General features: G+C 32.2%; 1 protein-coding gene across 1 annotated transcript; it reads right to left on the minus strand.

Moving 5' to 3' along the window:
• Window positions 1-12,603: 12,603 nt before the first annotated feature.
• On the minus strand, window positions 12,604-51,121 carry LOC143248913 (galactose mutarotase). Its single transcript, XM_076497907.1, has 7 exons — window positions 50,713-51,121; window positions 35,487-35,641; window positions 27,148-27,357; window positions 24,768-24,849; window positions 23,444-23,588; window positions 17,475-17,655; window positions 12,604-13,184 (listed from the first exon to the last, which is right to left on the minus strand). Exons 1-7 carry the CDS (start codon window positions 50,927-50,929, stop codon window positions 13,104-13,106), a joined length of 1,071 nt encoding a protein of 356 aa, XP_076354022.1. The 5' UTR covers window positions 50,930-51,121; the 3' UTR covers window positions 12,604-13,103.
• Window positions 51,122-57,192: the final 6,071 nt, after the last annotated feature.

The raw sequence follows: 57,192 nt of genomic DNA on the forward strand, positions 1-57,192 counted from the left end.
CACTGACTTTGTGACAGTTGACGTATCATAATATTTCTTAGAATAATGTGCAAACTCTTTGATGTAATCGTTATTTGTGTGTTCTTAAATGTGATGTCCATCTTGTGTGAAACAACTGTGAAACAATTTTGATCTTAACTTTTTGTGGCCCCAATGGTTACGAGAAGTCTGTTTGTGGCCTCTGACTCAAAAAGTTTGTGCACCACTAGTCTAGACCCAATACAGCAAACGTCTCTCATTAACTTGTTTGGTAAGCTCTCCAATGTATTTGTATGTCCAAGTGGCTAATCAGTTGAAAATCTATGACTCATCACTGTATGGACAAAGGAGACACGTTCCCAATAAAACAACTGTTTTAGTGAATTTCCTGGAGCACTATGGTAGTCACAAGTTCTGAAATACAGTGGATGCTGCAAGATGGAAGAATACAGTGTTTAATCGTTTTTGGCAGCAATTAGCAGGAAAAAAATTGGCATGTTTAGTCATAAGCAAGGCTCTGTGTTAACTTTAGATAAGTGAATGCAATAACTCACATTAATGTCTTTCATTTAACATAGATAGATGAATGTCTGGATATGTTAGAGGCTCCCATTTTTTTAACATTTCAGATTCAATATCTAGATACTGTCAAATCAAACTGGATTATGAGAGCAGAGCTATCACTGTCTTTTAGAACAAGTGAGGACACGTATGAGTTTCATGTAATACCATTTAGGCTGTGTAACGTGCCTACAACTTTGAAGAGGTTAAGGGGCCTACTATTAAGAGGTTGCAATGGGAGAGATGCTTGGTCAGTGTCACTGACGTTTTGATGTTTGGTCAGTTTTGAATTTATGGTTAAAACATGAGCATAGCACAGTAGTGGATAATGAATCAGACTTGAAACTAAAATCAGGAGAATGGATGCTAATGCACACAGAAGTAGAATTGCTCAGTCATATTGTAGATAGATAAGGAGTCTCTACAGACTCTGCTCGATAGTAGTTAGTAGTAGCAAGAGACTGGCCTGAATTTACGATAAAGCAAGAAATTCACAACTTCCTCAGTTTTCATTATATTGTCAACTTTTTGTAGCCAGTTTATCCAAGATAGCAACACTGTTAGGAATTTGAACAATTATTCTGGTATCTAAAGCTTGCTTTGATGAATGATCCAGTGCTGAAGTATTCACGACAAGATATCAGATTTTTACTGTATATAAGTTCCAGTAATAATATATTTTGAATAACGTTATTCCAATTACAAGATGGAGTATAATTTGTAATCATGTATGATAATTGTATATTCACAGATTCAGAATGATGATATTGTACGACAAAGAAAAAACGTTTTACAGTTATGGTTTTCGTAAAACATTATCACCATAGGTCGTATAGTAAGGGGTTTCCTATCTGGATGTACATGCTTCACTAAATCAGTTAATGAACTTTAAAACTTTACATAAACCTGCAACATTGAAAAGTGAATATACTATTTCCCCATATAGTAAAACCACATCTACTCATAAAAATGTTCTGATTTGGCGTATCATGTAGGAGGTGGAAATATTTTCACTATAGTAATGTCAAGCCTTGCATTAGGAGATTATCTAGTGAATGGATGCCATGATTAATTCTTGAGAAGTTTTGGGAAGAGTGGAAGAAGAACTGAAATCTAGCATGGATGATCCTCAGAGCACAGCAAGGGAAAACTAAATCAACATAAACAGAGAAACATAGCGTGGAAGCAAATAGCTTGTGGTACTTGTATGGGCACCTGCAAGTTCGGGAAGATGTATTATGCCATTTCTATAAAAATGCATAGTTCTTAGACTGTCCTGCAGATGGTGGTACCTAGAATTATAATGTAATATATTCTTCAGACTTTCAATAACACATAGACTGGAAAGCACCAAGGTGATATCTGCACTGTGCCATCATTCAGTGACGGTTCTCCAAGTCATATGTGACTCATAACAGCATTGTTATGAATAATCTATGGTAATGGTGTCATCCCAACATTACCCAACCTAATGCAAGGTAAACTTCAACAGAGAAGTTTTGAATCTCTACAAACGATAATCTTGGATATCACTAATTCAATTCCAGAGTCTGATTGAAGTCATTAGTACTTACTTGTCCCTATTATCTTGAGCCTGACATAGCCACATAGTTAAGGGGCTTGACTATAGCAGATTCGAATTCTGATTCCGAGGATAGCGGGTTCTAATCCACGTTACACCAACGTGTGCGCCCTTTCAGCCGTGGGAGCTTTATAATGTGACGGTCAGTCCTACTATTCATTGGTAAAAGAGTAGCTCAAGAGTTGGTGGTGGGCAGTGATGACTAGCTGCATTCTCTCTAGTCTTACGCTGGTAAATTATGGACGGCTAGCGCAAACAATCCTCGTGTAGCTTTGGGCGAAATTCAAAAAACCAAACACTTGCTTTTTAACAAAAGCTGTTAAAGCACATCCATAGCTCGTGTGTTAGGAGAGTACTGGAAGAGATCCACACAGGTCAGGGAGATAATTTCATTGATTTATTTTTCTCTGAATTATTTAAATTGTAGGTGTTCAATTTGCCCTATCACCCCCCAGTTTGATGATTTAGCAGAAAGGGTAATAAAAACTACTATGTATATACTTGCCAAGTATATTAATTCCCACCCAACTAAGTGGATGTGATGATAGTATATAAATCAACTGAGCAGTGTTATACATGTTGTTCATTAAACATGCTTATGTTTTGACACAAAATACTACTCCCTATTAACATGATATATAGTCCTCCCTAAAGCGTAGACATTCCACAATATGCACAGAAATACCTGGAAAGACTGAAGTTGGTTACTTAGAGTATAGCTCAATTTAAAAGGCAATGTGACCCATGCTTTTCTGATTTATCAGTTTGTTTGCTAAGGTACAATGCATGGACTAGATTTATAATTACCATACGATTATCTAGAGCTCAGAAATTCACTAATCGAATGATTACTAATTTCCAAGCTTTCAAGTAATGTTTACAGTACAATGGATGAACTCTAATTTTCACTTCATTATTATACAATTAAGATAACTTACTGATAATAATATTAATTGGGCTGGAAGGGATTAGATACACTTGATTTCTGATCTATTGAACAGATATTCACTAAAGCAAATATCTGTTTGATGTCAGGTAATAGCTATTTGATTTACCTTATACGCTAGGATGGTCATATGGTTAAAAAATCGATGATCTTTTTAAGCTATTGAATAAAAGTTACAGATAGAAAGTGTCACCTGAGGTTTTTGAGAAAATCACTCACTTGATCTTGTTGAGCAGCAGGAGTTCTAAAAAGAATACTGCCTGCTTCTCACTAAGTTCCTCCATATGTATTTGGATAAAGTATGGCGATTCTACATATAGTAATGATATTGTTTTTTCTGAAAATAAGTTGATATACATTAGTAAGAGCACAGCTATTTATCCTGTTGGTAAGAATTTAGCTAAAAGATCTAAACTCAGTTAAATTCAGCCAGAGATTATAGTTTTTGTTATATATGAAAAGAAAAGCGAGATTAGCTTGATGGCTCCTAAATGCAACACAATATTGGATTACTGCTATAAAGACACAGCTTTGGAATATTATTCGAGAAGGTTATCAAAGTAATTCATGCAAGAACCTTATTCTCTTATTTTCAAGTTTCTCTTTTCTCTCATTTTCTTCTTTCCTTATTTGTATTATTATCCTCTCTCTTTTGTTGAAGCTCTTCTCTCTACTTTTTTGTTTTCGTTTAAGAAACTCTCAAAGATTGCTATCTATAATCTCAATTAACTCACCTCTCTTTATCCGCTTCTTAAAGTTAGTGAATATGGTTGTATAGCGTGGTTACAATCTCTACAATGCCTTCACTACCATTAAAGCTACGTCTATATATGGGTCTACTTCTGCTGTTGTTTACTTTTCTTCTACCCCCATTTACCACTGTATTATGCGAGTTGGCTCACCACAGTAAAGTTTGTTTGTTTTTTTTTGGAATTTCACGCAAAGCTACACGAGGGCTATCTGCGCTAGCCATCCCGAATTTAGCAGTGTAAGATTAGAGGGAAGACAGCTAGTCATCACCACCTACCGCTAACTCTTCTCTTAGACTACTCTTTCAGCAACGAATAGTGGGATTGACCGTAACATTATAACTCCCACACGGCTGAAAGTGCGAGCATGTTTGGCGTGACAGGGATTCGAACCTGTGACGCCACAGTAAGATTTTATATGTATGTAGGATTCTTTGCAGTAGGTGTCTATGATTTGTTGGTGATAAATTTTGACAATAAATGAACAACACACAATTCACTTGTTTTAAAATAATATATTCAGAATAAGTTAAATGTATATATAAAGCTTTGCTGCGCTATAGTTATCACAGTCGTATTAAGAGCTTTAAACAATGCCTCTTTTTTGTCAAGGTCCACACAGGAAGGTTTAATTACTTTAAAACACTTTGACAAGACAAGTTATTCTTCTTTATTCTGTTATTACAAAACAGGACTATGTTACTTACTTTAAAATCGCCACTATAACAATTGGTTACCACAGTTATATTCAGAGCTTTAAAGAATTAGCTCCTTTTCATCAAAGTTTTCACAGACGAGTTCAATTACATAAGAACACCCTTTGACAAGACAAATTATCTTCCTATATCTGTGTTATTACAAAACAAATCGTGACTCTCTTTAGAAATTACCCATTACTGTTAAACTCACATGCAGTTTAACTTCATTTTCACTACTTTATATATAAACAACTCTTCTTTCTACTTTTGTTGTTGTTTAACAACAAAACTTTTAACGATTGTCTGCTTACACATATTTAATATATATATATATAACCATAATGCTTTAACTATAATTGTTAGGCTAAAACAAAACACATTAAAATTAAGCAAAATACGCTGCATTTAAAAAAATGATTCTAGGATACAAGCTACAACATGGAATTGTAAAATGTATCGTAGGGTTTGGAGGTGACTGCGTAAGTACAACCCACATTGCGGTGAAGATATACTGTCTATCAGTCTTAACCTCCAATTCGCTTATCTCACATAAGACATAGACACACTTAGACTAGAAATTAGAAGAGCAAGATGTGGGTGCTCAAGCCCACAACTCTCCACATCTGTATTACCCTTCACTGCCTGCAGACAGTTGTGGGAAGGTGACTGCTCTCTAAGTTAAAATAAGAATAAGAAAAAGATAAACATAAAAATAAAAAACTAAGGAAATACGGTACTACAATTTGTGAATAAGTAAAATGAAACTTACCTCCTGCCACCAACATGTTACAGGCACTAATTAAAACGACATTACACCATATCAATAAAGGTATGAAACTTTTAAATATAAGACTCAAAATAATCCTAAAATGTTATAATCCCAGTTTACATGCACATATATGTAATATATATATATTACCCGACGTAGGCTTATAACCTTTTGCAGAATACGAGAGATTTTGATGTAATAATGTACTGATTTCCAAATAATTTTATTTTATTCTGTATCTTTTCATTTTGCCACTTCAATTTAATTAACCCTGTGGTTGATAGGTGTGTGTGTTTTGTTATAACAAAGCCATATTAGGCTATCTGCTGAGTCCACTGAGGTGAATCGAACTACTGATTTTAGCGTTGTAAATTCGCAGAATTACCGTTGTACCAGCGAGGAACTGTGTTTGCTATTAAATTATATTATATAAAATTTTCATCCATATTTGTTTAGTTTCAGTGTCGTTTAAAACTATCTTATAACTGTTTTTTAGTGAATTTTCGTTACTTTCTGTTTTAGTTTAAAATTGTACTATTTTCAGTTTTGTATTCATTCCTGCTTAGTAAGTCGTTTCAGTCCCATATTAGTTATGATCATATTCAATTACATTTATAGACTTACAATGCTAAAATTCGAGACTCGATCCTTACACGTTTTATTCACATTGATTAAAAGACAACTCTTAAAATTGTCACACTGTCAATAATAACTACTATGATGAGCTCGCCGCTATACAATTAGTTAAATTGTATTAACAGAACATTTTGTTCATAATTTTGTCATTTTCTTACAAACGCAGGATGTAGCAAAATTTAAAAATATATATTGTGGTTAGAAGTATTTAGTCTACTGAAAAAAAAAAAGAACGTTCCTCTTGTGGCTGTTTATCTCCTAGGTTATTGACTTTCAGGATCGATCCAAGTAATGCCAGCGATATTGAAACATATATATATATATATACAAACACTATTTCGAGACTTCATCCTTAGTAGCTGTGTCTTTGTCTATTGCCACAAGCAAGATCGTGGTCTTCTGGGGAAGATACTCTTAGGGCTTAAAATCTGGTGGATATTCTTCAGGGGTGGCACACCATGTTGTTTTGATGGAACATAGTATTGAAGCAGCTGTTAATATAACAACAGTGAAGGAATGGTATTGGTTAACTTCTTGAATGAAAATGGAGCACTGATAGGGATGATTCTGTCTTAAGGGTTGTTAAACTCATTTGGATGTTAAGCCCTCTCCAGATTTTTCTAAAGCTTATTACGGGAATGGTATGGTTACATTAGCACAATCTTGGTGTACTGTTTTTTGACTACTCGTCAACCCTTGTTTTAATTTAATCTGAGTCGATTGCTTTGAAAATATAACTTGCTATATGTCCATTACTTACTTTTCTGTTACTATTTTTGGTATACACAAACATTTTTAACACAGCAGTATCATACATATTATCAGTTTACGAAGTTATTAGAATATGAGTGAAACTTAAAAAAATGCATGACAGTATATTAGCCAACTTATCTGCTAGATCCAGCACTAACGAGGTCTTTTCTACTGTTTAAATTATGTTGTGTAATGGCGATACATAGCCATTTTGGATTATGTGCACGAGTAATCCAGACATTTTTTAAATAATAAATTTGAGGCTTTCACTCAGAATATTTTAGAGAGAGTTTCTAATTTCTGAGCTCAAAGAGGGGGAAGGTGCAAAGTACAATGAGCATATGAAACATACCAATTCTTCGGAGATATGCGTCATGTCCCCCCAGAAAGTTGTAAAAAATAGGTTCTATGAGATTAAATATGAAAGCAATTTGCATAAAATATAGCTTAAACAAATGAATGACTGTTCACATTAAATCCACAAACATATACTGAAAAGCCAACAAATCCTCCTTTTGTAACATTGCATGGTGAACAAGTTATATTTGTATAAATATATAAGCCTTATTATAGTAAAGTACTGTACTATCTACATGCACAGTAGTTATTAATAGCTAAATTATATTATTGATTCAAACGATTCTGCACAACAATTGTATATTAGCTATTTCAGTCATTGGATATCGTATATGTACTTGTATTAACTCCTGAAATAACACGTTGAATGTTCCATTCTCCGGGGACGCTTTCCCATAAATAACAGTAACAGTGTCATAATGTGTATCAATGCTGGAGTACTTAATCTTTCTTCAGTGTACCTCAGGTAATTATTCAATTGGCGGGAAGCGTATGTTAAACGTTCACGTGAACATTGACTTGGTGGCAATGCGGAAAAGCGTTTGAGTTATACAGCTATTTAGTACACTAAAGCACGCCTTTAAGTAGTCGGACAATATCCTGGTGTTGCCCTGGAAAGATAAAGAAAGCCATTTTTCTTTCCATTGACAAAGTTATGCATTAAAAATATTGGGCGTCGGCAAATTCTCCCTAAAATTCTATAGCCTGTCTGATATTAGAGATAAAAAACTCTTGCAAGAGTTTTGATGACAAGTTTCTGAAATGATGTTGCATTCTTTACATGTGCATCAAATCTGAAGGAAAGATTATTAATGGAAATGCAAACACGAAGGAGAATGATTACTGTTTTTTATAGTAATCTTCCACAGTATTTTATTCTTCATTTGCACCTTACGCTTGTAATTATTTTAATTCGTGGCATGCTAACATTGATGTTAAATTTGTTTGCAATATTACTAATGTGCTTCAAAATATGATGTTAATAATCATCTATGTTAGTTCTTTACAACATTATTCTATTAGGGAAACTGTAGAAACAATGCTTTGGCTTGGACCTTGCAAATGTACAGGAACTTCTTTCAAATATTAAAGGAAATGTTGTAAAATAAATTCAAATTATTCCTGTATTCCGAGATAAACCACGGAAATCTTATTTTCAACAGCCCAGTTGTCATTAAACATTCTGAAGTAAGACCAATGTTTTTCTAATATAAATAAGGAGAGAGGGCAAACAGTGAGACAAGAAACGATTCTACATGAGCGAGTGAGACAAGGGAATAGACAAAAGCCACATGTGAGATGGATTTTGGTGATGTTGGGATGAAATACATCCTATTGCAATTGTTGAATGAGTGATCAGAGGGTGTCATATCTGAACCAGCCACTATGGAAATACTTGTAGAACATGACAAGGAGTGGCCTGGATAAGGGAAATTACTCTGAAGAGGAATCTGATTGGAGGATAGGCATATAGAATACCTCTCAAATTTCAACTTAAAACATCCACGTCCAGAGCTGAGGGGAGAAGAATTGGAAACTCAAAAAATAGGAAGTTTGGCATTCCAGGGAGTGACAAATGCACACATATATTTGGTATTCCCAGTTTTAAAATATATCCACATATATACTGGAGGATGAAGGGACCACTCTGTAGTAAAGAGCTTTACTGAGATGGAATAAGCAATTTGCCACAATTTACATAATTATTGGAACATGATACACCACAGCCATCATGTAATGATCACTAGCCTTGTACAGGAGATCCAGAGCTTGAAAACAGTGAGATCTGACTTTGCTCCTCTTTGTGTGTTGATATGCCTGACAACAGTAGAATTGTCAAAATAAATTATAACCACCTGCTCTTGGAGGAACAGAAGAAAATGATACAGAGCTTGATGAACTAACAAAGTCTCCTCTTTATTCATTCACAGCTGCTTCGACTTCATTTCTATTGTTCTTATTTTTCTCAGGTTTATGATATTCAATGAAATTTATAAGTTTCCATGTTTTGGAGGGTAAAAATGATATATATTTCTATACGTTTTCATGACAAATCTGTGGCACAAAACAAGGTAACAGGGAAATTTGTTTAGTACTACCAATAGGAAAAATAAAAAATAAATCAGGCTCCTGTTTTATCTAATTTACCAACACACCACGCAAAATCTTAAAATGCACACTGAATTTTAAACATCACTTTTATTTTCTCAGTGAGCTTTTGTTTCATTTCTAATTTTAGTTATAGTTATAATGAAAGTGATGTTATGTATGTCAAATTATGAAATAAATTGGAGAGAAACTATATAATTTGGCAGAGAATCACTTAGTGGCATAGCTACAGATATGGTAGCATTAGATTGTATAGATTCAAAAACATGTGGAACTTAAAACAATTTTACTCAAAGTGTGAATTTCCTCTGTGGTGTTAACTGTTATTGTCAGCTTTTCAACTCTTTAATCTTTAAGCATGAACCATGTTTGAGACTGAAGAGTTCACTCCTTCTCTGCTACATTTACAGATAGAGAGGTTCGAGATGCACACGATGTTGTGTAGAGATTTATTTCTCACTTATTATTTCCATATTACCATAAATTTCATTTAGAGGTAATTAACAAATAATTTCACAGGTGATTATATTAATATAAGAATTATCAAGTAAAATGAATATTTATACATTGATTTCCAAAATCTGTAAATTAACTTACAAGATTTATGATTTAAAAAAAATATAAGTCACTAATTTGATAGTGTGCCATTTTCTTAGAATATTCACTTAATGTCACACCTTTGAAGGTTAAAATAAATGTTATATATTGTGCAGATAGCAGTGAAAGAGATATCAATTCTGATGATATTTAATTGATGTCTTTATTTACAAACATGACTATTGAAAATAAAGTGATATCAAAAGAATGACATTACTGGACTTGTATGTTTAACTTTGATACACACACACACACACACACACACATATATATATATATACAAACATGACTATCGAAAATAAAGTGGTACCAACAGAATGACATTACTAGACTTCTTGTATATCTTACAGTTATGAATACTTCTCAGTCACTGGACACAAGTTTTAAAAGCAGTGCTTTATAATAATCTTAACTTCAAATTGTGTAAAAATGAGGTAAAAATATATCTCAGTGAGCATGTGTGTTTAACCTAGTTATCTAGCTATTTCTAGATTTTGTCCAAAATAATAGCTATCCTATTTGTCATCTCCTTTCAGTATTATTTGATTAGCATTTTTACTTCTCTGTATTTTTAAGTTATGTTCAAATGTTTTTCTTGATAAATCCTTATAGAAAGAAACAGCAGAAAAAACACATTCTCAAAGACATATCTCTACTTGGTCAACTGTATGACCCTGCAAGTTATTAATTATGATAGTAAAGGCAATTAATTTTATTACAATTTTCAGGGTCTTCTCTCTGGACTGTTGTCCTCGTTTTCGCTTTCTTAGCTTATTAAACGGAAGAAGTGCACTTTAATTTGAGCATTTTTAAAGTTGAAATGTGCTACAGGTAAAACATGTGGGTTATTATACAGGGTTATGATTGAACAAAATTTGGTGATGATGTATCAGTTTTTTCTTAACAACCAAACAAATGTAATGGGAAATTTCAGTCAGTGATAATGATTTTTGTAACATAGCAATACCAAGCATGGAATGTGGGTATACCTGATTTGATTACATATCAAGATTTTTACCAACCAATCCTTAAACCTAATTACATTCTCAAAGTAGCATGTTGTCCATTTTATAGGTATATGACTGGAAGAATTTTACGATGACAAACTTATTGCATCAGAAAGCACTGTCATCTCATGCAAGATGCATGTCAATTGGTACTGCAACAGCTCAGATATAGGAGTGATAGACAGCTTTTATTGTCTTTATATAGTAGATATATTTGGAACAATTTTTCATTCCTATTTGTAAATTTTATATTTCAAGTAAAGACATCTTTTCTTTCTATTATGTTTTAATGTTTTCAGAACACAGTGTTAGGCTATATAATTAAATAAAAAATTATTCTAGCTAATGATTCAGACAAGCTACATAATATTTTCTGTGCTAAATTTTAAAATATCATTGATATAAGTAGGAGTAAATTAACAGTAAGAACTACTGAATAAATAACTTTGATTGTAAGATATTCTCACATATTCACTTCAGAAAGTAAATATATATATACATGTATAACATATTTCCATTTTTGGTTCAAGTGGTTTAGTTCGTGATCAGCAATGTTGTTGATGATCAATATTATGTCAATTTCAACACAGTTTTAACAGATCTATACCTCAATGAATTTAAAGGCATAGTTACTGACCAGCACTGTTGAAGTTAGTACTGGGCCAATATCAACCCAGGCTAATATAATTTATGTTTCTACCATACAAAGTTGCCTCAAATTATTTAGTTGCTGAATAGTATTGTGGCATTACTGTTAATGCTCAGCAGTGTGCTAATATTAGTATAAGTTAAATAGTTTTATATATGTCCACTCTGAAAGAAACGTTTCTTTAACAAGCATTTCAAGTTACTGAGGCATTCATATTTAATCAGCCACTAATTATTATTATTATTGTGGTAATTTTAAATATAAGATGGTAAAGGTAATGGTCTAAACCAAACATTATACTTTACTGACATTTTGAAAAACATGGAACAACATCCATGTGCAGTTGATGGAACGTGATATTCTTGTACTCAATTCTCACTTGGGCTTAACAATGTATGTTAGTTTTTTTTGCATGCATTTTTCATCAGCTTATACTTGTGTGATTTATCAGACTTTTATTAAAATGCATGTAAAGCACAAAACCATATTAAACAGTTTTCACTTTTGAGAATATGTAGAGAATTCTAAGATATGAACAATTTAGAAATTAAACTACAGAGGTAAAGATTGTTTAAAATTATTGTCACATTAAATAACTAAGTTCAATAATCTTAAAAAAGATTCTTTTAAGGTCACAATCATGTTAAAAGTGAAATACTATTAGTTTTAAATAAAAAACAGTAATTAAGTGTTTAGATACAATTCATTTTAAGGTTATGAGTTTCTCTGAAAGAAACTTCATTTGTATATTCTCAGTAATGTAGTCAAGCATTACAAACACATCTGCTTGTGAAGTTGGCAAAACATGTTTGCAAGCTGAGTGCTTATCGACTTTGAAGATATCAGGTTCAAGTATTTGTTTTTTAATTTTATCATATGTAATTTTAAACTTAGTATTTCTCGAGGTTTCTCCAATTGCAGTTTTGTGTGTTAAACAGAATAAAAGAGGAAAATTATACTCTGAAATAATTGTGTTACATGTTGTGCCTTCAGGTTTAGAAAAACTTTCTTTTTTACTAAAGAAGTTTCAACATTTATTCTTTAATATGCTAGTAACTGTAAAGAGTGCATAGTAGTAAGATATATTTTAATTATGTACTTTATTATGTCATTAAATAAAAGGTTCCACAAAGAATGAAGAATATAGCACAAAACCCCAACAAGTTTCAAGAAAAAAGTTCTTATAATTATTTTCAATTAATGACACCTGCTTGTTTCATATTTCAATTTATAAACATCAAATATAAAATATGTGCAAATACATCAAACTGTAGAAAATAATGCAGCTTACACTTAATTAGAAAAAATCAAAAGCAGCTTTATATTAAAAAAAATTCTTTACAAATTTTCTAAGTCTTAATTAACATTATTACTGAAATGTTTAATAATCTCGGTAATTTATGTTAGAAAACACTCGTGAGAATAACAAGTAGAAAAATATATACCTTCATATCCTTTGCAAATCGTTATAGTGCTTATTAACTGTATAAGTCTCACACATATTTATTAGTTTATGCAGTAAAGAACAGTACTTTAAATAATCTAATGAGCAACATTTGTGAGCAATAGTTGATCCAAATATTCTGGAAGACTTACAAAATTTCATTTTTATCCATACAAGCTTTTGTTTTCCACACAGCTGTATATATTATTAGTACTAAAGATACATAAAATAAACACACTTCTGCACTCTTACATACTACTGGCACTTTCATTCTTCAACAGCAAATTTGAAGACAGTTGTGTGTTGATATAGTTCTCCTGGTCCAATAATGCAGCTTGGAAAGTTTGGCTGTAAGGAAAAATAGTTATATCTATAAATTTATATAATAAGCCAAGATATACCAGAAGAAAAAGTATGTAGAGGCCAATAAAACATGTAATGAGAAGTGCACCTGATTACAAGTATAGATGTAAGTAATAGACATAAACTAATTATTTTCTGAATAATGACATGTTTGTTCTCCTTTTAATTTGAATAGAGTAACAAATTTAAAACTTGCATTTTCATCTTTACTTTATACCAAATAGCTGGTATGATGGGGATTAACATACTTTGATAGCAGTATGAATATGCAACCTAGTAAATGTTTTTACAAAATTTAAAGATACATCTTACATAGAATGTGAAAATAGCTTGCCTTTGAAACTGACACAACTAAATGATCTAAGTTACCACAAACATTAATTCCATAGAATTAAAATTTCATGCTAAAAAATAGAATGCATTCAAGAAGTGGTTTAAAGAAAGGTGAAAAAGATGACTGAAAACAAATAACTTTCAGTCCTTAGTAGCCTAAGTTGTGACTGTAAGGAACAGTTCGTAAAAACAGCATGTTCTCAGTGACTTAACAAGAACAAAAGTAAGTCTTAACCCTTTCTGCAGGGGCACCCTTTACTATGCATGTCACAAAGTATTTAGTGACTTACATCCAAAATATAATTAAAGTAATTTTATTCATGTTATACCAATTAGCATGCCATAAATTTGTAGCTAATAATTTATATTTTAATAGTATACAAGTTTTAAGTTTGTAATTTTCTAAGGCAATATAAAAAAAATTGTGAATTTCTCTTAGTGTGAAAAATGTGACATTTTTCTATAATTTATTTATCACCCTTCAATAAGTACAAAATTTAACACAAATTACTCACTACAAAATAATCATCACTCAGACAAAGCTTAATCTTTATAGCCTTTAATTCTATTTATTTACAAAGATATGAAATAGAAAATCAGATCCCTCCTACCACACCCACCCATCTTTCAGGATTTGCAGGAAGCACATTAATTAGCTTAGATGAATTTGTAATGGCTCTCGCCAAATAGTTAGAAAGTCAAAATATTGTGATATTTATAGGATATTGTCAGTGTTTTGCATATTATTCTATGTTTTTATGCATTATTCAATTAAATAAAAATTATTTAGCACACTACTACCATTTGTATAAAAAATAGGTTCAAGTATCACTCATAGATTTACAGTCAACAGCAAAGAAAATAAGATGCAGGTAAGTATTTTACTTCTCGTTTTTCATGTGTATTCTTTATTTATTAATATAAATATAACTAAAGTGTAAAAACATGAATCTCTAAGTTATTTAAAGTTAGATTACGTAATAACAATAATGTAACAAAAATGCTTCACAAGGCATATATGTGTGAGCTGCTCTGAGTATCTTGTGGATAACATAATTTGATAGCATAACATGAGCTCCATGTTCCCCAAGTGATTTACAACTTGTAATGGTGGAAACAATAGTTGGACATAATTTAATTGGCAATAAAACAATAAAATTTAATATATATATATATATATATGAATGTAAACTGTTACAGATTTAAAGCTAGTTAGGATAAACGAATGTAGTGTCACATTACAATTTGAAGTCATTCTAGAAACAAAAAAGAAGGGCAATTTAGGTTTATTTCAATATGTTTTGGTGGTTAAGAGGCTTGTCTAACTGACCAACCTTGTACAGAGTTATGGTAGAAAAACTAACAAATAAAATATAAAGTTGTACTGAAAACAAACATTTGAAATATATTCAGGAGGATTTAGAGATTATGCAAACTTGAGAGTTTCGAGATGAGGAAACATTTTAATCCAAACATGAGACCCACTTAGCACTCGGACTAGTGAAAGACTCAATATAATGACAGAGAATTCTTTTTGTTTTTTAGTTTATTAAAAATGTTTCATTAAAAACAATACAGAAATCTGATTTTTTGTATGTGAAAGGATTTTAGTGTTTACTGAAAGTATATTTCAAATTTTGTGATTATATAAATACTACATTAAAAGTTAGTAGTACCACAACTGTAACATTTCTAAAGCAGTATAAAATGGAAACTTGGCTGGTCAATTCAACTGAACCCACGTGGGGAGAGTTAAACAATTTAAGAATGGACCAATGAGTGAAATGTTCTAATGACGGTAAAGTCGTAGTCTAATCTACTGCAAGAATGTCTGAAGCAGGAATAAACCTGTGACCAGTAAATATAAGGACAGAGAAAGAGAAGACAAGTTTCTTGGAGAAAATTACAGGACTACACACAGCTCTCTCTCAACACTAACTGAAGCTGACACCAATTCTATTAAACTTTCCACACTGATAATTCAGGAACATGTGAAAGGCCTCATCAGCACTAGATACAGAGATAGTGTGTGACTTACATATTGTTATAGATTATTCTTTACTTTCACTCAAAAGTTCTTAAAGTTGTATAATTTAAGTTTTCTCAAATTCAAAATCTCAATAAAAAATAAATTACTATGTTGTATTTTCTGCTCTTTTACCCCTTATGGCAGTCAGGAAAGAAATGGTTGGATGTGGATGTGTTAAAAGAAATGTAGTATGTTAACAGTTGTCAGGCCCCCTGGCAGCACAGAGGTATGACTGTTGACTTACAATGCAATTGGGTTTTGATACCCATAGTGGACAGAGCACAGACAGTTCATTGTGTAGCTTTGTGCATGACTAGAAATAAACAAACTGTTATAAATGCTATTCAAAATAACTTTAAAAGGTGCACATTACAGTTTTACTAAAAATGTCTCCTACTGTTAAAGCATTTAATTTTATTGTGATTCAAATCAATTAACAATTGTAATATTTGGATTTTTAAAAAAATAATATCATTAAAGTTTTTTATAACATTAACTTAATTTTTTTTATGTAACTGCACCTTAAGCAACATAGAGTAGAAGACAAGTTTAAACACCATTAATGTGACCTCTCCCATCTAAAATTCTGTTCCAAAATATTTTGGTACAACACAGGGAAATTTTTCTTAACATACAATTTGAAAAGATACATTCTACTTTATATAATTTAACATTAATTCTCCTGTGATCAAAGTGAGGTAGCAAAATGAAACTTGTCAAAGGTTGATAACATTCAGGTTACTATGTATAGGAGGATGAAATTATCCAAATTTATCATATTGGTTTATAAGATATAGAAATATATAAATGATACAAGCTTATGAATCTAGCCCAGCTTACAATCTATAGAAAGATATGATTGGTCAGATTACAGCATAAAAAGATATCTATAGAAGCACATATGAAGACTTATGTAACAGATTAAAAAGTATGTTACCTCCAAGACCAACTTAGCACAACAAAGGACAACCACAAACTAAACAATTATGCTAGAATGGCACATATTAGAATTACATTTTGACATTGTTTGGCATGCTATATTTTGTGACACTGAATGCAGATATCTTGTATAACAAGGTAATTGAGGGTAGGATTTTTCAATTTACATCACAGTAATCATGATTTGAAGAAACTTGGAGTTTTAAAACATCAAATAGATTAAAAAATTACAAACAAACTTATTCTGATTATCAAAATGTATATGGTAACATTACAAACAATTCAATCTTGCTTAATTATCACTAGAATGAAGATGAATGTGAAGTTATATAAAATGTAATACCATACATTTACACTAATATCTTGTACTGCTAAAATATACAAACAATTATGAATTATTACTGAGACCAATTGAATTTTGTTATTCAGTTAGATTTGTAATTTTACTGACATAAAATTAACTTTTTTTAAAATATTTTTGTACCAGTCTAATTAGTCAAAAGTTGCAGAAGCTAATACCAGATTGCTATATTGTATAACAAAAATCAAAAGTGTATATGTTGCTTGTGATTGGTGTTTTGTTAAAAGAATTATCTCTGGCTTTTCTTGCACCACATGAATCCTTCAATACAGGCAAATGTGTATATATATATATATATATATATATATATATATATGTACCCTATAAAACAGAAACCTTTAACCATGAATAAGAGGAAAGCATGATGTGGAAACATAAAATGTATCAAGACAACTTTTGTTGCCATGTGCAGATCTGTATTTCATACTGAAAACTTTTTATTGAAATCAACAAACAAAACAGAAATATAATTAATATTAATAACATTGTGATTTTGTTTTCTAACTTTGATGCAGTAAAATTACTCTAAGAAAATTTATAAGTTATTGGTATGAGGTGAAAATATACATTAAAATGAAGTAGTTTTATAAAATATGAAAGATTTGACAGTAACCTTATTAACAGAGTCTGGATAATGTTGTGTCTCTAAACAAAAACCTCCATGTTTTTTGTAAATGGCACCTCCCTTCCCTTTTAAGCTGTCATTGGTTGGAAGGCTGTCACCGGTGTAGAAGTGGACACCTGGTTGAGTTGTCCAAACCTCTAACGATCGTCCACTTCCAGAATGGAATACCCTGTTTCATAAAAATTTAATACATCCTAAATCTTCTAAATGTTACGACACAATAAACATATAGAAATATACTTTATTATTGTCTAAATGAGACTTCAGGTAATGTATATGACCAATGACATTTTGAAATATCCAGAAAATAAAATCATCATGGTGCAGGATATCAAATCATAGCTGGACTACAAAAACATTCTAAAACTATAACATTCTCTGACAAGTTCAATCAAAAGTAAATATATCTCGCGAATTAAAAAATCACGAAACCATATACTGCTGCATACCATATATTCCCGATATCAGCAGACAAATAACCAACATTTGGCAAAAATTAGTAACAAAATATGACATTCAAGTTAATACCAAATTTATTCAAAAACCAGGCACAAATCTGAGGTCTACACTATGTACAAACTACACTGACAAACACTACACCAACATTATTTATAAAATACAATGTGACAATTGCCACAACTTCTATATTGGAGAAACAAGTAGAGAAAATGGAAACCAGGTTCAAAGAACATAAAAAGTCACCTTTACACGTTTTTGAACACTGAAAGTCAAATAAACACAACAAAACCATAGAAAACACTCAAATACTAAATAAAGAAACAAACAAATGCAAAATAAAAGAAGCCTTACTTATACAACAACTGAAATCCAAAATAAACCAATACAAAGGAACACCTTTATACCTATATTAAAAATAATATAATAAATAATATAAATTATATATTCAAACATCTAACACTGCCCTCTACATTCCGACACTCAGTTACACAACCCCTTTCAAACATGTGGTCAACTTCCAGTCAGTTACCTATTTCTTTCTTTGTGAACCTGACGATGGCTGTAGAAGGTCGAAACGTTGTTCTCTCCTCTATGTAAAATATTTTCTCAACCCAAATTAGCCATTTTTACATGTATATTTTTTCTCTACAAGTAGGTTTTCTCGACATCACTGATTATAAATTGACTGGTATTATAGATCATGAAAGTTGGTCAAACAGGAAATTTGAAAAACCAAAAGGATGTATGAAAACATTTGACTGAAAACAAAGTTTAACAATAAGGATTTTTTATAGTACATTAGTTGTAAACAAAATATTAGGATGGGGTTAGGACCCTTTAGGAATGGTAAAGGAAAGCTTGTATGTGATGATTATGAATTGGCTGGGTTATTAAATTCTTTTCTTCAGTTTTTACTAATGAAGACTTAAGCACTATTCCTCATCTTGAGCAATTAATAGATGAAAATAATGCTGAACCAGACAACTGCACAAAATTTTGTTAAAATAAAATTGGAAGGTTTAAATAATGAAAGGCTCCTGGGCCAGATATTACTTTCCCCAAGGGCTTTGAAGGAGGTCAAGGACTGGATATATGAGCCACTTATCATGATTTTTGTTAGTCCTCGAATAGTGGACAAGTACCAATAGATTGGAAATTAGATAATGGCATTCCTATCTTCAAGGGAAGAAACAGAAATTGTCTTAGTAATCATAGGCCTATTAGTCTTACATCAGCTGTGGAAAAATTTGAAAAGTCAGATGAAAGATATTTTGCAAAGCCATTTTAAAAAGTTTAAAATTCTTTGGATAGTCAATGTGGTTTCGCATTGGGAAATTCTTGCATTACAAATTTTTTTGACATTCTTTGAAATGTTATTATATATGAAGATGAGGGTAAGGGTACAGATTTGGTGTAGCTGGATTTTCAGAAAGCATTTGACAAAGTGTCACATAAAAGGTTTGTAAAGAATCTTACCTTTACAACTCCAATTCTTTTGGTGCTGAGGAATAAGTTAACCAATTGGACAGAAGAGTGGCTTGATGAAAGAATGCAGAGGATTGTTACAAATGGAATTCAGTCAAACTGGATTAATGTTGCAAATTGTGTACCTCAGGGCTCAGTCTTAGGACCACTGCTCTTTATGATTTACATTAACAACACAGATGAAGGAATAAAGTTGATGTTATAAAGGGCTCAGGTGTTGTTGTTTGTGAGGAGGTGGCAGATGCTTTATAAAAGGATTAGATCATTTAGTAAGTTGGGCAAATAAATGGCAGATGTGTAATAATTATGATAAATGCAAGATACTGCACGTCAGTTTACATAATTTCAATTATAATTTGGATGGCAATAACCTTAAGAGTGTTATGGTTGATCAGTCTCTTAAGCCATCAAATCAGAGTGCTGTTGGTAGTGGTACAGCAAATAGGATTTTATGTTTATCTACAGAAATATTGAATACAAACCTAAAGAGGCTGTACTTTCATTGTACAAGTCACTGGTTAGGTCACATTTGCAGCACTTTGTTCAGTTTTGAGCTCCTTATCTTAGGAAAGACATTGAATTGTTGGAAAGAGTTCAGAGGAGTGTTACTAAAACAGTATCTGTTACATGAAGAGAGATCAAGATCCTTAAAATTGTTTTGTCTTGAAAAAAGAAGTTAGAAGGGATCTGTTTAAGATTGTAAAAGGTACTGGCAGTGTTAATGAATCAACTTTTTTGTACTTAACAGCAAGGATTATAGAACTAGGAGCCATAAATATAGATTTAGGCAAGGTAGAAGCAGCCTTCAGCTAACAAAATTTTAATTTTCAAATAGGGTTGTTGATCTATGGAGTGGGTCACCTTTGGATGTTGTGGAGGCAGTAAATTTGAGTGAGTTTAAAACAAAGCTTTATACACATATGAATGATAAGGGTTAGCTTTAATTAAAAAAAAAAAAGTTTGGCTTATAGAATGGGACAACTGAGATGGACCAACAGGTCCATTGTTGTCCATAAACATCATGTTAATTTAAATGTTATAGCAAGAAAACTAAGAAGCACAAAATGGTTACATGGTTGTTCCCCAGGAACCAAGCCCATGCTGAACAAGTTAACACTGAAAAACTACATAAGAACCACTTAGTTTAGCTCAGAAAATAAAGGATGCTATCCCCGTTTAGCTATTAGTTTTCTAAATCATGCAGAGATTTAACATGCAATCTCAAAGCCATCCTTATTGTTGATCTGTTTAAGTTCAGCTATATAAAAGTATAGCTTAATACTGATGCATGAACAACAACAATTTTATCATCAGTTCTTCCTAGTCTGACTCATAATGTATAGTCAGGCAGGAAATAGCAGTAACTTTCACATTATCAGCCAAGGCAAAAATACATGACACACTGATGTCATTTTCCTTTTAACTCCTACGTATCCTTAGTATGTGATTCTTGGCTTAACCAGTGTATGAAAGGCTCATGAATGACAGATTTATCTTGTGAACACATTGAACATAGGACTATTTCAACAAATAACTTAAATGGTAATACAAGGATTAAACGAAAACTGCTATAGCCGAAATGGTTCCTGCCACAAAGAATAAAACTTTTCTGGTATTTTCATTCATCAAATCAGTGGAAATTGGAACAGACTCAGGTTTCACAAAGGTTGAAAAAATATAAACAAGCTCAATTTTGTTAAACAGTTTTTCATTTAATTTGATTAGTGATTTTTTTTTTGAAATTGAAATTTCAAGACTTTTCTATAACCATAAATTAAAAGAAGCTGATATTTTAAAGCTGCTTTTTCATGACTTCAAGGAAACGTGTGAATCCTGACAGGTTCAAAGAACAATCTGTCCCTGTAAACAACGTGATTGAGAAAACATATTTTTGTGTATGTGTGTGTATATATACATACACACACACACACACACACCTGTCTTGTTTCAGTTTCAAGACTGTCTTCCTTGCAGCTGCAACATGATTCTCAGGTTCTCAGCAGTAAATCTTTAGCCAAATGCCAGAACTTCATGCACAAGAATAAGACTTCTTTCCTATACCAATCTTATTAGTTTTTAAAATGTGATAGGCACACTAACTAAGACTAAACAGCAAGAGAGAAAATTCATCAAGTAATCCTATATTTGACTTCATCATCCAGTCCAACTCAAAAAATTGAAGATTTTAAAAATGAAATGACCAGTGCAAGATATAACAATAGAAGAGGTAAAATGGCACCACACTTTTTGCTAGATACTGAAATCAATACTAATTTAAGATGAACTGATGTCATGAAAAGCAATAATATAGTAAAGAAAATAAAGTTATAATAGACAATGTTGGACAAATAATACAAAAGAAAATAATTAATATGTTCTTTGCTATTTACACTTTTCTTTCCAAGCTTTGTTTATTATTACACACTGAATAGGCATGTATGACATCATTTTTCAAAATATTTTAGATACCAAGACTACTTACATTTATGAAATTTATCATTTACATATTATAAGAGATGGAAAGCCTAAGGTGAGAAACAGTTGAAGTGAGTTATAAATGTTGATGTCTAAGATAATGTGACCTTTAAGTTCCAACTATGATTACTTAATGGATTTCTTGATGTCTTGAATTACACCTTAACATAGGAATGTTACAAAAGATAATGTAAATTTCAGAAAATACAAAGTAAAACAATTTTCACAGTTAGAGCTTTAGGGACCAACTAGCATGTGCAAATACTTTATTCAAAAGAAGCAATGCTGTATGCAATTTTAGAATTGCTATAAACTTGTTTGGTGATTACAAAATGTTTATGAAGCTGCTTCTTCTAAATAATATACATGCACATGGAATACACATAGGTCTAAATACTACAGAAAATGTTCACATAAAATTATATCCCCCCATTTAGGCTAAGTATCAAACTAAAATCTTAGATAGGAGAAGAATATTGACCACAGACACATTCCACTTCTGCTATACAGTATTTCTAACATACTGAGTTTACTTCTAGAACAGGCCTCAGTTTATATATTTCACAATTCAATTGGACAGAAGAGCAATTTGTACTTGCCCAATATTGAAAAATAAAACTAATAACAATAAAACAACAAATGGGCATCACAAAATCTACTGCATTGGTAGCACTGGTTATATAACAGAATTTGCTTTTCCTCCTTGAGCAACAATAAATATTGACAGTTTTCACAAATCATTGTTATCAATGAAGATTAAACAATGTCTGATTTTATTTTTATATTGTTGTTGTTGTAAATACCAGATTTATCCTAGCAATGCTCAATTCCTTCAACCTTGACTACTTGTCTGCACAAAACTTAGGTTAAAGCTAAGCACTGGTAGTAGTTTAAATTTCTAACATCTTTTTATGATTTCCTGACCATCCAGTTAACAATGGCCACAAGTGCTATATATTTAAGTATTGATGTATTTATAATATTTATGTCCAAGACTTTATGAATCACTCTGTCATATAGTAAAAGATGGAGCTTTTGTGACAGTGTTGATCAGCTGATGATAAAAAAAAGAGTTTCTAAATTTCAGATAAAATGAAAATAATATCTTGCAACCTCACTTTCAGGTATGTCAAACAAAACCATTGAGTCACATTGTATTTATCCTAATTTGTCTAAATATCTTAAATTTTACATAAAAAAAGTGTGTAGCTCAGCTAATTCTACTTATACCTGTTTTTAAACAGGAACTTCTGGTTAAACTAACTCTAGCTATACCAACTTCTAAATAACTGGTTAATGCTACAGTACACATTCTGACCTAATTTTTAACAGAATGACTGTCTTTGTTGATTTGACTGTATAAAATTATGATATACAACTTAAAATAACCAATTTATAGTGATATCAACTTTTTATATCTAAGCTGGTTAACTTTTTTTTTTACACAATTTTAATAAAACTTCTAGAAAACTGATTTAATACTTATTTAAAGAAAAATCTCAGATACTGCTTCTGGCCATCTTTACTGAAGGACTTACTTAGCTGCTAGTCTACTGGTACCAATTTCTCCATTTACACAAAAGTTATGATCAAATCCACCTCCTGGTATTCGGTTCATTATGGAAGCTAAGTCTGTAGATTTTCGCAAATCAAACACTGTGCGTGTAACATCAGCTATTTCTCCTACAATATAAAAATCTGGCCATTTAATGAAAACAAACACACACATTATTCATGAACTATTTAGGAATAACAAAGAAAAAAGTAAATATTTTGTTAGTTAAATAAATATACATTTTTGTATCTTCCAAAACTACATTTGAAGTTTAAAATGAAGCTCTATAAATTTTTAAAATATTAAAAATGTAATGAATAGCGTACACAACAATAGATTTTTATCACATTAAATTTGTACATTTTTAATTTCAAAACAGTTCTCAGTGTATCCTTTTGTTACAGCAAGCCTTTTATTTTAGTAGTGCCAATGGAATACTTATTAGTGTTAAAGTTTTACACTTAGATGTAAAGATTTAAATTTTTAGTAGGATACACTTGATAAAAGAATTAAGGCATATCACTGCAATACTTATCAAATTTTCTTTCTCTAGTAAATATTTTAATCTTTCTGAATTTTTACACAGAAGTAGATTCTGCTGCATTTACTTATTATTTGTGCTGCAAGCCATTTTGAGAACTTTATTTTAATAAATTTAATGCTTCTTGGAACATTATTTTAGGTTTATAAATTTCTTATCTTCTGAAACATTTAAAATCAAATATTTGCTACAACTCAGGTATCTATGACGAATGCTAAAGATGACCATGTTTAAAATAATTCATGAAGAACAGATTATGAAAATCTTCTTAATTAGTTATATATTACATACAGCTGTTTCTAATATTACCAACAGATAAAGAAATCATCAAGAGAAACATGTCTCACATAAGATGTAACTATAACAAAGTTTTAAAACAGACTTCATTACAAAAATATAACTGGTTTAAAAAAACAAACTTGCAGGATGTGGTTCTATGATTTACTTGGAAATAATCAAAATCACCTTTGCTGAATCAAAATTTGCTCAAGCATGTTGTATTTTGATACAAGTGCACACAGTTAAGCATATTTTATATCCCAAGCCTACCATAATTGGAACTAAAATGTATAAAACTAACCATGTTTTAAAATTCTTAGACCACTGTTAAATGTCCAATTTTCTTGATCTAACCTAAACCTCACCAACTTTTTCCTGATCCCAAAAAATATTTTCCTTCACACTTCTTCATGACCAATAGAAACTTTGGTAGGATTTCAGTTAAATACTTTTATTACTATCAAACTTTATAGAATTCAGAACTCACCTGTTGGTATAAGTGTCTCACCTACAGGGGTATAATAATCAGCATTCACAGTAACAGTGTGGTTATAGACTGGCCCAGAGCCCTGTCAAGATATATCAAAAGAAATGGTAAAAACATACAAAAATATTCTATTATCATACAGTTATAGCATAAACTGTATTTAAATTAATCTCTCACCATTAAAACCAGAAAACTGTTACAATGATAACTATACAACTGACTACTTTGTAATTTGTTTTTTATAACTTACTCTCTCAATCTATCAGATTTGTTACACATGATCAATAGTTACAGGCTTACCACTTTTAATTTATAATTATTATGTATATCATAACTATTTGGAAAAAAACTAAAAACACCAAAAAAGCACATCTGAACTATTGTCAAAACATACTTTTATGTAATGGATCATTTTCAAACACTAGTTCAATCTTATAAATGATAAAGGCAGAAATTATCATGAAAATAAAAACAGGAAGAACAAATTATTGTTCAGTCATCTATATGTTACTTAAAAGATATGCAAGAGAAAGAAATATCTGATGAAACTCTTTCCTACAGCTCTATCAATGAACCTTTTCTATAACATCAGACTAATTTCAAAGGTTAAGTGGAAGTTTTTTTTTCTTCACAGTTCTACTCACTGCAATCAAACCACGAGTTTCAATTGACATTTTTTTAATATACAGTAAATAACACTAAATGTATTTCCTAGTTTGCATTCTTTTATTATACTGAGCAGTCGCCTAATGGCAAAGTCCATGTTTTTGTCCAGCAAAGTTATGAAAAACTTGCAGAACAAAATTGATACTCGATTTTGAAACTAAATCTTCAGACCTAAAACAAATTCATTATTCTAAAGTTGCATGCTACAGATTAAACATTTGGAAGCAACAAATGATATATATAGAGGGCTGGGATGAGTGAAGACTATTTATTCTTTTTCACTCTAATCCATGGATTACTAAACTCTTTGCATCCCTGAAAAGCAAACAACTTCTCTTTAAAAATATGCTGTAGATATTGTTGAGGAAGTTGTCTTACAGGTGCACTGGTAAGCCCAGTGTGTTCTCATTTTATTGAGAAAGATTTACAGCTGGAGAGAGTAGGTGTATCATTTTATAACACATGCCATAAAGGCTGTGGAATATTTTTAATACAATTCACCATATATTGAAGAAGTAAAGATAGTGTTACTGTTACCACTAACAACTTCAGTACAAACAATAGCAAATTAATAAACTGAACTCTTAAATTAACAAAAACAGTTTAATATCTCCTCCCAGTTTTACAAACTTGTTTTAGATTTATTTCACTATTTGATTCATACACAATTAGGGAAATGTTTTGACAAACATGTGTATCAACAAGTTGCCATTTCTAAAAGTATCTATATAATATGCTATGTATTATAATTTCTCTTGGACGATCTCCGATTCATTATGTTACATACACTATGTATTAAAATTTCAAATAGCCAGAAATTTTAGTTTCAATTTAAAAGTTAAAGGTTGATGTGTATTAAATTTATAATACTTACCAATAAGATTGATACATAACTTTCTTTCTTAACACAAATATATTTTAATATGCAAACAATACAATTTATAATAACATTACAAATATTAATGTATTACAAATAATGATTTATGTACAAGAGTTTCACAAACTTAAAAACAATACTAAGTCTTCTATATGGTCACAAACTGAACCTTTTATCAATATTCACACAGAGCAAATTAATTCCATGTTGATACACAGGTACACTTTCCTTGATGGCTTGAAGCACATATAAATTTTTAACTAGTGACAATATCTAATGTACCCATAGAAATACTAATGTCTGGAGGTAATTATGAAGTTGAACAGTTTGTAATGTTCAAAATCTGTAAATTTTCCTGGTCAAATATTTGTACTTTTCCAATTAATAAGCATTTATCACAATTATAGCTTCCGAGGTTTATAGTATATTGACTGTTGCAGACCAATATTCTTCTGTCTTGTGGCATGTGGATTTATACTGCTTTAGGTAACATCCTCAAAAGTTCTTTTAGAAACAATACTGTCAATCACTTGTGTTACATATACACCTAGTACATTGTTGATTCTTAAACTTGAGAATTTTCTGCAAATTTAGAGAATAGGCAGAACTTGCTCAATACACATCTAAATCTATATTTAACTAAAACAAACAGAAACATAAATACATAATAGTAAATGTGTTACAAATAGTTACATTATCCTTCTTTTAATTAAAGACCCACAGTATTTTGCAATGTAACAGAATGTACTTGTATGAGATATGTGATTAACAAAGATAAATACACAAACATATTGTGTTCAGCTAAAAAACTAAATGTAGATGATATTCTGTACTTACATGACCTCCAAGGTTAAAATAGGAGTGGTTTGTTAGATTCAATGGAGTGGTCTGTGTTGACGTAGCTTTGTAATCTATTAAGACTTCGTTATCATCTGTAAGTTGGTATGTTACATAGCACATGACTTCTCCAGGATACCCTTGGTTCCGTGATGGGCTATGGTGAGAGAAGGTCACACTGCTACCTTCTACCAAAGAATCCCATACAATCTAGGAGAGTCATACACATTAAAGACCCTATGTAAAGAGGCACACAATACTTAGACTCTATTAAACCTTAAATACAAGGATTAAAATGTATTTACTCACATTTAAAATGCAAAATTCATAATTTTCCTATATTTAAAGTGTTTCTGATAGGTACTTACCTAATCTCACAAAAATAGCTATTCTCATTCAGTTGTAGTCTCTATGCACAAAAACATTTTTTTGCACATGCCACAAGTCTTGAACTTCCCACACCTGGAACGGACTGATTCCAATGCAAATCATCATTCAACAACTCTCCACCAACAAGAGAGACACACTCATGACATGCCTGACTTCCTTTATTCAATTCTACTGAACTATCACTTTGAGTTCTGCCAAAAATAAGAGCATCAGTTTTCAGAGTGGAGGAAGGGTGGGAAGTGTGAGAGGAAGTACCTTTTGTAAATATTAGTATAGGAAAATTATAACTTCCAATAATGTACATTACTTCTTCTCACATAAATAGCTAGAATTCCACATTGAATAGGTGGAGGGACTAGAGCAAGTTAAAGAAAGAAGAATCCTTCAAAAGCATCTGAAGAACACTCTATGGAAAGATGTCTCATATATGAGAAGACAATTGGAAAGGCACCTTCAAATGGGACACCCCTATAGCAGAGTAGTGATCCAAACCATATATTATATATTAAAGTTATGAAACATAATCATGGAAAACATAAAAGTGGATAAGATTAAAGGATGTGTCCCTAGGTATACAGTGGCTAGGGTGCGATGGATCTCAGATGGAAAATCATCTACATCCAAAATCCATGCCTTCGAGAACCAACATCCATGTGGGGGTAGGAAAAGGATCATACTGTTAGTAAGTCAACTACAATCCAAAATGCAGCCACCAATATCCATGTAGGGGCCGGAAAGAGGATCATACCACCAGCAAATTGACTACAATCTGAAATTTAGGCTGCTGGGCACTAACATCCAAGTAGGGGTAAGAAAGAGGATCATACTGGCAGCAAGTCAATCTAAAACCTGGCAACCAGGCACCAACATCATTGTGGAGGTAGGAAAGACAATCATACTGTCTCCAAAAATCAAATTAAGTTGAAAATAGATCTGATAACATTCCAACCATCTATAATAATGTGAAAGCAGAACTTAGTCGCATAACAGTTGAAGACTTCCAGCATTGCTTCCAAAAATAGCAGAAACATTGAAATAAAGTGTATATCAGCTGAGGGATATTACCTTGAAGAGGATAACATGTAATGCTGAGGTATGTACAAAGACTACACATGAAAATGAAGAAGCCCAAGAAGTGATTGAAGTGAAATTGAGTTATCCACAACTCCAAACAGCATCCAAGAGAAATGAATAAAACCCTACATAGGACACGTGAAGAACAGAAAACTGCTGAAAGTGTAAAAGAATAAGGATGAAAATAACTTGAAATATTAAAAAAAAAGCACAGCTGCAACTCCACATGATATTAACTGTAGAGGAGGAATCCCCAGTGAAATGGATCAGCAGAGAAAATGCTCTGACTGTAAATGCCTTTTAACAGTGGATGGGAACTGCTGTTTGTTTCCCACCAAAAAAGTTCTGAAAAGGAAAGAGGCCAGTTGTGGTAGGAAAGAATGGAAGATGGCAAACCCCTCAAACATGGAGGAAAGAATGAAGAGGCATCCCACAAAAATCCCTAAATATAGGGATTTACATTAAAAGTGGAAGGTAAACATTTCTTGTAGAAGAATAGATAGGGTAAAATGAAACTGAAAAGCTAGCTAGGGAAGAAAATAGAAAGGATTAACAGAGATTTGAAGGATATAAAATCAAGAACAAAATCTTTCTAATGGTAAAAAGAATTAACCCTTTTGCCACAGGTATCTTTTACTACATGTGATACAAATTTTTAGTGTCTTACATTAAAAATTTATTAAAGTACTTTTTTATGTTATACTAAACTGTAGTTAATAATCCATATTCTAATAGTATACAAGTTTTAAGTTCCTCATTCTACAAGGCAATATTTAAAAAAATCCCAAGTATCCCCCTTCTGTGACACTTGACATATTTTCTCTAGGCATCTTGTCTTCTCTATTTTATCCACCATCCCTTGAAAAAGTAAGAAATTAAACAAATTACTCACTATAAAATTGTCATTGCTCAGACAAACTGTAATTTTTTTTATTACAGAGCTATCAAATAAAAAATCAGACCCCTTCTATCACAACCACCTTTCATATCCTCTCTTTCATAATTTGTGAATAGTTCTTTCTTACATTTAATTATACATTATCTATAACCATACAAAATCAAAATTTTCATCTATCAAATTATGTATTGTATAGCATTGTGTATGAACAGATAATAGTCAATTTCACTCAGAGTACAAGCAACATTATGTACGAGAAACTTAATGACTAACTTGGATGAATTTGTAATGGCACTTGTCACATAGTTATAAAGCCAACAAATTTTGAGAGTTAAGGGAAATTGTCTACTTTTTGCATGTTTCTAGTATATGTTCTTTGGTGCACTAATTAATTTAATAAATATTATTTAGTGCATTACCACCATTCATATGAAATAGTAGGCTTACCTACTTAACAATAAATAGCAAGAAAAAAGATGTGCATCTCAAGATGGCTGGTATAGGTATTAAATCTTTTATTAAATGTTTTGGTCTTCTTAGGTCATTTTTAGGTTAACAAAAAGTTTGGAAGGCCAAAATGTTGTTCTCTACTTTATTTTAATAAAAGTTTTAATAACCATAACAGCCATCTTGAGATACATTTTTTATGTCAGTGGGTTTTTCATCATCATGAAGAAAAAAGAAGATGGGTAAGTACTTCATTGTTTTTTCATGTTTATTCTTTATTATTATAAAAGTAACTAAAATATAAAAATAGGGATCTTTTTAGGTTATCTAAGACTAGATTAGGTGAAATAAATAATAGAATAAAAATGTTTCATAAGGCACACAGGAGCAACATGTGCTAAATGATTTACAACTAATTATGCCAAGGACAGCAAGTTAAACCTATAAAATGTAATTATAAATAGATGTATACTGTTATGAGCTTAAAGCTACTTATGATGAACAAATGTAGTTTCATGTTACAATCTGAAGTCACTCAAGAAAAAAAAAAAAAGTGAATCCATTTAAATTTTTTTTGGAGGGGGGTTACAAGGTCAGTCAAATTGACCAATTCCATTTTCAATTAGGGTAAAAAAATAACAGATAAAATACAAAGAAAATTTTAGATTTGAGATGAGGAAACAAATTTTTAATCTTAACATGAAAACTACTCTGCACAGGGACTATTGTTGTTTTGAATTAAGCACAAAGCTACACAATGAGAGATATGTGCTCTGCCTGCTACGGGTATTGAAACCTGGAATTTAGCATTGTAAGTCTGCAGACACACTGCTGAGCCACTGGGGGGCCAGGGACTATTCAAAATATTCATGGACAAATCTTTATTTTAGTTTATCAAAAATATTTCAGAAAAATATTTTCTTTGTACATAAAAGACTTAATTGAATGACTGCCAAATTTTGTGAAGATATACATATTATATTGCAAGTTAGAAATATTAAATCTATAAAGACTTTAAATTAACATAAAGAGGTCATGTGGTCAGTAAAATTGACTGAGCTCATGTTGAGAGAATTAAAGCCTGTATATAGAGAGATTTGCAAGTACCTAATTTCAAAAAGAGAAAGATCATAAAAGAACAATGCCAGAAACAGAGAAGATACTGAAATGGGTTCAGCTATTATAGGAAGAAGGCAAGTAATATTGGGAGCAGATAGGGTGGACCAATCTCACAGGGGCCAACACAAATGAACTTAAGGGTAAGATGTATACTAAACATTGGTACACGAGTATTACCAAACAAAAAGTGATAATTTGGTAGAATTGAATAGAGGGAGTCACCTGATGATTTGCATGCAAAATGAAATGGAATCAGTCCATTCCAAGTGCTGCAGTGTCAAGGCTTGTGACATGCACAAAAACATTTCTTACATAGAGAAGAACTGAATGAGAATAGCTGTTTAAGTTAGAGGAGGTAACATACTGTAGTGTAATGAGATAGTAACAATATAAAGCTGACAAAAAAATAGAAGCAATTTTTTTAACTGCTCAAACAAGAATACATGAAAACACTATCTCGTCCACATATTTAAAGCAAATCTAAGTATTATGTCTCAAAATGCTGCTGAAGTATTTTTAACATGTGACTAAAACTGACAAATGGTAAATTACTTTGTTCATATTCCTCTGTTATGATGATTAACTTAGAAGTGAAATTTCCCAAACTTTGCTACTTACTAAAGTTAAGATAACACATTTATAATTAAGTTAAAAAAAAACGCTTTGGCCAAAAGTAATGCATTATGATGCTGTGAAACAGAAATTAGAACATTAGCTGTAAACTTGGTACTACATTAGTCACTGAGTCTAAATGTGCAAAGCTATAAAATGAAAATGTACCAGCACACTATATAGGTGGACTACTTTAACCACAGGTACAAAAATTTCAATGCAATATCACAACTACAGTAAAGTTTCTTTGCTTATCTTGTTCTCATGAAGATACTTGAGAGTTATCTGTATCAAATGTCCCTGAAATTGAAGTAATAGACTAGAAGAAAGGCAGTTAGTCAACACCACTCATCACCGATCCTTGAGTTACTTTTTATAGATGAAGAATGGGATTGATAGTCACAATATAACATCCTAGTGCTGAAAGGGTGAACATGTTCTACAATGAGCTTTGATCCCGTGACCCACAAATTGTGAAATGAACACCCTAAACACAAGCAGAAAGATGGGCAGAGACAAGAAACTTTCATCAGGATAAAGCTAATGTGTGAAGAGAGATAGGTGTGCTTTGAAAATCCCAGTTCCCAAATACAAAAGAACCTTGTGCAAAGGGTAGAAAAGAGAAGCACAAACCTTGGTGACAAGATATTCTATCATTTATAAGCAAAGTGGTGAAGGCTAAGCCTGAATGAGATGAGAGGTGAACAATATGCCCAGATATACCAAATACAAAGCAAACACAATAAAGAGACTTGGAATGTTTGACAGCTAGCTTAGCCAATCGGAGCCTGCTGTAAACGAATGTAGGTTTGGGGGAAAACGTCTTTTTGAGAATGAGTGAAAGGAAGCCAGTCATGCATATAATAATAGAATCTAAGCCCTAATTGATGAACAAGGCAGGTGATGCTCCAAAGAGACATATAGAGTAGACACAGTTAACCCTTTTGCAACAGGTTCAGTATAATATACGAGTTTGTCTACACACTTGCACATGCTAAGTATTCACACTATAACTTTTGATACAGTATGTATATTTTCACAAAATGTAGTAGACTTCTAGTAAAGATTACAAGTATTCTGTATACAAATATCAGATTTCTTAATAAAATATCTTTACTAAAGATTTCTTTGTGAAAATAGTGAATCTATTTCATTAATAGTCTGAGTGAAAAGTGATTTCATGTTATGATAAAAAAACAAACTATTCTTCATCCAAAAATCTCATTTGCATAATCTATAAAACTTCCTAAATACATTTCAAATGTTTGTTTTTAGTAAGACCTTATATTTTGTTACTTTCTATACTCTAACTATGTGAGGTCTGTCACTTAACTTTGTAACCATCATAAAAAAATTGGGAAATATGTTTTTTTTCTTACTAGAATGGTTAGATATTATAACATGAAAATACGAATGTTTAGTCTAAGTAGCTTAAGTCTCAAAATACTATATATTTATTATTATATTGACCTTCCAGTCATGCCTAGCTAACATTACATAACTTGCATTAATGCAGTGCATTTATGCTCTTGTTACAAATCCAATAATACAGAACTGACCTTTATTCTTTTCTTCCCTTTCTTGGCTGTGTCTTAGTGGACTAGTATTGTGTAATATACAGGGTGTTCAGAAAGTCACTGTGCACTTATATATATATATATATATTAACAGACATGTTTCAATATAGAATACAGGAGGTAAATATGAATGACAATTATAAACAATGTTGAAAGTGATCCCCGTTGGCATCAATACAAGCCTGAATCCTTCTTATTTTGTTTCTAAACACTACTATAAGTTGCTGGCTTGAAATAGACTGAATAAAATATGATTACAAAACTGCACAGCGACTTTACAAACACCCTGTATAATTACATATATATTATTATATATTATATATATGTATATATAGATTATTACTATTTAAAAATAAATTACTGAACTTATTATCCTTAAAATATAAAGCAATAAATCAAGAAGTAGAGCAAACAATCATCTCTTCTTGCTTCAACTTTTGAACTTGGTTGCTGCTGGTTGTAGGTTGCTAAGCCTTTTAAAATTTCACATGTGGAGAATATCAAACAAAATTCTTTTTATTCCATTATTACTTATCAAGCTTAGGAACTAAGCTGTATTTATATTAATAAAATATGAAACTTTGGGCAGGCTAAAGACACAACCTACCTTCTTGAATTCTTGATTTGAAAGAATGTGGAAGCCTTTTTACAGATTACAATGGTTGAGAAAACCACTAGAGGGACATTCTAAGCTGTCAATTGATTATTCAGGTCATACACTGAAGTAAGTGTACATAATGGACCATTTTAAAAAATGAGAGAGAGAAGGGGTGAGTCAACAACAATATGAGTCATGATCCTTTAATCACTGAGTAGTAGGAAGGTAAGTAAAAGATTGGAAAACTAGAATGGGAATGGGAGACATGGATTCAGTAAGGTCTAGAATTAAGAACAGAAGGGTGAGGTTGCAAAAGAGATGGGAAACCATAGCAAAAATAAGAGGACAGATATTTAACCTCCCTATCCTGGGTATCCAGTGACACAGACATACCCCTCAAAAACCTCATCTCAAAGAAAATAAAGAGATAAGCATGATGGAGACACATTATCTATGAAAGGTGTTCATCTTAACAGCAAAGAAACTTTGTAAAAAAGTGAAGAACAGAAGTTGTAGTACTGGCCAATGTGATGAAAAGAAGAGAACAAACTACTCCATTAAACTCTCCTCAGCAGAAAATGCTTCAGACAAAAGGTGATAAGAGGTAATGCAGAAGGGTAGTAAAGCAAGAGGCAAAGGTGTTACAATCAGGAACTAGAAAGAGAAGAAAAGTTAGAAGTTCTACCCTCAAACAAGTAAAAAAGATATTTAAAAAAAACTTGGATTTGAAGAATAAAAATGTAGAATAGAGCTGTAAGGATGTTGTTTCTTACCAAATAAAAACTTATTATTTTCAATAAATACATTGTTTACAGGTGAGACTTTCTGAAAACATGTAGAAAATAAAGTATGAATTATTTTATTTTCCATCATCAAATATACTAAAAAAGGGTTACTAAATTACAGAATACCAATTCTACAATGCTTGTGAATTATAAATTGTTGAAATAATGTAAAAATTATTATTTTCACTCGAATGTTCTTAATTTGATGTGTAAGTGTACAATCAAAACTGAAAAATGTTCTGCAGTGCGTACAGAATTAAATTCCTATAAATTGATCACTTCCAATTCTGCTGATGATAACTTATTCCATAAGGTAATCAACTATATGACATGAAACTCCAACCAGTATGGTTGTTTTTAGCTAACCTTCTATATAGCACTTTATTAACATCCTTTTTAAAAATCTATGTATACTATGTTCACATTCTATTCATCACTCAGCTTCTAACAATAAGTCTCTCTTTTATATGTACCTAACATTTGTCATACGTATTTCAATCAAATACTTAATAACTTTACTATCTTGTAAGTCTATAACCTAATATTAGTACAACTACATAAAAACTACAGTTTGACCTAATGATTTAGCATTAAGCCTAATGCCATAATTTTAACTGAACCCAGAATTATACAAGCTAATAGACCAATCTTAACTAATCTAACTAACACACAATTGTGAAAAAGGCTGGCAAACTCAGTAGCAAGAAACAACTGATACACATTCATATTTTTAAAAATCAGCTTCTATTTTTCCCCCTTACATGTTCATAAAGAATACCATTAATTTAATACATCTTTTATGATGTATAATAACTAAACCTAAAGATTCACTCAAGTACCTTGTTAAAACCATGACTTCCACCATGAAGATGATTGGGACCATCATTTTTTTCAAGAATGTATTCCTTGTTTCCAATTCTGAATGTTCCATTTGATATTCTATTAGTCACACGTCCAACTGTACACCCAAAATAGTAGGGGTGATTTTGGTAACCTGTAAAAATGAAAAAAGCTTGTAAAAAACAAATTTTGATTACGTTAACACAACAGATTTAGAAAAATATAAATGTTTGCATAAAACAATTTCTATTCAAGTTATTAAATACATACAAATACCTCTATGTGCAAAATACTTCATAAACCACATAATGAAATTGTAATCTGCCAGGAACTTTTTTAAACCTATAAAATAGATTATGTTTGTGTAACCTGTAATGAAAAGCATACGTTCATTTCATTATATGTAATTTGTCGACAATTTAAATACATACATTAAAATGATAGTTTTAAATGTTTTTAGTGCATGATACGAGTTATTACTTCAATAGTCTATTTAACATAACATTTGAGGAATAAGAAGGGATTCCCTATGGCTCTCCTATTCATTTCATGAAATACTCATCTGCTTAAAAGTTTTAAAAGAGAAAATAAATTTAATTTGTTATTGGACTGCACATTAATTTATTCTCATAAAGTAATTTAAAATAACCTGTTAATTAACAAACAACTTTCAACAATGGGAAATGTTCAGGGGATATGCCAAATCACCTAATTCAAAGGTTCAAATTATTATCCATTCAGAAAAACAGCACAATGGGCAAACACATCTTAGTTAAATAATCTTTCCATATAGCAAGGTATTAACCTGACCTAAACAGGAACACTGAAGCCTCACACCCAGAGTTTAAGAGAAAAGACAACAAGTCTTATCTGTTCAGTAGGAAAATATTCAAGAACATCCTGTGTATTATACACTGCTATTCATGAAACATGGAAATCAAAAGAGATCCACTGTATCAAGATAAGAGTATGGTGTGGTGTGTATGTGATAAAAAACTTAAAAGGGTGAAAATAAAATCTCAAAATAGAGAATAGATATTACACAGTAATATGAGGGCTGTTATAGCTAATGTAAACACCTATTATCTTTAAATGTCTCATACTATCTAAAATCTGTATTTTTTGTTATTTTTGTACCACCTACAAAAATTCATTAAACACAGTTTTGAAATTATTTACATTTGTGGTGTAAAAACATGACAATGTAAATACATATAGTAAATTATATTAATAATGATGAGAACAATAATAGACAAAAAGAAAATTAACTTTAATGTGACCTACTCATGTTTATTTCTAATTAATTTTTATTCATGAACAAAGAAAGTTGAAAAAATAAGAATAATAAGTGGAAAGCTTGGCTTCACTATGGTCAACACTAACACAGAATTAGTTCTTTAATATCTCATGAGTTCAATAAATTGATCAATGTTGAGGACCCTTTTGGGCATTCATGTATTCCTAGAAGGTATTTTCTCTTTCCAATTATTAAAAATAAACATATAATTAACTTGCTGTTTGGGTATAACCTTAGAATATGAAACATAAAAATAATTATTAGAGTTAGAATCAGGTGGCCCATAACATTCATTAATTCTACAAACAGCTATAATGATTTAGGCTTGAATCTCACATATACATTATATTGTCAAATATGGAAGAAGGCATATAGTAAGACCAGTGGAGAGCTTTAAGAGGTGCTTTGTGGACCATTTGAAGTCTACAAAGGACTGATTATGACGATATAATCTGTATGTATATATATATAATGTAATTTTATACTGAGTTGGAAACTACATATCAGATATTTTTACTGAGCTTAATTTCATTGTTTTAAAAATAAACTACCATATTTTGTCTGTTATTTTAGTATACTCCTTTATTCTAGATAAGTATTTGTTAAGGGCTAATAAGACTATATGTGACATCACTTCTGAAACAATCTTATTCTGCAACATGAACCACTATTGACTTAATAGACACACTAGCTCAGTAACAAGTAATCTGGGAAATGGTTATTACTACACAAAAACAAATTGCATACAAGCAGATAAAACCTTCTTGGTAATGCCTGCAGCATTAATAATGAAAACTTCTCCATTAATTCAGCAGTTAAATATTTATATGCTATAGCTTAGCAAATGCTGATATCACATTTACAATTATTAACATAATACTATTTCACAAGCCAATCAACAAGTTGTAAACAGTTTTTTTGTAAATGTAAAAATGATTTATGGATGGTAGTGTTAATAATAATGCAAACAAAAATATATGGATAATACAGTTTTACATACATCATCCCTGCATTTATTTCAAAATTAAATTTCAATCTGCAATGTAAAATGAATACTTAACTTTATATTATTGCAGTTGGAAGTTATATATTCCTGACCATTGGTTTGCAATCTTTTGATTATAATATCATGGTCACATCAGGGTAAGTACCAATGTAGTGTAACTTAAAGCTTAGAACTTAAGTATAAGAAAAACTATGACTTTTTTTTTTTTACCTCTCTCTCTATGAAATTGGTCTAACTGACTGATGTAGTAACCATTTTTCACTCATGTATTCTCCAGTGCAAACATTCAATTTTAACATTGAAAATCATGTACAGATGATCTTTGTGTAGCTATATTATTATTAATATCCTTTTTGGCACTCACATCCCTAAATCATTTTACACTTACAAAATGTTCTTTATTACTTACTTTGTGATGCTTTTCACCCTGACTGGAAGTTACCATATTTTATGAATTCATACATAATATAAGGGTTGGTTCTCTAAAGACACTAATTGTACAGTCATTTAACATTCATCTAGTATTGGCTTGTAAATTCTGTTTCACTCTGTACTTAAGCTTCTCAAATGAACAGCAGAATTCCCAAAAAAACTTCAAAGGGTAATGATAACATAGTACACTACATAGAAACACACACAATGGATTTAGATATAAACTGATGCCAGTGATAAAGTAGCTGTAGAGTTATCTCGATTAAAACAAGAAGAAACATGAACAACTTACTGGGTTGTTCACTTTCTACTTTGGTATCTTAGTGGTAGTTTTTGGGCTTGTTGGGTAGAAAAACAAGTAAAAGTCAATAGCAATCATCTTTTAAGGTAAAACTCCCTATCACTTTTGATTTTTTAGCATGCATAATCACAATTCACATATTGAGTACTACCTTGGCTATTCCTAGATATATAGTCTACTGTTTCTACGATAAAGATATTGTTCAACCAATCTCACCTACTGTTGAGTTACATCTTGTTTAAGATGAATGCTCAAAGTGCGAGTACGAAACTTGTAAGTTATAACTGATAGGCGTGTGTGTATATAATATAAAATAACATCTGTAATAATTATATTCCAATAGACACCTATATTGATAATGTAATTCCTCACATATTCTCCCAAAAGAAAATTGTTCATTTTTATACAAGAGATACACAATCCAAACAGAATAGAAATGATGTACCATAACAGAGATGATTACTAACATCATGACTAAAATGATTTAAGATATGTTGGTGATATATGAAGCAAAACTACTTCATCTAAATAAGAAAGAAAATAAAATGATAGATATGTTAAAACATTTTCCACAAATCATCCTCAGGTCCCTCCAGCAAACAGGAATCAAGAGCCTTCTTTATCAAAACAAATCTGATAGAGTAAAATATGAGACAATAGAAACAACAGATGAATTATTCTCTTTTGAATGCATAAGAACTATTTTCCTCACTATCATAACTTTACCAAGTAAGACAAGGTATTATACTCGCATGTTTCCACTGAAATATTTTCTTATATGCTCTTCCATCTTTAAGTCATATCCAAAAGTTTTCAACTATAATGGATGACAATAAACAGGGCCCAACTTTCCAATGAAGCCAATATATTTACAAGATTTGAAATGAATATAAACTCTAAATAGATCTGAATCTTCAAAAGTAACTGAACAATGGTAATAATCATAATATGCTTTTCTTTTGTGCTATAATTTATTAAGTTGTTGCAAAACAAAGGGAAAAAGACTCAAGAAAGTTTCTAGCACTAAAGTCATATAACTGAATTGCATGTGAAGTATTAGAACGTTTCTCAACAGCATCATGGTAATACAAATGAATACGAAATTTCAAATCTTTCCCATAAAATAAAACTCCAGAAAATTCACTAGCACTTCTCATCACAGTTACCAACTGAGGTAAACACTCATTCCATTGACTGTTTCAGTTGTCAAAACATTATTTTCAACAGGTCATTTACAAACTGAGTTATTGTATCTCATATCAAATTAATAGCTATACTGTATCAAACAATTATTACATACACCAATAAACAAGCAGCAGTTTTTGCTGTAGCTTCTCTGAGAGCAAACACATCTACATAGCTGGTGAAATGATCAACAAATGCACAGATGCAATGGTATCTTTTTGCAGTACATGGTAATGGCCCTACATAAGCAAGGCCATGAATATCTTGGAACAGGAATAATAAAACTATCAAGTTGTTGAGAGGGTTTATAATGGCATACAGAAGAATATTGAACATATTGTCCAGTATCTTGTCAACTACCAAGCCAGAAACCTTTTGTTGTATAATAAAAACAGTTTTAGTTATTCCAAGATAGAAGCTAATGAATTATCATGACAATAACTAATTAGAGTTTCTCATAACAATTAAAAAATGTACAAGTTTAAATGCACCTGAATACAGTATTATCTATTTGATATGACACTGATAACATACAGAATATCATCTTGTCTTGTACAATATAGAACATCTATTATCTTGTAGGGTTTTGTTTTCTTACTCCTTTGAATATAGAACAAATTATTGGATCAGACAGTTTTGAGGTTTCAATGTAAGCTTTATCCTTCAAAAATAATAATAGTTGTTTTCTAACATTTATGAAAGATAATACAGTTATGGAGGAAATGTAGAAGATTCTTTAGTATTTAGTATTATGATATTTAACAGCTTTATCCTTCAAAAATAATAATACTTGTTTTCTAACATTTATGAAAGATAATACAGTTATGGAGGAAATGTAGAAGATTCTTTAGTATTTAGTATTATGATAATCAACAGGATTCTGAAACACAACATCTGGTACACAGTTTAACTTAACAGGTTTGTGCACAACTGTAAAATGAAAGTATTGTAGTTTCAAGGTCCATTTTATCAAGCACCTTGTGAGTTTTGGACAATTAAACAGCCATGTTAGGAAATTATGAACAAAAAATAACAAATCTGTATCCTCCTAAGCATGATCAATAATGTTCAAGAGCCCAAACTATAGCTAAACAGTACCTTTCATTAGGATCCAGAACATAGCTAGTATAAAAAAAAAACACTTTAGAATTATCACCATCTTGAACAAGGAAAGTAACTAAACTCACATCTGAAGCATCACTACATATTGAACTTTGAAAAAAAAAATCAGGAAATTTCAAAAGGGGTTCTTTATACAAGTATTTCTTCAATACTTTAAAGATATTCTGCAAATCTCCACAAACCACCAGGATACTATAAAAGACTGTCAGCATCTACACTCACAATGACTTGAAGACAAGAGGCTGAAGACTTTCAAAATGTCATCCTCTACACTTGTGTCTCCACAACAGGTAGTTGTTGTCCATTCTACAAAGTTTCATCATGAGTACTCTGCCTAAACAATCTATCAAAGATGAATAATTTTCTAGTAAACTTTGTCACAGGTTCAACCAAATACATGAAATTCTTTCACTTGTTTCAACTTTCTTGGACACACAAGATTTCCTTTTACACCATCAAGAGTTATCATGCATTTAAGGGAAATTCAAATCTAATGAAATGACATTTATTTAACTTCATTGTTCAATCAACTAAGACAAACCTCTCAGAAACTGTTTAAAGGTCCAATAAATACTCTCAAGTGTACAAAAAGCTACAGTTGCATCATCTATATATACTAATGCACATTTATAGAGTAATCATTCTAAAAACTTTGTTAATTACACTCTGAACTTTGCAGGTGCATTTCATAGTTAACATAGTAATATTGTGAAGTGAAGCAAACCATGAACATAAATGCTATTTTCTATTTACTATCTGGGTTTATAGACACTTACCAGTAACCAGAAGACAAGTCTGAAGTGTCAATAAAATTCATTGTGCCCAGAGAATTAAATGCATCATTTATGCATGGCAATGAATAACTCTTAACTTTGTTCAACTTTCTGTTTTAACACAGAATTTAACATCTGTCAAGTTTGTCTCTGGAGCAACAACAATTGGTAGGGGCTTGCAGAAGACTCAATGATGCTGTCCATGAATATTTGATTCATTCATCTTTCAAACTCAAATTCTATTATGTGTTAATATTTGTTTCACTAAGTTTATCAGAAAAAAACTGTTGATTATTTTACAGTAAAAGATTTAATTTTTCCTTTTCAAAGACTATAATATAAAATAACACTACAGACTATAGTTGATAAAAGTTATATTTTCCTATAATAAAAAAATCTATTTCCAACAGGCACTTACTTCCACTCATAAGAGTAACTCTTCATGTTCAGTGTTTCACTCTGTATACAAATATTTTCTTTATGCATGCTACAAGCCTTATGCTTACCCCTCATTTAAATTAGTATATTCTAATGTATCTCTTCTACAATAATCATGAGTCATCATTTAACCATTAGTAGAACAGGACGTTTACATGATACATGTGACCTCCCTCTACACTTCTCTACTGAAACTTGACTTCCAAGTTTGGCAGAAGGTGTGTAAGCACAGAAAAATTGGTGAAGAAGGATGGAAAGTGTGATAGAAGATAATTACTTGTCAGAAATACATTTTTAGTATAGGAAAATTATAACTTACAATATACCACTTATCTCTTTTCAGAATAGTAGCTAGAATCCCATACTGAGGAGGAGGAAGACCAGTGAGAGAAAATAACAGTTGGACCTCTGAAAGCATCTAAATAATACCCCTAACCATGAGAGAAAGATATGCAGAGAACAGAGGAAGGGAACAACACCACTTCTGAACCAGGTATACTCTTTGTGTGCAAAATTGGTAAAACACAAAGGCAGAAATCATAAGGTGTAGATTGGCTGGGACATGACAGACCTTACTCAACAAGTCATCTACACCCAAAACTTCCTCTAAAAAAAGTACTGACTTTCCATAAGAGTAGGATAAAGATCATATTGTCTTCACCACCAAATTAGTAACTGGAGATTAAAACCCACTTCAAGAATTGGGTACTAAACCAGGATCAACACCCTACAGCAATCTAGGACTGGCCAACCAACATCAAGAGGGTAATTCAACATGTGTAAGGACTTGGTTCACTTGAATCCAACACCTCAACACTGGAAACTGATGTTCACACAAAGGCACGATGAAGGCTCCTAATGAAAAGAGGTAAACTGCATTTGCAACAAATGAATTCCAGTTGGTATGTAATGTGTAACAGGAGACCACATCATCCAGTATGATGATGAAATAACTTTGTGATTGTGTAAACACCTTCTGGAGCTACATCACATCCACATCAGCAGACCACCATTAGTATGGTCCAGAATGGACCTGTTTATGAAGCAATTATCAAGGTAGTTAACATTTTAATGATGTTATGGAACATCCCATCTATACGGTGAGTATGCATGGCCATAAACAAGAGTGCAAGTCCACATGGCTTATAGCATAGATATGAAGTTAGACTACCTGGTCAGGCACCACTTGCCAGAGCAGGAAAATAGAGAATAAATACCACAGTAAAAAGGAAAACAAATAAAACTTACTAGTTTAAGTCACATTGAGGTCTGAAGAAAACAGTAAAAAAGGGGAACAACCCTCCCAAAATGTTGCAGACTTGGTTAGAAAGGAGAAGATAGGTAGGATGATAACAGGTATATGAAACATCAGTGGCAAAAAAATCAGATCAGTGAGGTTCACAGGCTAAGAGAAGAAGAATATATGTCATAAATGTAAAACACAAAACAAAACAAGGAGCACAAGGAAAGTAGTTGAAATAGAGGTAAAGTCAGACCTTCTACCTGCACTGGTATCCTGCCATGGAAGATGGATAAATGGAAAAAAAAACTAACACGGAGGTGACTCTATATATGAAGTCGAATCTTATTGCCAAGGGCAGGACAATACCCAGGTATGATGATGCGAAATTGGAAGATTGGCGTGTAGATCAGGGAATTGAATTTTACACAGAAGGGAGGCAAACAGAGAAAAAGGGATAGGCTATAACAGTAATAGACATTACAGCTTTGGAAATCAAGGTTGGGCCAGCCAATGGAGTACAATCAAAAGACCCAACAAGAAGTGAAGAGTGCCAGAGAAATCACCCAATAAAACAATCAGATGAGAGGGTACACATAAAACTATGTGCAAGACTCATCCTGGATAAAGGCATTGATAGCTAGAGCCTGTGGATGAGGTACAAACAATCCAAAAAAATAGGCAACCATGTATTGAGACCCATGAAAAATGCATCAATTGGGGTAGAACTCCTTCAAAGGTAAAAGTCTCTTAAAACAAGCAGATTGAATAACTATTTCTTGAGAGAGATTTGACACAGGCATGAAAGATGATCTACAACTGGACTGAAAGCACCTGGCATGTGATAACATGATGTCTTTGGGCCCAGTATAGAGGATATAAAGTCTGAAAACAGAAATCTCTTTGCCAGGTGCTCCCTTCCTGAATGATTAGAGCCACCACTGTAAAGTTGTCTGAATAAACTATCACCAGATGATGATGGGAGAGAGAGAGGAAGTAATGTAATGCATGACAAGGCATGAGAAGTTCAATAAATCAATATGCAAGACAGTCTTGTTGGCAGACCAATAGCCTGAAGCTTTACAATTATTGATCTAAGCCCTCCAATCCTGATGAAATGACTGAGGCAAGAAGTCAATAACCACCCATCAATTCTCAGTTATGGTTGAGACAACAAAAAAATTGGAAGAAATATTCCCAGAGGGATGACAAACTTGTACAATAGCTTGATGCAAAGTAAATCCTGAACCCCTTATGACAGACACAGGCCTATCATGAGATCTCAATGAGAATGAAGAGAATGGGGAATGAAAGAAAGGAATAGGAAGGAACCAGGGAATGAAACTTTCCAAAAGAATTGTAAACACCCATTGATCATAAAAGAAAGGAAGCCAGTGAGGAAGAAATGTTAACAGTTGAGAACCCACAGAACCTAAACCCTAAGTGTTGTCACCTGTACTGGTGATGATGGGTGCTCCTTTATTGAGGAAATCAACAAAAAAGAAGTACCTAGAATTGAAGGAATGGGAAAGAGTTGGGAGGAATATGTGGCATATGAGAGTCTAACATAGACAAATGTTGGATGGGTAGACTGCTGTTGCACTGACTTCACTCATAGGACTGGAGAAAATAGCCTCAGAAAAGAAGACAGACATAAGACCTTGACACATACAAAAGGGTAAAATGACCGAAGTCAAACTGAGTTCCTATTACAAAGAAACCATGTATGTAAGGCTAGAGTGTAGAACAAAGTACAGGCTAAAGTGGAAGAGAAAAAGTGAGTTGTATCAGCAAAAATCCCTCAGGATATCAGTGAGGATTTTCTGAGAAAAAAATATACCAGAGAAAGATATGTGTAAGTCTAAGAGTAGATTTGAGAACTGCCCCCAAAGAGGTAAAAAAAACAGTTGATGAAAAACATCCATCTGGTAAATGATAGAAAAGGGTGAACTTATTAGATTTACTCAGGGAAGGGGTGGAAGGAGGGTTGGTGTGACAAGCTAATCTCTTCACAGAAATGTGAATTTAACAGAACACCAATATATTGAATATTAAAGGGGAGGGGGGAGAAACCTAAAGGTAGGAAAATAGTATGTGTGAAGTGGAAAACAAAATTAAATTGAAATAGGCAACTGAAATAAGACTGCACAAACCTGAGATAGAAATTCCAAGAAGCCTGGATTAGGCTTCAGAGAATCCACAGGTTGGGAACAAAATGGTTGGCAAACTCAAGTGATGGAAAAAGACAAATGAAGTCCTTGCTAGCCAGCAGTTTCCATAGCAGCCATGGCAAAATCCAGGAAGGAAGAATGGATGCTGTAACATTCAACCTCTAAATGCACGACTAGAAATGAATCCGTCGTTGGGTTGCCCACATCTGAGTCCCATGAAAAACTCCAGTCCCTATTGTAACTCCCAAAGTGGTAAGGTAAACTTCATAATGCATTTCACAAAAGGTTTCACAAAACTGGAGTACAGAAATAAAGAAACATGAATTAAATGATAAATAAAAAAGAAATTTGGTTGAAGAAATTAAATGAAGTTTGAAATGAACTACTTCATGAAGAAAACAAAATCAAATAGCAATAAATAAATAATAAAAAATCACATCCAAACTTGAACACTGCCAAAAGAGAAGTGAAAGTTCAGTAGAGGGAGTCACATGCACGATGTTAGCATGCTATGCTACTATTAGTTGAAAGATGACAGTGGAATATACTAATCCCAATGAAAGGAGAGCATAATACTTGTGACACGTGTAAAGAAAAGGTTTTCATATAGAAGGCAGTACTGAACAAGAATAACTATTCTTGTGAGTGCAGGTTATTATTGTATTGGAATAATGAATGTATGATTTAATATATATTTACAAAAAAATGAATCTACAATAATATATACCAACTGGAATATTTTTTACACCATTAGTAGTTTCAATTGGACCACCAAAGTATGGAAAAATCTCTTTATAAAAAATTGAAACACCTGCATCAGTTAAATTTTGAAATTTATTATAACCTATTTGAACATTAAGCTTCAAATGCAATATTAAGGTATTATTAATGAGATGTTAACATGGTTATGAAAGGATTTTCCCCAGTTTGTTTAAAGGGAAAAGAAACTATAAATTTCTCTTCCATCTGAAGTTTTTCTGTTGTCTATAAGAACAGATACCATCTTTAGTGGACAATGAGTTTTGTGACATATACTTCCTGACAAAATGTCCAGAAAATCACAAGAAAAACATTTTATACTACACAAAAAAAACAAACCTATATTAATTTCTATTATTTCTCTCAAACTTTAGTTCAGACCCTTAATTAATCAAGTCACTAACATCATGTACTCTGTTTAGAAAATCTCTTACCAATTAACACTCCTACGAAAAGTGGGGCCTAATAGGCCCCAGAGCAACTTGAAAGGTTATTAATATTAGGTTAATAATTTTGTATTTAAATGAAATTGCCATTTAAATCCATTAATGAATGGATTAACGAGATTCCCACTGTCCCTATCTACTATCTAGCGAAACCACAGCCAGGGGAACGGGCTTGGATAAATCAGGACTAGAAATGTCTTTTCGTAGGAGTGTTAAGTAGAAGGAAAACTCAATACAAACTAATAATGATTAATCACCCTATTATAGGTAAAGTCCAAATATGGATTATTTAACTTTTCAAAAGGTGTTAGAATATTTATTACAAATATGTTATTGATTTATTACTTTGTTGTTATCTGTGCAATAGAATATCTAATACAAATACATCATTATTACTATGTTATTATCTGTGCAAGATATATTGTTACATGATGTCAGCTCTCACAGAACAAGAATAAGCTTGTGATTGAAAAAATTATATAAATATAAATATATATATATATATATAATTAAGTACTTGGAATTCATGCTTTAATTTATTAGAGATGCATAGCATGTTTTGATATGACACATTTCATACTGAAGAAACAGGTGCTCCTTGAGTGCAAACATTTAGAAAAGTACTAGTAGGGGCACAAATACCTTTTGAAAATATCATGAGGATTAGGTGGCCAGGAAAAATATGATATAGAATCAACAGTGCTCAAATGATCAAGCTCTATTCTTGGACTTAAGAAGAAAAACTTAATGTTTTTTAATGTAGGAAATTCATTTTAAAAGCATTTCGTAGTAAGAAAAAAGAAAAGACGTTCCAGTAACTAAGTTAAAAATATATACAAAACTAATTTATTATGAAATAAAAACAGAACAGTAAGTTTACTCACAGTGATACCTAGTGCAACCACTTCACAACTGAGGATGATCAATACAGATAATAAGCCTTATCTGGATCAATTCTGTGTTTCACAGAAAACCAATGCTGGTCATAGTAACTATTACAAATTATTTTACTGGTTATCACACAAAATAAAATGGTCATTACCTGGCATCTGTTCATTATTAAATCTTATTATCTAATAAATATTAAAATACTGAGAAAGTAAATATATATAGAATTTTTTTTTTAATTAACCCAACCACCATTATTTTCAAATATAGCTAAGTTGATGACATACATTTGTTTTTGAACAAAATAAATATCACTTATTTTATTGCAGTAGATTCTATAGTTTTGCCAAAAATTTATTTAAACATTTTACAATATGTTATTGGCCACCCATAGAGGAAGTATACAACACTGTTACAGTTTTACTGCTGATAATTTATTACTTTATCTGAGAATGCATAGACTAAACCATAGTGGGAACAGTGTTTTCTAGTAATGAATGAAAGTAAAATAAAAATAATACCTGCAATATTGATAGATCAGGCAGTTTGTTTCTGAATGTATCTACAACACTGTACAAGAATAAGTAAAGGCCATTTGGTGTGCCTAACCTTACTTCACCACAATTTGTACTAGGAAATGGTTGCTCTGTTTATTTACTTTCACAGAAATGTGTGCATGATAACAATCACGTGATATCAACAACCAATTCATAGTATTATCTGAACTAACTGCCTTTGGTTCTCGTTTCAGTCTAAACATGCACACCGGTTTTGAGATCGAAAGAAAGACGAAAAACAAAATGGTGCAAAATTAGTAATATGTTGTGCAGCTGCAGTGCTTTATTCTATTAAAAAAACACATTAAAAATGTGCTGAATCTGCCATGAAAATCTTAGAGACAAAGTCTGATTTGGGGTTTACACAATATCAAAATAGTTCCAGACTTCTTAGTGTTCAAAACTGTTCTAGATTTGAGTTTAACTTTGCATTGAACTCATAGTTGATTATTTTCCAGAAACTGTTTAAACTTTTAAAGCACCAAGCAAACAGTTGAAAACAGTATTGCTGGAAGACTAGTATTATCACAGTTCCTGCAGCTAATTATTAGTATACAAATATGACCTATGGTTTACATATTTTAATATTTTGCAAGTTAAATCTGTCTTTTGTTTTAACATTAATCAAATAAGAGTTCAAACAGTAATATTAAATAACTAAGTTACAAAGAGACCTTTTCATCTAACAAGGATATCCAAACTCTCAACCTCTCTCAATAAACAGAAAACTAACCATAATATGTCGCTTTGATCCCCCAAATAGTCATCAACCCTTTTCTTATTAATTTTCTATGAAGTTACAGCAGTGTGTTCCACATATTTACATCTCTAACCGAGATATAATACTGCTTTAAATGGAAACACGTCTTTTCCGTATGGAAGATAAATATTTAGTGATTAACATCCTCAAACAAAATAATAGAAACTATGATATATTAGTGGTATAAATTTTTGGCCTTGAGCCCTCTTCATGTGCTTATATTAAGCTATCTACAAAATAACATGAGCTGTTATGTTCTAACTATTTTTCTATTGCAGTTGTTTTAAAAACCATTTTTTTGCTAGATAACTGCTGAATTTACACTTTTGTTCAACTTTCAGGAAGTTACTTATGATTAAAGAAAAATACTGAAGATGGCCAAACCCAATTAAACTGTATGGACAATTACAAGAAATGATAGTTGGTATTTTGATCAATCAGTTTGTTGTTGCCATTAAAGTAAATAGGATTTTGAGTTCTATCTACAGGAATGTTACTGAATAAAAGTTAGAGGACAATAAATTTTTTTTATAACAGATCTTTGTTAAGGCCTTGTTCAGAGTATTTTGCTTATGCTTGGCCTTTTTATCTTAAGAAGGACATTGTTGAAATAAGGATCTACTAAGATGATTCCTCTTTATTCACTGCAGACAATACCTTATTGGGAAATGATTAGATGGGGATTTAGTTGAGGCATTCAGAATTATAAAGGATATAGACAGAATTCATGCATTATTTTTTCATGTTTAAAAGGATATAAATTTAAGACTTGGCAGGGTAAGAGTTATATGGAAATTAGGCACTTTTACCTTTAGAACAAATTAGTCAGCTTTTGGAATAGGGTCTTTTCATACATGGTAGACAGAACAGGACTGAGAAACCAAGAGAGGTCCTAACAAATACTTTGGGAGTCAAGGTTGGATATAGGCATGTTACTATTAACAGCAGTAGAGGCCAGGACATTTTCAAGAGTTCAAAAGGTGAACTGATAGTTCTCTGAAAAATAAAGGGTGGGTGTAGAGGAACAATCATTAATGATCAAACTGGCCCTTTATATCTTACATACATTTCTTGAAAGTTAACTCTTCATTTGACAATCCCAAACTACAAAAGTTACATATACATTTCTTTATTCATGTTTACACAAATAGAGTAACATATGTTTCTGTCATAATCTGTTTGAAATGACTTATACTGATAACAAAGTGAGCAACTGAAGAAAAGTCAAATTAGTAAAAACACATTTGATTCAGTTTTACTATTCTTTACAAATATTTCCTTGAAAAGTTGAATTTTTTATAAACTCAATTTTAGAACTCATTTCATTCTTTCCATAAGGAGAGTTAACCAGCATTTCATCATGGCAGAAACCTGATATGAGCCTTAAATAATTAAATTTTTCCAACAATAACCTGAGAACAGTTGTATTTGACCTCTTGTACATAATTTTTCTTTTAGTTTTAGTATTTTTAAAAATATCTAATTTTGAATCAAATATATCTGTATTCATAAAAAATGCATGGTAATGAGCACTAAAAATATTTACCTTCAACTTCAAATATATATATTTCTTAATCTTGAATAGATGTTCTTTTAAAAACTTAAGTTCTAGGCCTATCATTATTATTATTATACAAGCCTATAAGACTTGTTAAAATTAAATGCATTTAGTCTTTGCAGGTGCAGGCTTTCATTATTCAACTTCAAGTACTATCATAATTGCACCGCCACGGGTTAACTAAAAAATTCCAAAGCAACGGCTTTCACTGTTACAGTGTAAATCTTTAAAATTCTCAATGTGTGTTATTTTGCTCATTATTTTTTATTATAACTATCAAGATCACACTAACCTTCCAAATTATCAAATCCTAAAACAACATCCTCGACAGTTCCATTTTTGTCAGGTACTTTGATTGATGTTATCGCTGCACCATACGTAATAAGTTGGATAGACATTCCATTTTCATTCACTAATGTGAATCTTCGAATAATTTCGGTGTCACAGTATGGACTCTTTACCTTCATCCGCCCAAAGAAATCTTCTTCTACTACCATAGTATCATGCATTTTGGAAATACTATGAATAATGTTTTGTTTTCTGCAATATAATGTTTTCAGAAGCGAATGCCTTTCAAGATAACAGGATATAATAACACATAATACGAAAACAGTCGCTGTATTTCTAGAATTTCAGCATGTACAAACTTAATAATTAAAACATGACCAAACTCAAATTCTCTATCTTTTGCGCCCTCTTTACACATTTATTCAAGTTTAAAATAAATCCAATAAAATATATTTGAGCGTTGACACAAATTATCAAATAATTAATAAATCAGTAGATTGATATTCAGTCTAAATTAAAACAAAATCACGACAATGATAATTTTTTTCTTTCTAGGTAAACAAAAAATAAATAATTTGTAGTATCAGTAAAATTGACTGGTAGCCAAATTGAAATATTTGCTATTCAACTGAACAGCTTTTATGTAAAGAGTGAATGAAAATCACAAATTATTCAACAATCAAAACACTAATTTTTTTTTTGCTGCAAGAGTTGTTTAAGAAAGGTGCTAGCGGTTCAGATACATCAGATCTCGCGCTTGTAGAAGATCTGTGATTGAACACGGAAGATTTTAATTTAACTTTCTAAATATATATTTGGTCCTTGGACGTTTTCATTCAATATTATTGTAATAGCTACAACTGCAATTACATAAAGAATTAAGTTTATTACCACACTAGCCCAACTCAAAATAGCAGAAATGTTGGTCGATTAATTGACAAAGAAAAGGCTTATTTAAGTTTTACTTTTCTTAAGTAATTGAATTTGCAAAGTACGGTATCACCTGATACAGCGTGGGAGAAAACTGCTGTCCACTTTAATAATGATAAAAGTAGCGCCTCGACCACTGCTATGTGTGTCTTATCCCAGCCGGCCTGATGAGTTCTAGTACTGGGAAATCCAAGAGTCGTGGGTTCGAATCCCCGTCACACCAAACATGCTCGCCCTTTCAGTCGTGGGGGCATTATAATGTGACGCTCAATCTCACTATTCGTTATTAAAAGAGTAGAACCTAGCTGCCTTCCCTCTAGTCTTAGACTGCTAAATTAGGGACGACAAGCACAGATCGCCCTTATGTAGCTTTGCGCGAAATTCAAAACAAACTAAAATACCTCGTCGATACTGAATATGGCAGATATATTATGGTTAATATATTACAACTATTTTCCCAAAAAGGAAATCAGGTGTTATTTTCAGAGTGTAACACACAAAAATAGATAGCTGGAACGATAGAAACTTAACGATTTTCTTGTTTTGTTTGTTTGTTTTTCGCACAAAGCTACTCAAGGGCTATCTGTGCTAGCCGTTCCTAATTTAGCAGTGTAAGACTAGATGGAAGACAGCTAGTCATCACCACCCGCCGCCAACTCTTGGGCTACTCTTTTACCAACGAATAGTGCGATTGACCGTAACATTATAACGCCCCCACGGCAGAAAGGGCGAGCATGTTTGGCGCGACGGGGATGCGAACTTGAGACCCTCGGATTACGAGTCGCACGCATTAACACGCTTGGCCATGCCGGACCCCGATTTTCTTGTTCACATGTTATATAATGACTGTATACATACACCTGTATAACTGAAAACTTTTAAATAATTCTATATTGAAATAGAAAAGATGAAAATATAGAGCATACTTGAATATCGCAACTGTAGAAAGCTAGATGATCTTATTCCAGATATTGTCCATTCCTTTTGGTTTGAAAGTGAAGTTTACAATCTTTCGCTGTTTCTCTATAGTTCCCCAATTGAAACATAGCATTGCTCAAGCAGGTTTTTCAACTTTAACTTTACCCACAAGTCAATACTGGATTAAGCCATATACTGACTTCACCAACCACTGAACATTAATCCGGCCCTGCCAGAAGATAGTTGGGTGAAGTGGATAGTGGGTGTCTTCTTGTGTGATTCTTTTGCAGGAATAATAACGAACGTTTTACAAAACAAACCAAGTTATTCTTGTTGACAAGTAAAGTAGTAGCTGTGGATAGACTCGTCCATTATCTCGATAGCTCATTGACTACTAATTGATATAATAGGCAACAATTAGTATTTTCTTGTGTGAGGAACTCTAAAATTTGTTGCTATATTCGAAACAGTGTTGGGGGTCTGAAATAACAGATTCCGAGAGAATTTCGGCTAAATTATACATATATTTTTGCTATCAAATTTTGCGGAGACTTTTAAACTGATATTTGCCAATCTTGCATATGGCTTATTTTTACTAAGTTTCCACGGGTTAATCAAAGAAATTTGAGTTAAATTACTTAGAACTCTTAAATGTTTCGACTTTCTCTGTGATAACAAGGCCAATAAACTATTTTTTAATTTTTCTTCTTGAGAATGTTGAAGCACGTTCTCCAGTGATTATAGAGTTCACTTCCTTCTTTTTATTTGTATGGGTGAGAGGATTTGCCTACTAATTTAGTTTATTGCGTAATACTGTAAGTTTTCCTATATTATAAATTGTAGTTAGTTTCATAATATACTTGAATTGTGTATAAAACTTGTGTCCTGCCTCATTCTTTATGTCTCAACCATTGCACACGTTGGGAAATAAACATGCATACATGAGATCTTCAAGCCTTCTGTCATTGGCGAACCTAACTTCTCTGCTCTGTGGGCCAATATATTACAACATACTGTGGGTTAATATACTAAAATCTCATCAAAAACGAAAGATCTATGGCTATAATTCGTAAAAGGAAAGTGCGACTATTTCAATGAGAAGCAATAAAAGAGACAAGAAATAGTGTTGAAGTCAGAATAAAAGAGACAAGACATGATGTTAAATCAAAATCAAACATATTATTTAGTAATGCACATAAACTGTAAGGTGCCAGTAACATTTAGCTTAGTAGAACTATCGCCAATAAAATAAATAACAGAAAAGAATATAAGTCAATGATATGGGTTCAACTGTAGCACACACACAATCAGCAAGTAGAAAAGAGATGATGCAAATACTAAGCTTGTTTCTCTACAAAACTTAAACTTTCCTTTCAATACAAACATCTACTAATTGTATAAAACTGTATATCACATTCTCCTTGCAACTAGCAAACTAAAGAAGGACATTGCTATTCAGAAATATCCAGAGGAGACGATTCTATTCGACAATGCCTCGAATTTTCAGTTGATATCTTGAAAAAATCTGAATAAAAAAAACATGATATCGGGGCAGGGGATGTGTAATTACTCTTCATGTATTACGTAACAAAATATATAATGCTAAGTGTGTTTTAAATAGTTCCAGCGTAAATTGTAGGAAAAATTGTTCTAAGTTGCACTTATAATGTTATAATTTAGTTGTTTGTTAAATAAAACTACCAATCATAATGATGATGATGCAGTAGTTCAGAAGTTAAAGATGATGTAAGAATCGAGAATTTCGTGGAGTGTACATAGAACTAATACTATTATAAATGTGAGAATCAATGAAGAACTGGGTGAATGAGTTGGTTGTGGATGAGAGCAACACGTTGATGTTTCACACCACTGTTAGTAGTGAGAGTTATTGCATTTATCTAATTCATTGGCCCGGCATGGCCAAGCGCGTAAGGCGTGCGACTCGTAATCCGAGGGTCGCGGGTTCGCGCCCGCGTCGCGCTAAACATGCTCGCCCTCCCAGCCGTGGGGGCGTATAATGTGACGGTCAATCCCACTTTTCGTTGGTAAAAGAGTAGCCCAAGAGTTGGCGGTGGGTGGTGATGACTAGCTGCCTTCCCTCTAGTCTTACACTGCTAAATTAGGGACGGCTAGCACAGATAGCCCTCGAGTAGCTTTGTGCGAAATTCCAAACAAACAAACAAACAATCTAATTCATCTATCACTGCAGGGGAAATTTTACAAATAAATTTGTTATTTGTAAATTACTCCTAGGTACTATTAGCTTCAAAATTTCTGTTGCAACATTATTTATGAACTTAGGCCTACAACGTGCGTCAAACTATTGTGGGCTGTAGAAATTGTATAGGAGAAATATACAAATGTCTTATTGTGACGTGAACCAGTTTCTGCATTATTTTTACCAAATAATTCAAAATACCTCCTACCCCAAGAACAAGGCATTCCACGATAAAATCATAAAATTCTCAATTGTTGAAAGATTTGTTTCAAGTAAACATAATTTACGAGCAATTACTTCATTGTAAAAATAAAGTGATAAAAGGAGGACATGTATGACTACTTTTATTCTCCAACAGTTAAAATAGTGTGAATAAAAAAAAACTATAACAGAAGCAAAAGCAGATCTAAGTAAAGAAAATTATAATTTTATCAAACTAAATTTGGTATATAAAATACCAAGCTCTGAAAACGAATAATCTACAAACTAAACTAAGCTATATAACGGTGTGTATAAAAATGTTTTCACATTGTTCTTTTGTGGGCAGATTCTGAGCACACTCATTCTAAATGGAGAAGTCATACAGATCAGAATGACAGTAAGTTGTCTTCTGGTCTTGACTTAAAATTATAAATTAGTTCTTAATCCACTTTTTCTGCAACAAGCACATTTCAGTTGTGTACTGCTTGCCAAACCGCCCTTTCCAGGATTACGTGAGGGTTTTTAGCTCGTATTTCTCCCTTCAAGCAAATTTTTAAGCAGACGAGATCCCAGGATTTGGTCCTGCTGTCTCAAGAGTGCTTGACCATTCTACAACAAACTGGGGAGAACTGTCCCATTATTGATCCGGAGCTCCTGTCAACCATCCTCAGTCAAAAAAACTCTACTTTCCAGTTCACCACGCTGACCAACTACCTTCAGGGTTTGCCCAAGATCCCAACACGGAAGTCCTAAGATGCCGATCAGCCCTAAGAAACCAGAGATCACCAAACCACCGACTGAAACCACAGGTTCTGTAATGCAGGTCACCACAACTCAACTCTCCATCCTTGATCATTGAGGGAGTTCCAGATTCCATATAGCCCATGAACTAGATACGCTATTTCCTAGAATAGCCTTCAACCTTTTTACCACCTGCAAGAAGCAGACATCTGTAACAAGTGTACTGTGCCTCAAGACTACTCCAAACTATTGAAGCCTTGGCTCTCCGATGCCTTCACTGGAGCAAAAGTTTATGCCCACGTTGCTGGAGAAACTCCTTGGAGAAAAGATTTAATCATCCGAGGAATGAATTCCCATTAATATCACCACCGACGAAACCCACGAGAATTGGAAAACCAAAGCTACAATATTGCAAAGGTTGAGAGGATAAAATCAGCCAGAACCTGCAACATCACTACGATCGTGAGAATCACGACTACTGATACCAAGCTGGCTGAGATATTCATCTGCGACGGAGTCAGCCTGTAGTACCCTCACCAAGTGAAGCCAGTCAAAACACCACCACCTAGACCTATACAGTGCTACAACTGCCAGCACTCTGAGCAAACCAAGATGAAGTGCACAACAGCCTCTAGATGTGTCCTCTGTAGAGACTCCCACCTACTCTTTGACTGTCCAAAAGCCCGAGAGTTGATGAAGTGTGCTAACTGCGCCTACCCTCAAGCTGCCTTCTACAAGGGCTGCCTCAAATACCAGATGGTCAAAAACCTTAAAAAAATGTTATCCCACTTTTTTCCCTTAGGCAAAACAACAGTGGACTCCCAGCAAACCAACAGCCGTCAAGATGCAGCCAGGAAGACTTTACCACTACTTGCCACCCCCACAAGCCGCGATCACCCTGATTTCTGCAGCAACAAATCCAGACTCAACAGGTCTACCGTCAACTAATGCCGACTATTTTGTAGCCACAGTAAGCCCAACCATAGCTAAGGAAATAAACTCAAGGATCGGCGGATTTACCGCCTATGTGATCTTCACATATGTTGCTTCATCCCTAGACACACCACCCAAAAACATGCCACAGCTCATAGCAGAAATTTACCATATCACCAAGATTACTTTGGACCTAATGCACCACATCCTATCGTCATCTGAAGAATATCTACAGACGTCATCTGATCGCTCACTGCCACGGTTAAGTTCTTTCTTTAAAATGGTTTGTTTCATACACATAAACATACAGATATGCCTAAAACCATAAAAGTACGAATTACTTTAATTAAGTAACAGGATCCAAGCAGACTTAATCAGCATAAACAAAACACTTTAAATAATAATAGCAAATTTAAGTTACATGATTTTAATCTACAATTCCTATCACTCCTCCTATCTTACCTTATTAGACTTCTATATTTCTCAATAGTCTACCAAAAAATTGAAGTGATTTACATTAGTCACACAGCACAATGAGGAGGA

The sequence above is a fragment of the Tachypleus tridentatus genome, chromosome 4 (genome assembly GCF_004210375.1).
Source record: "Tachypleus tridentatus isolate NWPU-2018 chromosome 4, ASM421037v1, whole genome shotgun sequence".
NCBI classification, from domain to species: Eukaryota; Metazoa; Arthropoda; class Merostomata; order Xiphosura; family Limulidae; genus Tachypleus; species Tachypleus tridentatus.

What these genes read in the sequence shown, in the direction of transcription:
- LOC143248913 (XM_076497907.1), bottom strand. Translation starts at nt 50,929, where the DNA reads ATGCATGATACTATGGTAGTAGAAGAAGATTTCTTTGGGCGGATGAAG. An exon ending in AGGATTTGATAATTTGGAAG is followed by an intron (nt 35,642 to 50,712) that starts GTTAGTGTGATC and finishes TCATTTTTACAG; the next exon opens with GTTACCAAAATCACCCCTAC. An exon ending in TGAGACACTTATACCAACAG is followed by an intron (nt 23,589 to 24,767) that starts GTGAGTTCTGAA and finishes TTTATATTGTAG; the next exon opens with GAGAAATAGCTGATGTTACA.